The sequence below is a fragment of the Durio zibethinus genome, chromosome 10 (assembly GCF_047325235.1).
Source record: "Durio zibethinus cultivar Kanyao isolate XHJ-2024 chromosome 10, ASM4732523v1, whole genome shotgun sequence".
In the NCBI taxonomy this organism is placed as follows: domain Eukaryota; kingdom Viridiplantae; phylum Streptophyta; class Magnoliopsida; order Malvales; family Malvaceae; genus Durio; species Durio zibethinus.
The window spans coordinates 6,863,382-6,924,329 of record NC_143171.1 but is presented as its reverse complement, the minus strand read 5'-3'; the positions used below and the strand labels follow the sequence as shown (position 1 = coordinate 6,924,329).

General features: G+C 31.7%; 4 protein-coding genes and 3 pseudogenes across 10 annotated transcripts; 4 read left to right on the top strand and 3 right to left on the bottom strand.

Moving 5' to 3' along the window:
- Positions 1-4,856: 4,856 nt before the first annotated feature.
- On the top strand, positions 4,857-5,830 carry LOC111292012 (putative calcium-binding protein CML41 pseudogene; annotated as a pseudogene). The gene has a single exon (XR_016345692.1). The product of XR_016345692.1 is annotated as a putative calcium-binding protein CML41 pseudogene (transcript).
- A 3,545-nt stretch (positions 5,831-9,375) lies between these two features.
- LOC111291833 (cold-regulated 413 plasma membrane protein 1-like) lies at positions 9,376-11,570 on the top strand. Of its 2 annotated transcripts, none has more exons than XM_022883902.2 (4): positions 9,376-9,837; positions 10,880-10,987; positions 11,078-11,148; positions 11,298-11,570. In XM_022883902.2, the coding sequence occupies exons 1-4, from the start codon at positions 9,719-9,721 to the stop codon at positions 11,477-11,479; spliced, it is 480 nt and encodes a 159-aa protein (XP_022739637.2). In that variant the 5' UTR covers positions 9,376-9,718; the 3' UTR covers positions 11,480-11,570. The 2 variants fall into 2 exon arrangements, with proteins under 2 accessions (XP_022739637.2, XP_022739636.2); XM_022883901.2 differs by having other exon boundaries at positions 9,397-9,837; positions 11,253-11,570.
- Positions 11,571-12,398: 828 nt separating this feature from the next.
- Positions 12,399-14,800, top strand: LOC111291832 (lysM domain receptor-like kinase 4). The gene has a single exon (XM_022883900.2). The coding sequence runs from the start codon at positions 12,678-12,680 to the stop codon at positions 14,619-14,621; it is 1,944 nt and encodes a 647-aa protein (XP_022739635.2). The 5' UTR covers positions 12,399-12,677; the 3' UTR covers positions 14,622-14,800.
- A 20,399-nt stretch (positions 14,801-35,199) lies between these two features.
- On the top strand, positions 35,200-37,215 carry LOC111292889 (lysM domain receptor-like kinase 4 pseudogene; annotated as a pseudogene).
- A 126-nt stretch (positions 37,216-37,341) lies between these two features.
- Positions 37,342-39,292, bottom strand: LOC111293265 (serine/threonine receptor-like kinase NFP; annotated as a pseudogene).
- Positions 39,293-40,568: 1,276 nt separating this feature from the next.
- On the bottom strand, positions 40,569-43,231 carry LOC111291837 (Tetratricopeptide repeat (TPR)-like superfamily protein). Its single transcript, XM_022883909.2, has one exon. The coding sequence runs from the start codon at positions 42,752-42,754 to the stop codon at positions 40,811-40,813; it is 1,944 nt and encodes a 647-aa protein (XP_022739644.2). The 5' UTR covers positions 42,755-43,231; the 3' UTR covers positions 40,569-40,810.
- A 12-nt stretch (positions 43,232-43,243) lies between these two features.
- On the bottom strand, positions 43,244-49,001 carry LOC111291838 (protein DA1-related 1-like). Of its 5 annotated transcripts, none has more exons than XM_022883914.2 (12): positions 48,875-49,001; positions 47,699-47,841; positions 47,408-47,498; positions 46,414-46,735; positions 45,784-45,904; positions 45,548-45,631; positions 44,842-44,961; positions 44,499-44,711; positions 44,343-44,405; positions 44,116-44,234; positions 43,964-44,022; positions 43,244-43,862 (listed from the first exon to the last, which is right to left on the bottom strand). In XM_022883914.2, exons 2-12 carry the CDS (start codon positions 47,798-47,800, stop codon positions 43,513-43,515), a joined length of 1,644 nt encoding a protein of 547 aa, XP_022739649.2. In that variant the 5' UTR covers positions 47,801-47,841; positions 48,875-49,001; the 3' UTR covers positions 43,244-43,512. The 5 variants fall into 5 exon arrangements, with proteins under 5 accessions (XP_022739649.2, XP_089622747.1, XP_022739646.2 ...); XM_089766621.1 differs by having other exon boundaries at positions 46,414-46,732; XM_022883911.2 differs by lacking the exon at positions 48,875-49,001 and adding an exon at positions 48,662-48,865.
- Between the last annotated feature and the right edge of the window lie 11,947 nt (positions 49,002-60,948).

Sequence of the window (60,948 nt, the reverse complement as noted above, 5' to 3'; positions counted from 1 at the left end):
ACTAATCTTTCTCCCATAAATCAATTTGGCATGAAATTTCTCTGGTTTTTGCATCTTTGGATTAATTATAAAAAATCTATTTTCTAATTAAATTCAACTTTGACTAGCCTGCCAACCATGCCTAAGTTGAAAGTTTTTAATTTTATTTGACCAAGAACTAAATAGATAGGTCTGATTTGGCCATTGTTTTAGCACAATGGAAAAGCATATTTAAACTTGACAGTGCTTTTCAGACATGATTACATATATATATATATATATATATATTCATGTCCTGAATGAGATCAAAATATTAATCTTGGTAATTTTTATCGTTTAAGATTAAGGGATTGCTACAAAATCAGAAACATCGTGAAGATGGGTTACTACTCATAATTTTTTTTGCTAATTGATAATTGATGTAGCCACTCTACGGTGGTATATTAATTTTATTAGGCAAATGTGTAAAAGTCCTTTCAAAAAGCAAATGGAAAATTTCTCATCTGATTGTGCAATTAAGAATTAGCACATAGAAAGTTAAGGAGATAATAAAATCTTCAAAATCAGAGCAGTAAACGCGTTATCTTCTTTTCAACGTTGATTTATTTTGACTTTATAAGGAATAAAATAAGGAGTTTTGTTTTTAGCTTTTTCTTTATCTTTTAGTAGATACAGGGAAGCTCCTGTCTGATTCCCATAATTTTCCGTCTTTCTCTCTTTCTTTCAATAATGTTTTGCCGGAGGTGTTTTGTTATTTTCCATCAACTGGCAGAACACCACAAGTTCTTTTAATTCAGTATGCTAGTTATAGTCAACATCATTTCACGATTAAAGATAACCGATTACCAACACTTTATGACCTGACTCAATTTTTATTATATTGTTAAATTTAATAAATAATTATGAATAATATTTTAAAATTTATTAATTAAATAAACAGATAATAAACAAAACAAAGTTAATTTATGTTTAATTCGTTTACCATGCTATTCATAACAAAATACAAGCTATAAAATGTTGGAAAATCTTCCACAACAGCAATTAAAATTTTTGGAGCTTCAAGCTATGGAAGTTACAGACTTACAGACGAGTAACCTTGGAAACATAGTCAGCCGCGTTTTGTCACCAACCAAATATATATAATACTGATCTGTTTAATGTAATCTGGAAGAAATCAAAGGCTCCAGAAGGAGAATTGAGTTTCTGATAGTCTAATTACTTTGCCTGCGTGTCAATATCTCTCTGCATGAAAATATATGCAATGTTTTAACAATGGGGGGTAAAGATAAACTCCTAGGGATTTATAAACTCTCAGTTTAAAGATTCACAATCAACTTATCAAGCTGTGTATCTAACAAGATCTAACATGGGCTAACATGGATGGAACCGACTGACATAATGTGTGGGTTTGAATATTTATAAAACTGAAATCCTGTCTCATTGACAGGTGCTTCCATGTTAGAAGAAAAAGAGAGAATCAGGGAATGAAGGGGCAAAGCAGAAGCCATGACAACTCATCAAAATGAACTAAGTCGACAAAGAAATTCAATTTCGAAAGAGCATGGTTGCATTTTACTCTACAATTCTTTTTTTTTATATGTCGATCAAATTATATTGTTATTGGTCACTTCATATTGAAGATTATAACATGTGGTGGCTTCCTTTATTTTGTAACTTGATTTCTATTTCTATTCAATCTCACCTCACTCTAATAACCACTTGAGCTTTGCCCAATTTATTTTGATTTTTTGTTTCCTTATTTTTAATGTTATTGATATTTAGGGATTAGGAGAAAGAGAAATTAATAAATTAGTATTTTTTAAAATAAAAGAGGTTGTGGTCTAAATATGAAAAAGATATTGCAAATATTGATATTCCAACTCTATTAAATATTACATCTTAAAAATGATTATATAAACTAATTTAATTAAAAATCGACGTTCAAACGTGTAATATATTTTTAGTATAAGCTTTTTATAATCTTGTTGAAATAAAGGGCACCAAGCGATGAAGAATAGACTAATGCTAAGCAGCCCAGTTTTTTGTGGCCTAAGTCATTTCATATGGCCCAATTTAAAAAATATGGGGAGCTGACAAATTGACAAATTTTTTTGGCCCAAATCTTCTTTCCAAGGTCTTCCTAGTTCCTACGGAAACATAAGCTTATACTGGCAAGATAGGTAGGGGAAGTTCTACTTCAAAAATACGAAATTTATTTTGACATATATTCTTTCAGTAAAAAATAATTGCTCAATTAGTTACATTTTTTAAATTTTATAAATAAAAAATTTATCATTCATTAGGGCACACTATCAATTAATTATTGAAAAGTTATAAAATTTGAAACCTAATTTTCTAGCCATTAATTAGGAAATATCACTTTTTAAGCACATTCTTAAAAAGCTACAAAGCAATTAAGAAATAAAAAAAAAATCTGAAATTCATTTCAGTTTAAGTATTAGATATTTGTGCAAAGTTAATAGTTAATGGTGGAATATTATTTTACTTACCAACATATTAAAATATTATAAGTCATTGAACATTTTTATACTGGTTTATTTTATGTATTTATAAGTAATTTATCAAATAACTTTTAAGTACTGAACCTTGATCATCTATTAAACAACCAATAAATATATCAATTCTACTTATATATATATAGTAATTTATAAAAATATCTTACATTAGATTTTTTTTTAACCTTTTGTTATTTTGAATGAAATTAATGATTTAATTTCCTATGAGATTGGAGTAGAACCACAGAAGAAAACATGTAAGAAAAAACTAAAAGTTGTTATGTAATGGACTCTCTAGTGAATAATATAAAATATGTTATTATCAACATCTGTTGGTCTAAGTAGTAAGGAGTTTAATTTTTCTTAAGTAAAGTTTTGATTTCGAATATTGTAAATAGAAAAAACATGCTTGGGAGAGTTTGTTCCCTTATAAAATTTGATCCATCTCAACTCTGAATTAATTAAGGCTTAAAATGACTACCAGACACTGAAAAATCGTTGACAAAAAAAATATATGTTATTTATTTATTATTTACAAGAAAAAAGAAACGTTCAATGACGTTCTAAATTTCAATATGATTAAAATAAAAATAACCTTGTTAAGGAAAACAAAATTTTTTGTTTAATTCATTCCCAAACCTTTTAACCTCTAATATTCCACGTCATCATACTTTTATCATGTAACATATCCATTATCCACGTTAAAGTTGAACAAAATGTTATCTTTCATATATAATTGAGTAATAAAAATAAAAAGTTTCAAAAAGTTAGGTGACTAAAAAGATATAATATATTCTAAATTTTGTTGTTAAAAAAATAATTTTTTTGAAGATGTTAACATAATAAATTTCTTTAATTTTTTTGGATAAGTAATAATAAATTGCTTTTAATCAAACAAATAATTAATAATCCATGTCTAGGTCTTGGAGTCGCACGAGCTTCAAACTTGAATTTCAATTCGTAACAAGTGGTATTAGAATCAATTTTGAAAGTACTAGCTATGTGTCACCGAAGATGGTGAGTCTTCATTGGAGTGATGGAAGATATCATGATTTTAGAGATGAGTCATAAATTCACATCGACTATATATTAGAATTGATCATGAGATATAAAAGTTCATACTAATTTTTTTTTTGAGACGTTTTTTATAAAATAAAATCGTGAGATAAAAAAAAAACCGAAGTAAATAATATATTATAATGATATAAATTATGACAATTAAATTAATTTGAGACATCGAATCTATACTTAAATTTTAAAATGGTACGAACTTAAAAATTAAATATCCATCCGTGACAAGTACCTCATTAGAACTTTAAGGATGCCAACTGGCTGGCACATTAGTCACCTTTTGGGTGATACTAATGCCGCAGAATGGATGATCCAAGTTTCAATCTGTGTTCGATGCCCACTGGAATAAAAGTAGATGTTTATCCGTCAGTCCACTTCCCCTTATATACCAATCAACAAAAGGGAAGAATTGAAAGGTAGGAAAATAAAGTAGAAAAGGTTATCCAAAAGAGATGGTTAGCATTAACGTCTTATCCTTAATACTACGTACTATTATTCTATGTAAATTGGGTTTAATCTTTATCTAAATAGCTTGATTTAACAATAAATAATTTAGTTGTTCAAAATTACCCAAACATGTAAAGAGGAGTGTTCACGAGAGTAATCGACAAAAAGGAAAGTTAGAGAAATATTCAAATTTGATTTTTGAAAGAAAAAGTAAATTAGATATATACATGCATATGTACAATATTATTAAATCAAATATTAAAACGTAACTTCAATTTTAAATTTCGGTTCTAAAGTTTGTAAGAGTAAATTACGCGTTAGGCATGCAATGGCCTACTAATTTCCTCTTCCAGGAGCCAAATAACGACATGGTCGGGTCTATTCTAGACTAGAAAGCACTAACTTGCCTAAGTTTGTTAGGCAAAGGTGTCTTTGGTCAATTTTTTTTTATTTGATGGAAAGGGATTTGAGTCTTTTTCTTATATTAAGTCGAATGTTTAAGTGCTAATTGACAACTAGAATTTTGTTCGGTCGTGACACTTTTCATATTCAAGTATTGATCACGAAGAAAATAATTAAATGGATGGAAAAAGACTATGATCTAATATTGAAAGGAGTTAATAATAGCAAACGTAAATATATATATAAAAAAATAAAACCTTTATAAGTTTATATTTGTTTTGAGTGAATTAGATAATAGTATTTAAAAAAAATTAATTTTAAATTTAAAAAATATATTCAATATTAATTTTTTATAAAATATTACTGAGAACATTAAATATAAATCTTCATTCTAACAAACTGATAACTGACAGATAGGTTACTATTATTATTATTATTATTATTATTATTATATTTTTTCTTTTGTAAATGGGCCCCTTTAGGAAGCTGCCATGCACTTTCCTTCCACCAACATTATACGTTTATATCAAAATTTCATTTTCTATCCTTCTCTGCGAGAAAGCATTGTATGATCAGACAAAAAGGCTTTCATGGCCGGCTTTTGCCTTCTTTATTTAAGCTGTTCAATCTTGCTGACTTCCCTTTGAAACAAACTTATATTTATTATGGAAACTGCTAAAATTTTCAAGTCTTCTAAATGGTTCTCTAACAAGAGCGTCCTTCGTTTAAACCTTCACCGACGTCGATCCAAGTGTAGCTCAACGTCCTTGAGCTATCCTGCATCATCACCAGAGTCTCCTCAAACACCTAATAAAAGAACGAAAAGGGCCGAAGACGAGATGAGAGAAGTTTTTCGCTATTTTGATGGAGATGGTGATGGAAAAATCTCTGCCCTTGAACTTAGGGCTTACTTTGGATCCATTGGAGAGTACATGTCTCATGAAGATGCTCAAGGGGTGATCAATGATCTAGACTCGGACGGCGATAGCATGTTGGACTATCAAGATTTCTTGAAGCTAATGAAAAGAGAAGCATGCAATGATGATGATCTGAAGAAAGCGTTTGAGATGTTTGAATTAGAGAAAGGTTCAGGGTGCATAACTCCCAAAGGATTGCAAAAGATGTTGAATCGCCTTGGGGATGCAAAATCTTATGATGAGTGTGTTGCCATGATTCAGGCATATGATACCGATGGTAATGGGGTCCTTGATTTTCATGAGTTTCACCGAATGATGGCTTAATTCGATAGTGGTCATGTCTTTATTTAATTTGTATAATTAAACAATATTAATGAGACTGCTAGCTATACTAAGAGTTGTACCATTTGTTTTTTTTTTTTTTTTGCTACGAACTGATGTAGTAATCACACGATGTCATCTTAATAAATCATGTCTAATATCATTTTTTTTAGATAAGTACATTTTTATTTATTTAAATAAGCAGATCCATGAATTTTTTTTTTTTGAAAGTTTTCACTTATAATATATAAAAAATTATCATGAATTTACCAATTCGAAAAAGGTGTTCAAGAAAAAAATTTAGGATGTCCAAAATTTTTTTAAAATTTTCTATTTTCCAATATTTAGGGGTGCCTATAAACACACTATCTTTTCAGATCCGCTACTGCAAAGAAACAACATATATAAAATGCTACAAATAATAAGTATAATATTAATATTCACTCCTTTTTTGGAAACCTTGAGTTCGAAATCATTGAAAGAATACAAGAAAATAATTTTTCTTGAATTCGTTACATTTTATATAGATAACTTAAATCGATCCGAGAAAAGAATGTATTGGATGAAGTTTAAAAACCCCAAAAATTACTCATTGAAATTTGGTATGCTATTTAGTTGCAATATCATTTTATTAAAAAAAAAAAAAAAAGAAAAACTTGTATATCTCTCTGTATATGTACCACTGATCATTAGTTTCCGAGGGGCAATATTTGCATAAACGATCAATGCACAAGAACCTTTGCATCTTTTTCCTTCTAGAGCAAAAGCAAACGTTTAGGCCTAATCATACAGCAATTGTAATAATTAATATTGGCCCGCAACCTTTCATTATATTTTGGAGAGATTTGGAAATTAATAAAGAATAATCTGGCTTTTGTAGAATATTTTTGATAATTATTCTTCTCTTTGTTCTTAGACAATGTGAGGTTGCTAATTAAGTTGCACTTAGATGAGAAATTAAGAGCTTAAATTCTCGTTTTTGAATGGTCTAGAGAACCCCATCATGCCATTTGCAAAAACCCTTAATGCTGAAGCAAAGATTTGTCAAATACTCCTATAGCAGAAAGAAATAAAAGCAAGGCAAAGGCCTACTAGTAATATCTTTAACGTTAAGAAAGAAAACTAGACAAGCTTGTTGATCAAACCAAGCATTAATGCACATTGATCTTTGTCTCTTTTTCTAAGGAAAAATGATTGACTAGTTGAGCCAGACTCATGGACAACCCGTGAGATTAAAATGGCTTCAAATTAAACCCAGAAATTTAGGCAATTACCATAGCACATTTTGAACTAATTAGTTCAATCAAATATCATGATTAGTTCCAAACTGATGTGATCTGATCAGCAATGTTGAATCTGTAACTGCAAACATTATTTCCAATATTTTATCCAAATAAACCACGTTGAATCGTCTGATAATAGTCATTTTGGTATTTGTTTGTTGTTGCGTTTAACACAAGAGACACCATAGAGTTTCATTATATGAAAAAATAGGAAGGAAATGTGTACATTTTCTTCTTTATCATTGTGAAAGTCGTGTGTAAAGTGTAGCACGGAGAGGAAAGTGAAAGAATTGGGAAAAAAAAAATGAGAAAAGGAAAGTGATTGCATTTCTCCTATGAGTTTCCAACTGCAATTTTTAAATGCCCATGGGTTGGCATGTACATATCTTGGTGGCTTGATGGTGGAATCATGTTTTTTAAGGCTTTATGTTTAATGTACCATCAATATATAAATTTTATATATTGTTAGTGAATTGAATGATAACATCTTATTAATAAAATGAATCAAATGATGTTATTTTATTTGTTAGTTTCATTTACATCAGTAAAAGCAAAATCAATTATCAAATTATCCATATAAAATACAACAATTTAACATAGTTATTTAGCTCAATTGACTTATATTCACGAATGAAAAAAAAATTCACTAATTATAAAAAATTTCAAATACATCAACAAATTAAACACTCATAATCAATTAATATCCATAGACTTTTTCAATATTCTCTACTCTTGTAAAGTATTCTCAATTAAAACAAATACATACTCATATGCACATATACACCATACTTACGTGAATCATCTTATTTTTCTCTACTCTACTCAAACATAAACACTTATAAAGACGTTAATATCTTATAGTCCTGTGAGATGCCTATCCAATAAAATTTTATAATTTTCTTACATTTTTCTTATATTTAACCTTTTTGAGACTCCACATATTTGTAAGTATACAAACTTGTCTATAAAGAAATTTTCTCTTAAATTTTTTTGTGCAAGTCTTTTTATCTATTAAATAATATTTGATTAATTTTAAATAAATTTTTTATAAGATTTGAATCACTATTTATAACATCTGAGTAAGTTTTTTTTTCAAAATTATTTTTTATATATTTATTTTAAGGAATGATATTTATTCATTAATAAATAATTATTATTTAATTTATTAAAGGCATATAAAATTTATACGCTGACAATACAATAAATATAAAATTTTTTAATAAAAAAAATTATTCATTTTTTTTCTTGAAAGGTTAGGAAACCTTGACTTTTAATACTCTTTGTCAACTAGCTTTTAAAAGACCATGTAATTGACGAAAACACAAATTCATATAAGAGATTCTAAATGATGTAAATTAGTACGATGAAAGCTAAGATCATAGAAATTAATTTTATCAATAATTATATGATCTATTAGTTAAATATATAATTTTAATTTTAATAATCAAAATTTAATTTTAACAATCAAAATCACTTTTGAATTTTATCGAATTGTTGGCATTTTAAATGAACTTTTCGTGTCAATGGTAGAAGACAATGATTTGTCACTTGTAATTTTAATTAATGCATAAATACGAAATTATGTACCTATCATCAAAATGAAAAAGTTGGAGTTAAAGATTTTATTATTGCGATGAGATTGGTGACCCGTTCAGACCTTTTTTTTTCTTTGCCTTAAGAATATGACCCATTCCGACCTGTCCTATTCTCCAACTTTAAAACAAAAAATTATAGTTGACGTTAATATGATCCCATAGAGCATAAGGTAATAATAGTTAGAATGAAATCAGATTTAATCTAATTTTTTTAGATAATATATAAAATTTTAAAATTTAATTTAAATTTAAATCAAATTTTTTATAATTTAATTTGAATTTTGATTCAGTTTATTAATTTTAAATTTTATTTTTATATAGTATTGTAATATAATTTTTAATATATTTAAATAAGTTTAAGTATAAAATAATTATTTTTATTTTATAAAAATATAAAAATTAATAAAAATATATAATTTGATTTAGTTTAATTTTTTCTAATTTTTTATTTTTGTAATTAAAAATTCAATCCAAATATAATAAAAATCAAACTAAAAATAATTGATTTAAATCAAATCAAATATTATAATTTTAAGTCAATATTTTAAATTTTTTCTCACCCGCAACTGAGCTTGGATTTTTGTGTCAGCCTTGTTTTTGAATCTATAGATTTTAACTTAAAAAAAAAAAAAACAAAAACCGATTGTAGTTTTGGTTGATAAAAATTGGACTCGGAGACCGATAAGTTAAAAAAAAAAAAAAAAAAAAAAAAAAACACCACCGAAAGGCAAGATAGTGGGCCGTTAGAGCTAAATCTGTCTGTAAGTAATTTCCTTTGTCCCTTTCCCTATGTTTGATGCTGTGGGCTACCCATTGTTTGCAGCTTCCTTCTTTACAAAGCTTTAAAATGAATTTTCCTTCTTTCTTTCGTTTTTTAATTTTTTTTCTACAAAAATGGAATTTACAATCCAGATAGTATGGGAATTCCACTGTACAAGGAACAACATCTGCCAGCGATCAAATATCCAAGGGCTGCATATCTGCCACGTAGCAAATGCTGTAAGAACCCCGTGAGTAGACAAGTTGGGTTTTGGATATTCGGACCCTTGAACCATGATGCCAAAAGCAAAAGCCGACAAGCGACAAAGCCAACAACGTATTTGATATTTCCAAACTCAGTGGAAAAACAAGACAGGAGCTTTAGTGGAAGGATTCTTTGAAAGTTTTGATTAACATTAAAGGAAAAAATGGAAACTTTAGGATTGGCAGAGATGCAGATGGAAGTGGACTCTAGTTTTGCAAATTCGGATGTTGGATCCACTCAGGCTCGATCTGCTTTTCAATGGGGTGGCACCATTTTTGCCTTGTGAGTCAACCCAGTTCTTTGCTTTCTTAATTATGTTTTCTTTACATGTTATTGCATTGATTGTCTTCTTTTTTTAGATTTTAGATGAAAACTCCTTTTGGGTTGCTTTTTCATGTTAGAGATGAATGGTTATGTAGGTGAATTAATGAGTTTTCTTTGTTTTTGGCTGTAGCCAATAGCCAATGGTAACTTTAAATGGATCAAAGTAATGTAAATTTGGGTGATATTCTCCTTACCCAGAAATGCTGGCGATCCCTTTTTTCTGTGTTTAAATTTAAAACTTCTCGATAAAAGGTTAGGTTTTGAAGGCTTTAGGGGTGCTGACTTAGTGGGAAAGGGTGGTTTAGACGTTTGGTATCAGAATCTGATGCGGTGTAGAACAAATGAGCAGAAAAGAGATAGTAGGAGATAAAAGAGACATAATTCACCAGAAAGAGAAAACTGACACTGGCATTCAACCTTATTTTGTTAACAAATTTTGTTGGAAAACTTTTATATTCTCTGTTCTAAATTGGTCCAAGTGTCTCCTGCTGCCTATAAGACTGACTCCAAATATGTAAAACAACCTAGGAGGACTCATAATCTAATTCTATCTATAGGAGGACTCGTAACTGGGAATAATTGACCAACACAAGAATCAAACTCTTCCGGATATGAATCCATTTAAGTCAGTTTGACTCCAGAAACTTGAAAAATGCTCTAACAAACTAAACCTGGAGAGTTACTGAAAAAGGACTAAACAATCTCCTAAATAATACGAGAAATAGTGGTTAGATTTTGTCTTTCTTGTGCCTATTGTTGCCTTATCATTCGATTATGCTTATTCATGTGTTTGCATGCTTGGATAAGAAAGTAGTATGCCTAAATACCTGAATAACATTCTTCATTCAAAACATTCTTTTTTCATGGTTTCCGTTTTCCATAAGAAGGCTTAAGTTCCATCAGTGAGCCATTTCTAGGCTTGTGTGTGAACAAACACTCGTACTGCTGTTTAAGATGTTTCCTTATTCAAACATTTGTATATCATTTGTTTTCCATACAGATTTTTATTACTCATGAACCGAACAGGACGGAGATCACATATGCAGACAAACCTCCTAGTATTATATCTTTTTGCTAGTTTCCCAACCGTAATCTTCAAAATCTTAAGGTGCTTGTGCATGTTCAATGTTTATCTCAGTTGATTAGCTTCTGCTTTGTAGTGTTATAATTTTTTAAAATTTCTAAACGAATGATGCAGAGGGCAATTTGGTTACTGGGTTGCATTTCTTGCTGTTGCTTCAAACCTTTTTTTTCCCCAAACCTTTCCAGGTTAGAAGAGTTTAACCAATTAGTTGTTATTACCTGTGGCGTAATAATATGCCTGTTTCACATCTCCGTACTGATAATGATTTTCTGTTGGTTGTATGTAACAGTTTCTCGTTTTATCCTATTTGTAATTATCCCTGATTGGCTGGCAGATAGATTGCGAGACGACATTGTACCTGGCATCTTGTGTCTCATAATTGCAATTTTAGTTATCCTAACAGAAATTCGTGGAATTGGAGGATTGGAGAATTGTCAATGTAAATGTCATTGCTTTGGTTACTGGTTTGGTGTAGCTTGCTTATTTTTCTTTACAATCTGGTATCTTGCTACTTAAAAGAATTGAAAAGTATCATTGGGAGAACATTTTTTTACTTAATCTTGAACTTGGTTATAGCTCCAAAATGAGAAAGAATTATTTCAACCAATTGGCCTGGGAGTATCAGCTACTTAATTCTGGACAATATTTTTTTTTGATACTTAACCTGTGATTTGAACTTTGATCACTGAAATTAAGAGTTCAATATTCTACCAACAGGTCACGATACTGTTGGCAATTATGGACAATATTGCTTCTACTCTGTTATATATATGCTTTTTCCATACGTAGCCTTGCTAGAAAAAGAAAAACGTTTCTTAACAGAAGAAAAGATGGGATTCTTGAAGCATAGCAGCTAGTTTTACTCTTTACCAACCTAAGATGTTATACACTAGTATTTGCAAAATTTTCATTTGGGCATCGTCAACAAATTCAAAAGTTTTCTTGCTAGAGTTTTCCTTCATTAGATGTATTTATGGCACACCAGAGATCCAAAGCCAGGAGAAACTTGGGTGGTTGGCTCAGTCAAGCTCAATTATTTACAATAATTGAAGGGTCAGTGAAAGCACCTTCTGATTATTATTGAACATGTCTGTTTTGGAGCCCTGATAATGGTGAAGTCCTTGCTCCATATGCCTTTTAATAAATCCGAAAAAAGAGAAAGGGCAAATTGGGATCCGCTGCCTCATGGTTTGGAAAGTTGAACTTTCTGGCGCCTTTGACAGTCTCTCATTTGACCAAGGAGCAGCCACCACGATAAAGTTCTCTTCTTTAGTTTGTTTGCAACAGAAGGAAGGGGGGAAGAAAGTGAGGGATTGGGTATGCCCTTGGATGAAGTGTTGAAAGAGGCTGTCATTTTTGTATTCAAATGGCATTACTGGGTCTGGTAGTACCGTTCAGCATTTAACGTCTAAATTTCAACTTTATGTATCAATACAAAAGTCAACTTTGTGGTTCCGTATTTTACTTTTATTGTCAGATGTTACGCATCTGAAGACTGCTTTGCTTTCAAGCTTTGAATTGGTAAACAACCCAAAGACTAAAGAAAATACTTGCTATTTCCTGGATCTTTCAGTGAACCAACCAATTCTCCCTCTTCCACCCTCTTTACATATTCAACACGCAGGCTTCTTAGACTATTCTTCAGTTCCATATATTTTGCCAGAACCAATATAATCACCTATCAAGAAACATTTTGGCACAACCTACATTAGCAATGGGTTCTTTCTTCCATATTTCTGTGTTTACCCTCTCCTTATTTTGTTGTAGTTTCTTGATACAAGCTCAGCAACCATATGTTGGACCAAAAACAACAGATTGTACAAATCCAGATACTTCAGATTCTGTTCTTGGATACACCTGTAATGGCTTAAACAGGAGTTGCCAAGCTTATCTGGTTTTCAGATCCCAACCCTCATACAATACCGTTACATCAATTTCCAATCTCTTGTCTTCTGATCCATCTCAAATTGCTGAGATAAATGAGGTTTCTGTGACTACATCATTTGAAACAAACCATTTGGTTATAGTTCCTGTCAACTGCTCATGTTCTGGTGACTATTATCAGGTAAACACAACGTATACTGTTCAGAGTGGAGACGGCTATTTTCTTATTGCCAATAACACCTTCCAAGCCCTCTCAACTTGTCAAGCTATACAGAATCAGCAGCCTGATATTCGCTCTGAAAATTTGACCATTGGATCAAGAATTACGGTTCCTCTTAGATGTGCTTGTCCCACAAAGAATCAAATTGATGTGGGAATTAACTATCTGGTGAGCTACCCAATTGCTGAAGGTGATTCAGTTTCAGGCATTAGTGAGATGTTTGGGGCAGATACTGAGAGGACTTTTGAAGCCAATCAGCTTAGTGATTCCAACATTGTTTTCTTCACTACACTTTTGGTTCCCCTCAAGGACCCACCGTCTAACATCACAGTGCCTTCACCGCCACCTCCACCTCCACCTCCACCTCCACCTCCATCTCCAAATTCTCCCCCCAGTGGAAGCTCCAACAAAACATGGATTTATATACTTGTTGGTGTTCTCGGGGGAGGTGCTCTAATATTGGTTGTTTGCACAGTGATTTTCTGTGTGTTCTTCCGTAAAAGCAAGAAGAAACCTGATTTGATCATGACCTCAGTAAGTTCTAAGGCTGCTGAAAAACCATTGAAGAAAAAGTTAGAGGACGAATCTCAGGACTTCTTGGATAGTATGTCACATATAGCTCAATCTCTCAATCTCAAAGTGTACAAATTTGAAGAATTGCAGCTTGCGACAGATAACTTCAGCCCCAGCTGTCAGATTAAAGGATCGGTTTACCGTGGTGTAATCAAGGGTGATTTTGCAGCCATCAAGAAAGTAAATGGAGATGTGTCAAAGGAGATAGAACTGTTGAACAAGGTCAACCATTCAAATCTTATTCGACTTTCTGGACTTTGTTTCCATGATGGGCATTGGTATCTGGTTTATGAGTATGCTGCCAATGGAGCATTGAGTGACTGGATCTTTCACAACAACAACAGTGGAAAATACTTAAGCTGGAAACAGAGAATTCAGATTGCATTAGATGTAGCAACAGGACTTAACTACCTCCATTGCTTCACCAATCCTCCTCATGTCCACAAGGACTTAAAAAGCAGTAATGTTCTTCTTGATGTTGATTTCAGGGCTAAGATTTCAAACTTTGCTCTATCAAGGTCAACGGAAGGGCGAGAGGGCCAATTTGCCTTGACAAGGCACATTGTTGGGACAAAGGGTTACATGGCTCCTGAGTATTTGGAAAATGGTTTAGTATCCACAAAGCTTGATGTTTATGCATTTGGGGTTCTCCTGCTGGAAGTAATAACCGGGAAAGAAGCTGCTGCATTCTGTGGTGAGGAATATATGAACTTATCAGACATTTTAAGCAATGTGCTTCACGAGAAAGATGGACAGGAGCGTTTGAAACAATTGATTGACCCCTCTATGCTAGAGAATTATCCTTCAGAACTTGCCATAGTTGTGCTCACATTGATAAATAGTTGCTTAAAGAAAAATCCAACAGCTCGCCCCGATATGGACGAAATTGTGAAGTCTCTGTCAAGAATGCTGACTGCTTCATCGACTTGGGATTCATCAAGCAACATGTCGGGGTCTCAAACATCTACAGGAAGCTATTGATTGCACCGGGCCTGAAATGGAAACTTGAGTTAGTTTTTGTGATTTTTTAGCTTTTATTCTCTCCCCAGCATACAGCCCCTCTATTTCGAGCGGGCTGTAAGATAATAAGTTGAGTTAATTCACAATGGCTGTACTTGTGGTTCTTTTTCTATTAATTTTCCATATATTAGTTTTTGGTACGTATGTAGAATTTTTATTTTAAAAAAATTATTTTAATAAATAATTTTTTATATTAAGATAATAATGATAAATATTAATAATTTAATTTTGATTTTATTATAATATAAATAAATTTTAATTTTTGATATAAATTGAATTTTGAAAAAATTTTTGGCAACCTTCTATACAATTTTGTTAACTTATCATATAATTTTGATAATTATTGTTATAATTTTAGTAATTTTTGATAAAATTTCAGTAACCTGGTAATGTAATTTTAGTAATTTTTTATAACTTATAATATACTTTATAATAATTATTGATAAAATTTATGTCATTATATATTTAATAATGGATACGTGTAAGAAACCGTGAGTTCAGTTTTAGTATAATATAATTTTTTATATAATAATATTATTATTTCATTCAAATTTAAATTTTTTCACTAAATTATTTTATTGAATAGGTTTATATAGGTTTATCCTACCCTCTTAAGATAAAATTTTTAATTTTGTGTCTATTAGTAATTAAGGTTCAATTGCTGACAACTTCAAGTAAAAAAATTTATTAATGATTAATATTTAAGTTATCATTAATTTACTATTATATTATCAACGATTTACTATTAAGTTATAAATGATGTACTGTTAAATTATCAATGATTTACTATTAAATTAACATTAATTTATTACTAGTTTATGAATGATTTACTATTAAGTTATGACTGATTTACTATTAAATTATTGATGATTTACTATTAAATTATTGATTATTTGTTATAAAATTATAACTAATTTACTATTAATTTATCAATAATTTACTACAAAGTTATTAATAATTAATCAATTTACTATTAAATTATTACTGATTTATAACTGAGTTATTAATGATTTACTATTAAGTTATTAATAATTTTCATCTAAATTATCAATAATATACTATTATGTTATTATGCATTTATAACTATGTTATCATTTATTTACTACTTAGTTTTTATTATTTGCCACAAAATTATCACAAATTTTTACTAAATTAATCATGATTCATTATTAATTTATCACTAGTTTATACTAAATTATTAATGATTTACTATTAAGTTATCATTGATTAGCCACTACTAAATTATGTTGATTGACTTTTAAGTTTTCAATGATTAACTACTAAATTATCATTGATTTATTATTAATTTATTTATAAATTACTACTAAGTCTATCGATTAATTACTATTAAATTAAAATTAATTTACTATTAAGTTATCATTAATTTACTATTAAGTTATTATTGATTTATTATTAAATTATCAATTACTAACTACTAACTTATCACTTGTTTTTATTAACTTATCATGTATTTACTAATATGTTGTGTATTTACAACTATGAAATATGAAATTTAAAAGTTTACTAATTATATGAGGTAATTTTTTTATATAATAATAATATTATTTTATTCAAATTTAGAATTTTTCATTAATTTTTTTATTTAATAAGTTCATGCTAGATTTATCCTAATTCCAAAATAAAAATTTGACTTCATTTTTGCTAATAATTAATTTAATCTTTGGTAACTTTAAGTATAAAAAAAGTTATCAATGATTGACAATTAAATTATAAGTAATTTACTACAAATTATAAATTATTTACTATTAAATTATTAATAATTTACTAAAAAAATTAATGTGTAGATTCGAACAATCCTTTTTTTTTTCTACTGGTACCTTTTTAACTTTTAATTTCTAATGAAGGAGATTTTTTTTACATTTTTTAATAAAATAAAATTTAAAATTAAATTAAAGATGAAATATTTGAATATCAATCAAATAAGTATCATACCAAATTTTTTAAGAAATACAAGACATCTTAGTCATACAAGTAAAAAGATTTATTCATTTATAAAAAAAAGAAAAAACGTAAGCAATGATTGGGTTAATGATAAAATAGAATCTTGGATCGCAAACAATAGTTCAATTGATGATAAAGAAAGAGAATTTTTGGTTCAATTCTCCACTTTAACAAAAAAAAAAAGATTGATCAAATTCTATTAAGTATCGCTTATTGAGATCATTTATCAAAGAATGACTTTGGTTATCAAATGATTGAACAACAAGGACCAATTTACTTATGATTCTTAGTTGACATTCATAAAAAAGTATTTAGTGAATTATAAGTTCAATACATCCTGTTTAGTAGAAAGATAGATATTCCTTGCTCATTATCAAACAATCACTTATTCACAAACTTTATGTGAGGCTAATAGTTTTCATTTCCCGTCTCATGGAAAACCATTTTTGCTTTGCTTAGCCCTATTTCCCTTTAGGGCTATTTTAGTGACAGGTTCTATAGGAACCGGACAATCCTGTTTGGTCAAATACTAACGACAAACTCTTATGTTCAAATCACCACTAAGTTATTGATAATTTATTATAAAATTATAATTGATTTATTACTAATTTATTGATGATTTACTAAAAAGTTATTAATGATTAACTAATTTACTACTAAACTATCATTAATTTATAACTAAATTATTAGTAATTTATTATTATATTATTAGTTATTTATTGCTAAGTTATCAATTTACTACTAAATTATTAATTATTTGCTATTATATTTTTATATATTTACCATTATTTAGTCATTGATTATTACTTGATTTTCAATTACTTATTACAAAATTATTATCAATTTACCACTAAATTGTTACTGATTTATATTAAATTATGTGTGAATTATTATTAAGTTAATTATATGTTATCGATGATTTACTACTGAGTTATACTAATTTACATTTATGTTTTTAATGATTAATTACTAAGTTTTCAATTATTTATTACTAATTTCTAATTGATTATTATTAAACTGAAACTGATTTACTATTAAATTATCATTAATTTACTATTAAGTTATTATTGATTTATTACTACATTACCAATAATTAACTACTAAATTATCACTTATTTTTTGTTAAGTTATCATTGATTAAGTATTATATTGTTATGTATTTATAACTATAAGATGATTGATTTATCATTAAGGTATTATGCACTTATTATTGTACTATTATTGATTTACTAAAAAGTAATCTATTATTGATTACTAAATTATCATTCATTTACTATTAAGTTATTACTAATTTTATACCAAGTTATCAATGATTACTACTAAGTTATACTGACTATATTTAAGTTTTCAATTATTACTTAGTAAGTTATTAATTATCTACTATTATATTATCATTGATTTTTATATATCCAAAAAGAAAACAATTACAATATATGTTAGATGATGTAAAGAAAGCAAAAGGAAAAAGTTCAAATGTAAATGACTTGAAAAGTATTAGTAATTGCTTTTAATTTACTATCAATAGTTCAACATGTAAATAATAAATTAAAACCATAATTTTTTATACTAACACAAGTGTTAAAACTAAATTAAATAAATATCGACAATATATATTAAGTCAACATTTCTAAAATATTCTTCAAATTTTTTAATTCATGGTAAAATAGTATATATTAAGAAAAACATTATTGATGATTTAATTTAATTATTAGAGCATATGTTTTCATACCTGTTAGCGAAATACAATTGTATATAAAGATTAAAAACATAAAAGTGTTCTGTTACAAATAAAAATAATAAATTTTGCCTTACGTTTCTATCTTTATGTATATAATTTTGAGTAAAAGTTATATTATATATATCATAAAAGTAATGAGAACAAATTTACTAAATAAAATTTATAAAAATTAAACAGACAATAATTTTAAAAAATATTAATTCACAATAATTACTTTCTACTAAACAAAAAGATTGCATATTTTTAACTGTTACTTCATTTTTATTACTATTATTCAAAATGACTTTTTTTATATATTTTTATGTCAATTAATTCTCTATTTGGAAAGAGTAAAGAATATTCTAAGTGGTTATAATAACTTAAATAATGTTTAACTCTATACTGTCTTTCTAAATAAATATGAACTATGATATCTCTTTCAAATGAAATGTCTGAATTGTTTCTCTTAACCCATATAATAATAACTTGATTAACAAATGAATAATTATAAAATCATTGCTCTAGATTAACATTTCTACAATACAAATTTTAAAATTTTTTTTAAAAAATATTTTTTAATCTCTGTAAGACTTAAATATAAATATTTTTTAAAGAATTATTATTAGTATTTCCATTACTTTTGCACTTAAATTTTCATTATATTGTATTCTCATTCTATTTTTAAATTTATTATTGGTGTTATAAAAGTATAGCTAAAATAACATAGATTAATTAACTCAAACTTGAAATAATAAAAAAATCAAATTGAGTATTGTAGCACCATTTAATTTATTTTTTATTATTATTATTTTTTTCTCTTTTCTTTTTTTTCTTTTTTTTTCTGATAACGGCTCTAACAATCGCCTACAGCTGCGCTGCCAGTAGCCCTGACAGCTATCGACAATCATTCTGACAGTCAGTGGCCGCCCTAATACTAGACCACTAAAATCTCATATTTTTTGAAATTTTGGTCTTATTTTTGCTTTATAAATAGAGCAATAAAACCAGTGATAAAGGGGGGGGAAAGAAAAGCCCAGAAACCTTACAAAAAAAAAGAGATGAGACTTTGCAAAAAAAAAATTTTCCAGAATAAAAAAATTTTCTTTCTGCCATAAAAAAAACCTTTGCAAAAAAAACTTGCTGAAAAAAAAAAAAAAACTAGTTAAAAAAAAACTTTGTTAAAAAACAAACCTAAAAAATACAACCCCTGGTAGCGGGGATCTCAGCGTTAAAAATACAAAATTTTTTTTCATTTTGACCAAAATTTTGGGCCTCTATCTATGCCGTTCGAGGTCGTTTCTCGTGAAATGGAGGTTAGATTTGAGTTCAGAGAGTCAAAAATAATTTTTTAGGTATTTTTTAAAAATTTTTCTAGCATATTCGACAGTGGTCGGCAACGGCACCGACGACCGACGGCTGCAACTGGTGGCAATAGAACCCACTAGAAACTAGGGAAGGTGAGAGAAGAAAAATTCTGAGAGAGAGAAGAAGAAGGAAGAAAAAATGAAAGAGATGTGTTTTGGTGGCTATTTATAATGAAATCAAAACAACGTTGTTTTGATTAAAATGTGGCCAAGCCACCAAGTCGAGCCAGGAACTGAGTTGAGCCGAATATCTAAGCCAAGCTGATCAAGCCGTTGACTGTATGTCCAAGCCGATTGACCCAGCCGTTTAAGCCGTTTTTGAATTTTGATCGTGTTGATCAGGGGCATTTTTGGTATTTTTGTCAATTTTTTTTATTTCTTTTATCTTTTTTGCTCAATTTTTTTATATATTTTTATTATTTAATTTATGATTTTTTTGTTATTTTTATTTTATTTTTGTATAAACTTTTCATATAAAATAAAAATAAATGGTAGAAAATATAAAATAGTTTTAATTTAATTAATTTAAAATAAGTACTAAACATAAACTTATCAAAATTTTAATGAACAAGAATAAAGAAAAATATACAATAATTGATAAAAATTAATTAATAAAAAATAATAATTTAAAATGTAAAAAAAAAATTTATCGGACAATGAGATTCAAAGGTACTCCAAATAGCAATACCTACGAAATATTTAGGTGAGAAAATTTTTTTAAAGAGTATTTATAAAAAAAATTTTATACAATAAAATTTTTTTTATTAATAATGGATAAAATTAACTAATTTATAAAAAAAAGACAAAAATAAAGTGATAAAAATGAGAAAAAAAAAGAAATTTTACCTAATGATGAGATTCTAAAAGTATTCCGAGTAACGATGCTTTATGAAATCCTCATATAAGAAGATTTTTGTAAAATATTACCAGTGTATTTAAATATTTATAAAAAAAACTTCAATACAATAAAATTTCTTTTTTTTTCTTCAAAAATTTAACTAAAAAGGAAATCAATTAACAAAATTTCTAAACAAAAAATAAAATGTTTGTATTAATGTATTATCATTTGTATTGTATGCATTGCATAGTTCTTTTGCAAAAATAAATTTAAGCCTCTGAGATGAGATTCTAAGGTATTTCGAGAAATGATGCTTAAGAAATCTCTAGGGAAGAAAAAGTTATTATAATGTTACCAACGTATTGAGATATTTTAAGAATTATTTCAATAAAAAGATTCTAATTTATTTTTTTCGAATAATATTTGAATATAAAAACCAATTCCCAATAAATGAAAAAATCAAGAAATTTTTTTTTCAAACATCGAAAATAAGACTATTTTTTTTTTTATCAAAATCAAAGGATAACAGGTAATTAAGTGGTACCATTTTTAAATAGGCATTGTGAGGGTATTAATCTTTCCCCACGCGTAACTGATTCTTAAACCCAGACTGTTTCGCAGACCATAAAATTAGCTTTTTTTATAAATTTTAATTAATTTTAAAATTTTATTAAAATTATAAATTTTAATAGGTGACCAATCACACCTAACGAAAATAAAGATTGGTGGTGACTTTTTTTTATTTTTTATTTTTTAAATTCGTCAGACGGACACAAAATCGTTACGATAAATATAAATAATTTTTTTACTTATTTTAAATTTTAATTTAATTAAAAATAATATAATACACATAATTATTAAAATAAACTAACGTAACTTAATTTTAATTGATTTTAAAAAGTCAACAACTTACGGTTAATTTGAATGTCACTGAACTTTCAGTGAGGTGCAAATTGTTTAACTTTTTAGCACAATCACGCTGTAAACATTGTTTGGATAATATCACATTTGTTGCATTTAAATCTTTTGATTGCATTGAAAAGTCAATTTTGAATTGGGGGTTAAAGGTAAAGTGGACCATCGGTGCCGCAATCAGACCTTTTTACCCCCCAAAATTTTGTTCATTCTTATATTGTCCTAAAATGTGTTCCTATTCTCTAAAAAAATTAATATTTTTTTTTCTATTATGATCTTTATTTAAAAAACGTGAAGTAGTTTTATTAATATTTAATTTAATATGATAACTTAATAAATAAATAAATTTTATTATTATTCTAACTAAAAATAAATAACTACATAAATAATAAAAATAAAAAATATTATTTGGTATTGTAGACACCCAATCAGGTCCGGGCCCGGATCAATTGGGCCTGACCCGGATCAATTGGGCCTGACCCAGATCATTTGGGCCTGCCCCAAATGGGCAAGGCCCAATTGAATTTTTACCCGTATTTTTTATTTTTTATTTTTATTTTATTTTTTTTTCTCTCTTGTGTATTTTATTATTTATTATTATGTATTAATATATGTATATATATATATTTTTTTTCATTAGAATAGATTTATATGTATATAGTTATATATTTATTATTATTATATTATTATTCTTATCTTCTTTTTTAATTATCTGTTCTGATTTTTTCTGATTTTCAGATATTATTTGAAAATTTTTTATCTTTTGATTTATCTTTCCAATTATCTAGATTTTTTTTTAATTTTATTTTAATTTTTATTTTGGAGGGCTAGGATTCAAAGTTGAAGACTCCCACTCTGAAGGAGAATTCAATCAGAAGAGTCCAATTGGATTCAAAGACTGAATTCCCGTCCAAAGAGGAATTGGGATTGATCAGAAACTCCTGATCAATCCCTATAAAAGGGACCCCCCTGGAACAGTCAAGAACACACAGAGAAAACAGAAGCAAAAGCTACTGATTGAGAGAATAGGGGTGTTTAGAGAGCTAAGGAAAAGTTTAGGAGTGTTCTGGCAGTGAGAAAAATTTTTTAGAAAAATTTGGCGAAAAAATTTTCTGGAAATTTCTGGGAAATTTCCAGATTTCGGCGAAAATTCCGGCGACTTTTGAATTTTCCGGCGACAATTCCGGCGAACTTTGAAGTTTCCGGCGACAGACCCAGTTTCCGGCGGAGAATCCCAGAAACCGGCGACCATCCGGCCAACTTCCGGCCAATTTCCGGCGAAATTCCCAGATTCCGGCGAAATTTCCAGAATCCGGTACCGGCGTTCTTCAAATTCTAGAGAGAAGGCAGAGAAGAAGGGAAGAAGAGAGAGAGAGGGGAGGAACGGTCTGCTGAAAAACGAAGGAAGGTGCCTTTTATACCCTCCCAAAACGACGTCGTTTTGGCTTTAAGTTAATAAGAGGATCCGCGCGTTTTGCCGAACCCGACCCGACCCGAAGCGTCGACCCGCTTTCTGACCCGCGCGTTTCAGCCCCTCCGAGCCGAGCCGAGCCGAGCCGAGCCGCACCAAGCCGAGCCGCGATCCGAGCCGCTCCAGGTTTTTTTTTTTTTTTTTTTTTTGATTTTTTTTTTTTTGACTTTGATTTTGATCTTGATTTTTTTTTCTTTAATTAATCCGACGACGGAGCCTCTGCAAGTGAAACAGTAGTTTTTCTTGCATACTCCTGAGGTGAGGGAATTTTCTCAATTTTCTGCTAAAAGTATTAGAGTCAATTGAGAATAATTTTCGATAATTAATTAATTGGTTGATCTTGATTTTTCTTTAAATAATCCGACGACGGAGCCTCTGCAAGTGAAACAGTAGTTTTTCTTGCATACTCTTGAGGTGAGGGAATTTTCTCAATTTTCTGCTAAAAGTATTAGAGTCAATTGAGAAAAGTTTCCAATAATTAATTACTTGGTAAAATTTTAAGGCTTTTGGATAACACAAATTCAAGCTGGTACCATCTTTTGATGGGCGTTGTGAGGGTGCTATAACCTTCCTCACACGTAACCGAACTCCCGAACTCTGTTCTGGTTAAGCAGACCCGAACCTATTCTTTTAGGGACCCTTAAGCTTAGGTGTTCCCTAAAAGGGCAGATTTCTTAGGTGGCCAATCACACCTGGATAAAAAAAGATTGGTGGCGACTCCCTAAAGTCAATGTCTGGCGATAGATCCCCGGATCTAGACGTTATGACAGCTTGGCGACTCCGCTGGGGACTTTGAGAGTCAGGCCAGCAAATGAATTTGTGTTATCCAAAAGCCTAATAAAATTGAACCTTTTTGTATATATGTGTATTATTCATTCATGTTTTATTTACCTTGTTAATTATGTCATTCATGTGCATGTGCATAACATGAGCTCTACACCCGAGCTCTGTCCCTCTAGGAGGGAGTAAAGTACCTATTGCTTTCGTGAGGTCTAATGCCTCCGCAGTGGCTAGCGAAATACTCCCACTCAAATTGAACATTTTTCGCTTGTAGCCTGTAATGGGTGAGGATTATGGTGCCTTACTAGTCTGTGATGGACAAGGATGTAAGGAACAATTTGAGGACCTTTAGACTCTGACTTTAAAACCACATGTAGTGAACCTTAAGAGTGCCTAACCCTAGGATAGAGTCCTTTCTACCCAATAATAGATATACCCTGAAATTAGGACACAAAAAAGGTGTTTATCTAATCATTTTGATTGCTTAACTTTGTGTATTATTTTTTGTAATGTTATGCATCAGCATTACTTTCATTTCATTCATGAAACTAACTATGTTGTTTGTCTGATTGTATGCATCTGTATTCTTTTCATGATCATGTTTCAACACAATCATTTGCATTCATTTCATGCTAGATTTCATTCAAAAAAATGTACATTTCATTTGTGTATCAAAGCATCATACATAAGGCACAGCATAACATTTCTAATCATGAGTATGGTACTCAAGGTCCGAGGATAGCTCCATCTAGCGAAAACCTTGCTCATCCATACAACACAAGATCCAGAGCAAGGCAAATGGAGGAAGAAAGTTCTCATAGATTTGAAAAGCTAGAAAAAGCTCAGGAGAAGATTGAAAATGAACTTAGCAAAATTCTGGAGGCCCTCAATAACATGAATAAGGGGAAAGGGGTTGAAGGAAATACAAGCCAACAAGTTCCCCATTTACAAGAAGTAGCTGACCCTTTGTACCCTCCAGGTTTTGGCCCATCTCAAGCCCAGTCTGCCCAAGAGGTCCCGCCACAACATTTCGCCTATCCTGGAATGCCATCAGCTTTCAACCCAGGGCAGTATAATAGCTATATAAATCCTGTCTTCACTGAAAAGGCAGCGAAACCAATTCCTGATCTAGATGATTTAAAAGAGAAGGAGAAGGAAAAGATGAGAGTAGAGGCTGAGAAAAGTTCCAAGATTAGCATGTTAGAGCAAAGGCTACGGGCTGTAGAAGGATTTAGCTTTTATGGGTCAGTTGATGCTGCTGGGCTCTGCCTAGTTCCTGATGTGGTTATCCCTTATAAATTCAAAGTACCGAAATTTGAAAAATATGACGGTACAAAGTGCCCTAAAATCCACATCACCATGTATTGTAGGAAGATGGCAGCTCATGCACATGATGAAAAACTCTTGATGCATGTCTTTCAGGATAGTCTTACTGGTTCTGCTGCCAGGTGGTATGTTCAGTTGGATAGAACCCACATTCGCTTCTGGAGCGATATGGCTCATGACTTCATCAGCCAATATCGACACATCATCGATTTGGCCCCTGATCGTTTATCTTTGCAAAACTTGGAGAAAAAGTCAAATGAGTCTTTTAAAGAATACGCCCAGAGATGGAGGGATATTGCTTCACAGGTACAACCTCCACTGACAGAGAAAGAGACCACAGTGCTGTTTGTTAGCACTTTAAAACCTCCCTATTATGAAAAGATGATAGGGAATGCAACAAAGAATTTTGCTGACATGGTAATCTCTGGAGAAATTATTGAAAGTGCCATAAAAAATGGCAAGTTGAGAGGAGGAGAAACCAAGAAGACATCAGAAAAGAAAGAAGCTGAAGCTCAAGCTGTGAGCTCTGATAGACAACAATTCGGCGGTTATCAACCCTATCCATCTCAAGGTTACTCTCCATACTATCCCGCTGTGAATAATGCCTCATCCTACCCATACCAGCTAGCTCCCCAACCATCTTATTCATCCACTTATCGCCTTAACATTCAAGCTCCTGTAAGAACCCAAATCCGCCCTACTAACCCAGCCAGTGGCTCGCGAGAACAACGGACTACTCGAGAAAAACCTGTATTTGATCCAATCCCTATGACTTATACAGAGTTATATCGAGAGCTTTATAATAGCCATTTGATTGCCCCCAGCCATGTGGAACCACTTAAACCACCCTATCCAAAATGGTATGATCCTACAGCCCGTTGTGACTATCATTATGGAATTACTGGCCATTCTACTGAAAATTGCACTGCTTTAAAGTATAAGGTGCAACGGTTGATCAATGATGGAATGGTAAGTTTTGATCAAGGAAAAGCAACAGCACCTAATGTTAGTGTACTGAGTGAAAGTCAAGAACAGAAAGGATCTGGAGAGTCACAATGAATTGAGGGGCAAGATGTCAATGGGGATTTCTTCACCTGATCATATAGGGAGCTAATTTTTAATGGAGATAAGGCGGGTTGAAGGTTTTTTGTCATTTTAAGATTTCTTTTCGAGTGATTGTTGGATTTTTTTTTTTTGCAATATGACTTCACTTGTTATCATTTTTAATAAAGGCAAGTCAATGCATTTCATTACATTTTTCTCTTTCACTTGACCATTATTCCATGCCTTGTTACCTTCCATAACTTCACACTCCCATTCTTAAATTTCAGATGATGAATATTTAGACAATGATAACAATAATTCTGGAATTTAATTTTGAGAACTCATTCACAGAGGAGATGATTTGAGCGAAAATAAAGAGGGTAAGCCATCACCAGAGATGAAAGAGATATATCTTGAAGGTGTGCAATATTTTATGAGCTCTGTTCAATAGATGATGTTCAAGAAAGGTATTCACAATTGAGATGAAAAATGGCCATCTTTTCTTTTACCATTTGAAAAACCATTTATTGTTACCCCCTTGAGCTTATCATTTTTTTTTGAAGAACCCCAACCAAGGATCACCCTCTACACTGGAGGGTAATTCTTGAAAAAAAAAAAAAAAAACCACAAAAGGTCTCAAAGATGAAAAGAGAAAGAAAAGCAAAAGAAAAAATAAATGCCACACATGACTTGGGGCAAAGTAATGAGAATCCTTTGTGTGAGGAAAGAAAAAACAGTGAAACGATGTGGGGCAAAATGCCAAGCTGCATCAAATGATCCTTCGGTCTTGAACCTTTTTAATACATATTTTGAGCCTATTATATCCATTTTTTTTATGACCCTTCACCTTGGCCTACATTACAACCTTGAAAAGTCCATTTGGATCAAGTGTGAATACTCAACTTGAATGATCATATGTTGAGCGAAGGTATGCTCATGAGGAAGCAATGAAATCATGGTCTAAAGTTGGACGTATGAAAGATATCAACAATGGATGAAAAAAAAATGATGAAAAAAAAAAAAAAAGGAAAAAAAAAAGAAGGAAAAAAAGAAGGAAAAAAAGAGAAAATAAAAAAAAGAGATTCAAATTGAAAACCTGAAAGGGTGATTTTAGTAAAAAAAAAATCAAGTCAAATGGCTCACATGAATGAAAGATCAAAGACATCTGAAGATCCCTCAAAGACTGGGGCAGAGTTCGCCAAGCTCAAGATGACTTCAACAGTAAATGGAATGAGTTTTTGAAAAAGAATCCTAGATTAATGTTGAAAATTGTCTGAATATTCATCATTTGGACATACCATTCACCTCAATGACATCCAATTTATTTCCTTTCCCATTTATTTTCTACCAAAATAGATCTCCATTGATTATCTTTACCATAATTCACCTTCTGTTCTCTTATTGTTTCACCCCTAGAATGAATTGAGAAAATGCTTGATTGCATTGTATTTGTCAGGATTTGAAATGATAATGAATGAATGAATATGTGCTTAAAAGAGTCTTGCATTTATTTGAAAAGAAATCTAAGATGATGAAGAAATGGTAGAAACCTAATAGAGAATATGATGGGGCAAATCTTGAAAAGTGATGAATTGATTGATATGACTTGCAAGATGTGATTGAATGATGAAGACAATCAGTAGACAAAGTCTGTTTTGGAATTGTTGAGGCTGAGACAAGGACCCAGTGATGGTGGATGAAATTTGTTTTGAAATTTGCTAGTGCTGAGAAATTCATTGAATGATAGTCAAGGGATGATCGATTGATGAAGCTTATTCCAAAGTATTGAAAAACAGAACAAGAAAGAATGTGAGTGGAAGAGACAATTGAGAGCTACACTGGTTCGATCTTAGAAGAGCAGTGCAATTGGATCCTTGAGGAATCAAAGGGCTTGACACCCAAAAAAAAAAAGAGCTTGAGAAACTTGAGTACCATACATTGAACAGGAATTAATTGGCCAACATTTGCATGGCATGCATTGAAATTCATATGCATTGCACAGCATACACTACTTTCAGGAGAATATAGTGTACAAATTCAAGAAGCAAGGGTGTTCCAACATCCCACATGAAAAAGACAGATATGAAAAGACTTTGCAAGTTTGAGAAGAAACTTGTCAGGTAAGTTCCTAATCCTTGAAATAGGATGTCTTTTGGTATCAGGGTTGATTTATAAGACCTTTGGGCATAATCTCCTGAAATCCCTTCAAACAAAACTTTCAACTCCTTCAGACATGATCGTCTAGGAGTATTTACTTTTTCAAAGTTCGTTGCCTCTGTTTAGAGGAGCAATTTATTTTTCCAAAGTCGTGTTGCCTCTGTTTAGAGGAGCAATTTACTTTCCAAAGTTCGTTGCCTCTGTTTAGAGGAGCAATTTATTTTTCCAAAGTCGTGGTACCTCTGTTTAGAGGAGCAATTTATTTTTCCAAAGTCGTGGTGCCTCTGTTTAGAGGAGCAATTTATTTTTCAAAGTCGTGGTACCTCTGTTAAGAGGAGCAATTTACTTTTCAAAAGTCGTGGTGCCTCTGTTTAGAGGAGCAATTTACTTTTCAAAAGTCGTGGTGCCTCTGTTTAGAGGAGCAATTTACTTTTTCAAAGTTCGTTGCCTCTGTTTAGAGGAGCAATTTATTTTTCAAAGTTCCGTTGCCTCTGTTTAGAGGAGCAATTTACTTTTCAAAGTTCGTTGCCTCTGTTTAGAGGAGCAATTTACTTTCCAAAGTCGTGGTACCTCTGTTTAGAGGAGCAATTTACTTTCCAAAGTCGTGGTACCTCTGTTGAGAGGAGCAATTTACTTTCCAAAAGTCGTGGTACCTCTATTTAGAGGAGCAATTTACTTTTCAAAGTTCGTTGCCTCTGTTTAGAGGAGCAATTTATTTTTCCAAAGTCGTGGTACCTCTGTTTAGAGGAGCAATTTATCTTTCCAAAGTCGTGGTGCCTCTGTTTAGAGGAGCAATTTATTTTTCAAAGTCGTAGAGCCTCTGTCAAGAGGAGCTAAAAAAAAAATGAAAATGTCGAGTCGGGTCTTGATTGGGTGTCTACGTCTTTGCGCAATTTCTGTCTCACAGAAAATACGCAAAGAGGGGCAGCTGTAGACACCCAATCAGGTCCGGGCCCGGATCAATTGGGCCTGACCCGGATCAATTGGGCCTGACCCAGATCATTTGGGCCTGCCCCAAATGGGCAAGGCCCAATTGAATTTTTACCCGTATTTTTTATTTTTTATTTTTATTTTATTTTTTTTTTCTCTCTTGTGTATTTTATTATTTATTATTATGTATTAATATATGTATATATATATATTTTTTTTTTCATTAGAATAGATTTATATGTATATAGTTATATATTTATTATTATTATATTATTATTCTTATCTTCTTTTTTAATTATCTGTTCTGATTTTTTCTGATTTTCAGATATTATTTGAAAATTTTTTATCTTTTGATTTATCTTTCCAATTATCTAGATTTTTTTTTAATTTTATTTTAATTTTTATTTTGGAGGGCTAGGATTCAAAGTTGAAGACTCCCACTCTGAAGGGGAATTCAATCAGAAGAGTCCAATTGGATTCAAAGACTGAATTCCCGTCCAAAGAGGAATTGGGATTGATCAAAAACTCCTGATCAATCCCTATAAAAGGGACCCCCCTGGAACAGTCAAGAACACACAGAGAAAACAGAAGCAAAAGCTACTGATTGAGAGAATAGGGGTGTTTAGAGAGCTAAGGAAAAGTTTAGGAGTGTTCTGGCAGTGAGAAAAATTTTTTAGAAAAATTTGGCGAAAAAATTTTCTGGAAATTTCTGGGAAATTTCCAGATTCCGGCGAAAATTCCGGCGACTTTTGAATTTTCCGGCGACAATTCCGGCGAACTTTGAAGTTTCCGGCGACAGACCCAGTTTCCGATGGAGAATCCCAGAAACCGGCGACCATCCGGCCAACTTCCGGCCAATTTCCGGCGAAATTCCCAGATTCCGGCGAAATTTCCAGAATCCGGTACCGGCGTTCTTCAAATTCTAGAGAGAAGGCAGAGAAGAAGGGAAGAAGAGAGAGAGAGGGGAGGAACGGTCTGCTGAAAAACGGAGGAAGGTGCCTTTTATACCCTCCCAAAACGACGTCGTTTTGGCTTTAAGTTAATAAGAGGATCCGCGCGTTTTGCCGAACCCGACCCGACCCGAAGCGTCGACCCGCTTTCTGACCCGCGCGTTTCAGCCCCTCCGAGCCGAGCCGAGCCGAGCCGAGCCGCACCAAGCCGAGCCGCGATCCGAGCCGCTCCAGGTTTTTTTTTTTTTTTTTTTTTGATTTTTTTTTTTTTTGACTTTGATTTTGATCTTGATTTTTTTTTTCTTTAATTAATCCGACGACGGAGCCTCTGCAAGTGAAACAGTAGTTTTTCTTGCATACTCCTGAGGTGAGGGAATTTTCTCAATTTTCTGCTAAAAGTATTAGAGTCAATTGAGAATAATTTTCGATAATTAATTAATTGGTTGATCTTGATTTTTCTTTAAATAATCCGACGACGGAGCCTCTGCAAGTGAAACAGTAGTTTTTCTTGCATACTCTTGAGGTGAGGGAATTTTCTCAATTTTCTGCTAAAAGTATTAGAGTCAATTGAGAAAAGTTTCCAATAATTAATTACTTGGTAAAATTTTAAGGCTTTTGGATAACACAAATTCAAGCTGGTACCATCTTTTGATGGGCGTTGTGAGGGTGCTATAACCTTCCTCACACGTAACCGAACTTCCGAACTCTGTTCTGGTTAAGCAGACCCGAACCTATTCTTTTAGGGACCCTTAAGCTTAGGTGTTCCCTAAAAGGGCAGATTTCTTAGGTGGCCAATCACACCTGGATAAAAAAAGATTGGTGGCGACTCCCTAAAGTCAATGTCTGACGATAGATCCCCGGATCTAGACGTTATGACAGGTATATTACTATTATTTTTATTAATTTTTAATTATTTATTAATAAAATTATTATTTGATATAAAAATAATTTAATAAATTTTTAATTATTTAATAATTTTATAAATGTTAAATAATTTAAAATTTTTATTAAATATAGATTTTAATCTAATATCTGTAATAGTCATTTTTTCTTCTCATTATAATTCATATCACTATACCGCTACTTTTGCATCTAAACACATATTTTACCACTAATTTTAATCTCACTGCTACAATGACTAATCTCACATGGACTATCATTTTTAATTTCACAAGAACTAATCTCATTTCAAATGGATCCTTAATAGTTATTTAAAATCCAAAATAACTGAACATAACCAAAATCCAAATTGAAATAGTAACTTAACCAAAATCTAGTATATTTTATTCATCTTCCGTAACAATTTAAAAATTTCTTATTTAAATTTTTTCCTTTCATCTTCAGCGTTTTGTTTTTATTGTTTTTATGGTTGAATTAGTTAATTAATTTTAAGAGTATTTATAAAGTTAAATTATAATTACAAGTAATTGAGTCTACTTCTTTTATTATTTGAATTTAGGACAATTTGATTCAAGTTTTTTAAACAAAGAGAAGTATACATCAATTATTGAGTCAAATTTCCTCAATGGTATGAATGAATAATTGAGTACATTATGAATAAAAGTAGACGATAAAATTTGACTTAAACTAATTAGTCATTGATCCTAAGTAAAAAAATCAAACTTGAAATTACGAAAAGTAAAAATTCAAAATGATTGAACTATTAAATATATAATTAAATAAAAAATTATCAAATGAATTTTGTTAATGAATGCCTTTAAATCATTTTTAAGTTTAGTTAAATTATAATTTATAATAATATTTTTATATTAAATATAATACTGATAATTAATTTGATGAATTTCAATTCTTTTGAGCAAATATAACATAATATGACAAACTTAAAAATTTTGATAAAATAGTGAATATTTTTAAATGACATAAAAAAGAAAATGAAAGAGTATACAATGTTTCTCCAAATAAAAAAGCTTCATATTAATCATAAAAAGCAAAGTTTTATTCTAATTATTAAGACTTATAATGTATGATTTATATAATGATAATATATATATGCATAAAAAGATTTTCACTCTAATTATCTAATTATTAGATTCGATTTAGAATTCTAAACTAAATATAAATAAATTAAATCTATATTAAATCTATCTATCTCTATTAAATCTATATTTATATAAAAATTATATATACGTTAACATATTTTATTATCTAGGAAGAATCAAGTTTATTTGTTTTTTGGTACAAGCTGCTATAGGTTTGCTATGAATTTTTACTATCGTCCAACTGTTACTAAGGTTTTTGCTTCTGTTCAACATATAATGACTGAAGCTAACTTTAGTTGGTTAATCTGATCAGTTTATCGATGGTCGGCAAGTATGATGGTCTTAATGATGATCTTGCATATATTTCGTGTCTATTAAAATATCATATAGCACTAACCTTCTTTGTTATACGAAAAAGATAGAGTTATACCTAATTGATTAATCTTTTATCTTATTTTTTTTGCTTAAGATAATCTTCCATTGATACTTCCATCAATTAAATGTAATTATATGTTCTATCAATTAAAAACTTAAATTTTTTTATTTAAAAATTTTGTTATACATAAATTTTTATTATATAAAAATATTAAAATACATAATTTTGAAAAATAAAATAAAATTCTAACATTGGTACTTATCATATTTTCTTAAGAAAATTTCAATTCTAAGAATAACAAACTTGTTATGTAATACCTACACAATTTATAATGATTTTATTTTCAGTAATAACATAAATTTTCATGAATGAATGTAACTTTAGCATAAATATATTTAAAAGATAATTTCAATGAATTTTGTCACACCTTGAAAGAATTCACAAAAAAAAAAAAAAAATTTACTTCACTTGATAATTTTTTACTTAGCATAATTCACTTTAGATCATTCAATCACTTTGATGAAAAAAAAAAGGAGCAATTTAAGACAGTTGAGAAAAATTAAATAATCTTGAAATATAAATTAATCATTTATATGCATATTAACATAAAAGTTAAGAAAAAATTAAATCAATTATTATTTTAATCAAGGTAAACAATTTTTATGGCAATTTGATGGGACCCAATTCTAAGTTACTAGTAGCTTTATCACCAACTAAATCATCTAATTCTACAAGTCTACAAGTGAAAAGTTCAATTAAATTGTTCAATTAATCACATAGTACTAATTGTTGGTGGAAGAGATGCAATTGATACTAATTGTTGGTGGAAGAGATGCAATTGATTTGCATTTTATCTTATAGTGATTTTTGTTAATGGAATAACAATAATAAAATTCTAGAGAAAAAATACAAAAAAGAAATTAATTATAAAAGTAAGATTAAACTGTAAAAATGATATATTAAATAATTATTTCAATGGGCTAAAAAAATTTCATTATGTCATTAATGATCACATGATCAACTCATAAAACATATAAATAATAACATTATTAATATACATATATAATTAATATATTAAAGCAAAAAATTGAAAGGTAAAAAGAAAAAAAAACCAAATATGCATAAATGATTTAATTATGATTATCTTAAATGAATTTCTTTATCAACATAAACTACATATAGAAATAAACTTCATATAATTGTTTTATTCATATACACATTAAGTTTTGATCTCATTCTATTTGTATTTTTATTTGATGTGAAAAATCATTTTATTTATAAAAAAGGAGTCTAATAATTAAAAAAAGTCATTTAATTTTAAAATTTATAAAAAATAGTATTTTAATCAATCACTTTTAACATTTTTAGAATTAAAATTTTATTAAGAGTATTTTAGTCAATCACCTTTAGTACTTTCTTAGTCTAATTATATAAAAAAATCTATTCATAAAAAAAATTTCATTTAAATTAAAATTTATAAAAACATTTATTAAGAATATTTTAATCAATTACTTTTAATACTTTTGGAATTAAAATTTTAAGTAATTTAATTTCACATAAATACTATTTTTAATTCTAATTGATTTAAATAAAATAATAAAAATTATATATTTAAAAATACATTTATTAATTTAAAATTTTATAAAAATATTTAAGTCTATCACTATTAATGTTTTTGAAATTCACATTTTTATACATGATGATATTTGAATATTTTGCCATCTTAATCTAAAACCTCAAATATGCTACATTTTGTTGTTTTTGTTGACTCTAACGAGTTGTTCCATACATTACTTTTAACAGATTCAGTCATGTTTTAGCACCTTCAAGTTTAAGCAGTTATGCCATAATGAAGCCATTAATAACCAATTCAAAAGTAGAAAAAGAAACATTGGATTGAATATATGTAAGCCATGGCGGTTGCTATCTGAAATATCTAAAAGGACAAATTAAGTGAGAATTTCTCAAGATCACAATGTTTGGATTTTGCCTTCAACTCCAATGAACAACATGACAAATGCATCAGCAGACAACTTGTCATTTTTAAATTTTTAAAAAGATAAGAAGGCTGGAATATACTTACCTAATGCAAAGGTATAGTTTAAAATGAGCGCCAGATTAATGATGTATCGCTAACCGCCCCTTAGCTTGATGATAACCAGTCCTTTGTGGAAGAAGGCAGGAGATTTTTGTTCAAACCAAGCAATACAGATTTTTTCTCATAAAATCTCACTTTTTAAATCCATGCAGAAGAACATATGCTGTAAGGACTTCATATCATTTAGCTAATTATGCTGACCAAATAGGGTGAACAATGAATTCGGTTTTTCATCTTGTGTGAAACTGTCATTAAATTCATCCTATAGTAGTATTACTATAGAACCTAGATTTAGTTATCCTCCATTTTTATCATATTTTATTATATAATTTTCATGATTTCTGTGTTGAACGCGTAAGCTTACTTCAGTTTGTTATCCTTGCTGTCACAAAAGGAAAACTTCAACGTAGTTTGATGATTCCTCCTTTTCTTAAATTTTATGTCATTTTCAATCATTCAGAGTTGGTCTAGTCCAATGCTTGTTCTTGATTTTTCCCATATACCATCCAACAAACCTTAAATAATTAAGTGCCTGCGCAGTTGATATTCCAGAAAAACTCCAATAATTAGCACATTTAAGTCAACAAAACATTTTTTTTCCATCTTTGCAAACATATGAATGTTTCTCAAAACTATCTGTAGACCTTCAATTGTCTCATATTCCTGTTATGGATCAGTTTCTGCTCAGTTTCTTCATATTATTCTGTATTGTCATGCCAAAGCTCAATGCTCAACAAAGTTATTCAGGAAACTCAGTGATGAAATGTGATGGAACCGATGAAACAGGCCCATCTTCAGCTTTTCTTTGCACTCGCAATGGTGAAAAGCTATCCTGCCTGGCCTATCTGATCTTCAAATCTCAACCGCCTTATGACTCAGTCTCGACCATCTCAAACCTTACATCTGCAGATCCATTGGAGCTTGCCAACGTCAACAATATTTCACTTTCTACAATCTTGCCTCCGAACAAAGAGGTGATTGTTCCAGTGAATTGTTCTTGTTCAGGTCAGTACTATCGGGCCAATACCTCTTACATCATTCCAAGTATGCAAGACTCTTTACTTTTCGATTGCCAATGATACTTATCAGGGGTTGTCCACCTGCAATTCTCTTAAGCAGGAGAATAATGCTTCAAGCTTGCATGCTGGTTTAGTTTTACAAATACCACTTAGATGTGCTTGTCCCACAACCAATCAAACTTTAAATGGTACTAAATTTCTATTATCTTATGTGGTTCACTGGGGGGACACCATATATGATATTAGTAAGAGATTCAATGCTAGTTCAGAAGTGTAGCTGATGCAAATGGAATTGATTTAGATGATCCAATTATTTTTCCCTTTACAACAATTATTGTTCCACTGTCAACCAAACCCTCAAGCTTTCAAACTATAATTCACTTTCCACCACCACCCTATTCTTCTCCCATCACTCCAATAATTTTGAGCAAAACGTCAAGGAAAAGATTTGGTGTTTGGATAGGAATTGGATAGGAATTGGAATTTCCTTGCTAGTCTTCTGCCTTTTTCTGTTGATAGCCTTTCTACGTCATAAGAAGAAAACAAGGGAGGCTGCCAGAAAAGATGAAATGGGGAGAAAAAAATGGGAGTTACCCAAGGATTTCGTAGTTAGCATAGATCAAAGTTTGAAAGTTTACGACTTCGAAGAATTAGAGGTGGCCACTGAAAGTTTCAGCCACAAAAACAAGATGGGTGGTTCTGCTTATCGTGGTGTTCTCAGTGAAGATTTGCTGGCTATAAAACAAATGAGCAAAGAAATAGATAAGGAGGTAAGTTTGCTGAAAAGGATTAATCATTTCAATCTAATAAACCTTCGTGGGGCTTGTGAGCACGCTGGTGTTTTCTACCTTGTTTATGAGTTCATGGAAAATGGTTCTTTAAAGGAATGGCTTTAAAAGAAGAGTTGTCAAAAGTTCAAGATTTGGAATTATAGGATTCAGATTGCTTTAGATGTTGCTAATGGTTTTCATTATCTTCACAACTTCACCACTCCAGCGTACGTGCATAAAGATATTTACAGTGACAACGTGCTACTCGATAGAGATTTGAGGGCAAAGATTGCAAACTTCAGTCTTGCAAGATCAGCAGAAAGAGAAGAAAGCAGAAAATCAATGTGGAGTTCTCTGGGAACAAAGGGTTACATGGCACCAGAATATATTGAGTTTGACTTGGTGACACCTGAGATGGATATATATGCCTTTGGGGTTGTTCTGCTGGAACTGATTACAGGAAAGGCAGCTGTTTTTATGCAGGATAGAAAGGAAGTTCTACTATCAGAAGCAATTTTAACAATCATGAAAGGAGAAAATGCAGAGGCTGAACTTAATCGTTTCTTAGATCCTAGCCTGAAAGGACACCTCTGGATGGAACTTGCACGTCGAATGATGAAATTGAGCGTCGACTGCTTGGCAGAAGAACCAGAAAACAGACTGAGCATGGCTGAAGTAGTTTCACATCTATTGAGGATTCAACTGGATGCACAGCGATCAGAAGAATCCTTTTCTTCATAATGGCTTTAAAACTTAAAAGCAGAAATTAAGTATAAGCAGTACTCTCCTTTATTCCAGTATCAGTAATGCACATATGAAATGTAACAATCTTCTGTAAATTGCGTACATAGATGATTTGGACCTGTTTTGAGGTTTAACTATTGGATTATTGCCTTGTTCATTCAGATGGATAAAACTTAGGCCAAACATCTTCAAAACTGAAAATGAAGCAAAAACTGTACATTAGCTCAACCCGGTTCGGCAAAATAAAATTATATACTGGTTATTAGATGAAATGAAAATATGGATTTTCTGCAACAGTTAACAAGCTATGACTGGACTGATGAATTCAGCAAGTTCTGTTTCTATCCCTGAAGACCAAGAGCCTTCCAATGTCTCAAAAGATGACTGAACAAGAACAGAAAGGCTAAAGACTATTTCTGCCACGCTTGGCCTAGCCAGAGGATTCTCTTGTGTGCAGCCATGGCTAATACTGCCAAGCTTAGAGCACCATCAATGGGATAAAAGCTCTTCAAGTTTGGATCCATCCATTTTCTTAACCTCTTCTCCTTCTCTTCAATTTCTAAGATTTTCCTTAGATTCTTCCACAACATGAGAATCTCACCATTTTCTTTTGTTGCCATGGCTTTCCTTCCTGACAGCAAATCTAACAGTAACACATCCACTTTTGGGATTATGGTATTTGTTGTGGTTCGAGCCACTGAGAAATTAGAAATCTTGGCCTAAACATGGAGTCAAGAAGTATATTACTTGTTCTGATATCCCTGTGGACGATGTTTGGTTGAGTGTGTTCATGAATGTATATCAGGCCCTTGGCCACCTCCAGTGCTACTTGTAACCTCTGGCTCCAGGTGAGAAAGGCCACATGGCTTGAAGAAGATGAACATTTTGGATGCAACCAATTATCCAGTGACCCATTTTCTGCATATTCATAAACCAAGAAGCAATTTCCATCCGAATCAGCTGAGACACCCATTAACTTCACCAGATTTGCATGATTTACTTTCTTTAAAATCTTTAGTTCCTCTGTAACATCATCCTTCGTTTTCTTTACTGCTAACAGTTTCCCATCAATAATGGCACTGTACACTGATCCTCCAATCCTGCAGTGTTCATTGAGGTTCATGGTTGCCCGTATAATCACGTCAGCCTCATACATGATTGGCTAGACTAAGTAGCCAGAAACTCCAGCAAGTAGCTTATCTTGTCTGATCTTTGGCAACTTTTGTAAGTTCCTTCACTGGAAGCAAACCAACTTTCTCCAAAGAGGAACTATTGCGCTTAAAAGTCTTCTTTATCTCGTGTATTAAAAAAGCTGCTAAAAGGAAAATACACAGAGCCTACTGTGCTTATAACAACAACCAGGATTTCCTGATGTTTGTGTTTGCTTCCTCTCAAAGGAGATAGGTGAGTTTGAGAGAGAACCGCCAATTCTGAGACGGGGATCATCAATGGAGGAATTACTGCCGAGGTAATATTCTGGTAATTATTCAACTTATTTTCATTAATGATATCTACAGCCGATGCATTGAACTTGGCACTTACAATCCAAACATTGTCATTGGGTTGGCATACATAGCTAATAAAATATTCTGTTCCATTCTTCAATTGGGCTTCTGAAGGGCACTTGCAGAATAAAGGAAATACCACTTTGTCACCAATCTGCAAATTTTTTGGATCTAGACAAGGATTCATGCCTTCCACAGCAGTATAATCGGTGAGACTCTCAAAAGTAGTGGTCGAAACTATGTACTAGGTGTCACCAAGCTTGATGTCATAAGTAATATTAGCAAAATAATGCTTCCTGGTGCAACCACAGGTTATAGGTATCAACAATAGTTGGCCTGGCAACATCTGGGTATCCTCAGAAGCCAAGTTACTAGCTCTTGCTGTCTCTTGAGGGCTGGTTCCGAACAGATTAGAAATGTTTTGCAGGTCCAAAAAGTCTGGTTTCTGGGCAAGATATGCAGCATATGTTGAGCATGAGGAGAATGACTTCGAGCAGGAAAAGTCTGTGCATTGGTAGGTGCTGATTGAACATTGATAGAGGTAAAAAAGTAGTTAAGTAGAAAAAATAAAACTTCCAAGGATTGGTGAGAAAGGAGAGATATTGCCATTGATAACAAGCAATGTGCCTAGCTTATTAGTTTATCAGGCCCTGAAGCAGTATATTTCACAACTGTTAGATGAAAAAAGTCTCACTTAAAGTTGATGGAAAAGCTAAAAAATCATTGTTATTTTGTCTACATGTAGCTTTCCATCTGAATCCAATAAGTTTTTTTTTTTTTTTTTGAATAAAAATCTAGGTGGCCCTCGTCTCTAGCTTTGATCTTAAATGATTACTTAGTTTTCTTCTCCTTCCCGATGCAGAAGAAAATTAAAGATGACAAAACATCTATTAATGCCACCATTTTCTGGATTATACTTCAATTTCTGGTAGGAATCTTTTGGTTAGAATCAAATTAGTTTAATGCAATAACACCAAGTCAGGACGGCAAGCAGTTGAAATCCCATATCAAAAGTAACCCGACCTACACGAGCTAACTAAAATGACTACTCCTGTATACATTTATTATTAAACAATAGAATATTCTAATTAGTCCTGCACTGTGCACCATAATTGCATCTCGATTGTAAAAACTGATATAAAGTTCCATATAACAGCAATCTGCGATCTGCTAGCATAAAATCCTACATGTGGGACTTAAGTGGCCCAGGAACTTACAGTTTGGCTTGTTGGAAACGTCCAGTGAATGGGATTTAACCTTCTGTCTTTCTGGATCAATAGATACAGTCTAAAACAGACAAAAGAGTCAAACAGTGCAAATGAACTAGTTTCATTTTATCATGAAAGTGAAAAGGAACAGTTTTGCAGGTTTTATATCTTTGGACTCCCACATCTCACCTCAGTACACGATATAAGTTTTAATTTTTCTTTTCCATTTTTTTCAACATAATTTTGTTCTTTTGCTTTCCCCTCACTATTTCTCTTTGTGGTGATCTCCTTCTTCATTGTTTCTTACATCAAGACAGTTGGCCAGGAAAAGATGTCAAAAAGTTGCTTTCCAGGCTAAGAAATACTGATTCTTAAACTATTTTAACTTCTGTTGTCCAATAATTTTAAAAAAATAACAAGAAAGAAAAATACTACTAATAATATACAGATTTAAACATGTGTAACTGAAAAACGCCAAATATGATAGATTAAAGGGCTACAAAAAATTGCCTTCCCTGAATATTAGCTTCTTCAAAGCCAGATGAATAAAATTAGTTACAGACGAATCATGAATCATACCAGCATTTTCATCAGTGGAATAAAAATATGAATATAGTTTTAAAATTGTAATGCAGCATTCAGAATTCTCCTGTGCTCCTGAAAATATGCAATTCCAGAAAAATTAATCTGGTTCCACTGATTTCACGATGATTACTCCATGAGCTCGAGAAAAATTGTGTTGCCTCTATTTGCCGAGACAGTCTTGTCTATCAAATTTCATTTCAGAATTTGTTTCAACAGATTAAAATTTGCAAATTGCAATCCACATATAACACAAGATAAAAATGCAGTTTCCTGCCAGACTGCCGGAAGGAAAAGAAAAAAAAAAAAAAACAGGGGTTAACACAATAAATTCTAAATGAAAGCAGTTGTGACCATATTGCTAAATACTTCGCTTTGAAGAAGATAAACAAATCTATGCAGAGGCTGTAACACTGTTAGAATAAATACTATAAACTCTGGTGAGATCTTCAGAGCTAACTGTCCATATATGACCACGTAATGCCAGTGGAAGTACTCCATCAGTCTCCTCATAACTCTCTTCTACAGTAACAGCCTCTTTTCGCCTTCCTTCTTGCCAAAGACTCTTCACAAGAAAGTCTTTTGTGGCAGCATCAGGAATTAAATTTGAATTTCTCATGTCTTCAAAAACTCTCCATGCAAGTGCAGCTCTCTCACACCTGCAATAAGCTTGGATTAGTAACTTATACATGTAGGCATCAGGTTCCATACCTCTCTGCCTAACCATCGAAAATAGTTGCTGAACATTTTTGATATCTCCCAGTAGTGCAAAGTGATATATCAACCCAGAAAATGTCTGGATATCTGGGCAAGTACCATTTAACATCATCTCATCAAGTACATCCAGGGCATCGGAGTTCCTCCGACACTTTGTTAATGCCCTCAAGAGAGCAGAATACAAAAGCATTAGATTGAACTTCGATATGTGACCACAGAGTGTTCTATCATCACGGAAGACCTTCAAGGCGGCATCAGCATTCTTTGAAATGCCATAGAATTCAATAAGCAACCTGATGGTGCTGAAAGGTAATCTCATTCCCTCCCTCCTTATTTTATTTATAAGTTTATCAACCAATTCAACATTTCCATGCCGTGCCAATAGAGTCATCATTCTTTGCACTGTGTAAACGTCATGAGTGAATGCTGGCTGAGAAGCAACCCAACAGAAGAAATTCCAAGCTGTCTCAGCTGAATTGAAATTCCGAAGAACTTTGCAAACCAACCGACTAGTCCACACAAATTTAGCGTCCTCTAATACAGCTACCACTTCAGGACTCCATTGTTTTAAAGCATTTGCCAAAGCCTTTGGATCCAACCATGGTTTCAACCTGACCATATGAACATCAACTCCTTCATTCATATCATCATCCTCATCCTCATCCTCATCACAACTATCCTCACAAGAACCTACACTCTTGATCCTTCCATCAGGCAACATTTCTACAAGAAACTCATCAGTCTCATCAACAAATCCCGCCTCCTTCATTTGTTCCAAATCCACACGCATTGCTCGTCCCGGAAGCTTCCCATCATCCCTCATTTCTTTAAGCAAACTTTTTACCACATCAAACCGTTCCCCACCAACAAAGCCTTCAACCAGAATTGAAAACTGTTTCAAAGTCCTCTTGATTCTCATTGAAGGCAACAGAGTAAACATTTCCATAGCTGCATCCAACTTCCCTAACCTCACAAGATGCTCTATCAAAATCGTATAAGTCCTCGAATTTGGAATCACCCCTTGGTCAATCATACCCCGAAAAGCCTCCACAGCCTCCAAATTCATACCTTTTTGAGCATAAAGCCCCATGACAATGTTATAAGCCTCTGTCGATAGGCGATTTTCCTCACTCCTATACTCTTCCCATGTATTCAAAACTTCTTCAAGGTTCCCAGCAGTCGAATACCAAAACAAAAGGTTCATAAAACTGACTTTAACATTGTTAAATTTTCCAACTTTAATGTCACCAATCAGGGCTTTGAGTTCATCCTTCCTCTTGAACTTTGCAAGAACAGTCGCAAAAGCGAAAATGCTATTCTGGGAATGCTCAAAGTTTGAAACTTGCTTAAGGTTTTCAAACAAAGAAACAGCAGAGTCCGCTGAAGGAGCAGATCGAAGAGCGTTTGCAACAACGAAGGAGTCGAGAAGGCGAGTTTGGAGAAGAGGGTTGAGTGAGATAGGAGAGTTGGAACGGAGAGCGAGTCGTATTGAGTCAATGAGTTTTGCTCTGTGAAGGTAATGAGTGAGTTTGTTGGGAAATGGATCACGTGCAAAGGAGCGAACTTGTTGGTTTAGGAGGCCAAAATGGTTTCTACAAGGCGAGAATCGTTTAAAATACATTGTCACTTTATCGAATAAGAGATTGGGAAATGATTAAAAAGCTAGCTTTGGGTCATGACTTTCGGGTTTTTCGCTATGACAAAAATGCAAACGTTTGGTGTGCATGAGATTCTTGACAAATAATAATGGAAAAGGTTCAAGGGATCGTTGCAGCTCCAGCCAAGGGGTAAAAATGCAGGGTTCCGTTAAAAATGTGGGTTCAATGGCTGGGTCGAGTTTGAATCAATACGGGTTCCTTTAAACTATAGGTCCGAGGCAGCCTCTGTCCTGTGCCACCGCAAGCGGTAATTAGGGGCTCAAAAGAGAGGTTATATCCACACTATTTGTCCAAGTATATTACACACACTGTTAAATTTGCCCACCGTATTAATCAAAGTATATAGCGTTGATTTTTGAAAGGCTGGAGAGTGACAGTTGACTCAAATAAAAGAAAGTATTTTTTTTAACTTAAATTCGAATAAAATGTACTAAAGAAAAAGGAATAAAAGATGAGTACAACATAATATAGATATATATATGCACCTGTGGTATATTCTATTTCTTATGGTTTACAAGTACTTAAGTACAGTATAGTAACTAGTAACATGCTGTGCAAGAAGAAGTTTACAATACTTGCAAATGAACGTTTTCATTTTGCTTATTCACTTCTATCATGTATTAATCTTTATGGCTTTTGATTGTACGAGATTTTAATATGATAGGAATCCGCTTCTCAGATGATATAAAGGTAAAGACCAGTTATTGTTCGGTTTTTTAAATCAGAGAGGAAAGCTTCCGGTCATCCGAATATGATCAAGGGTTCTTTTAAGACCGTACTTGTTCACTGCTCGATTACCTTGCCTAAATCCCTCTCCATAAGCTGTGGATGCATCCGACTCGATCTGGTGCTTGAAGAAACCACCAAGTTTCTTCTCAAAATCAGAGCGCCTGCCTTTCTTTGATGATGTGGAAGAGGATGAAGATGGTGACGATGATGAAGATGAAGATGATGAGGATGAGGATGAAGCAGCATCACTTCCCGCTGCAGCGTAGATCTCAGAGTCAAGCCACATATGTGCTAAAACCTGACATATACCTTCCTCAACTTCTAGACTCAGATTAGGATAGCCTGTCAAAGTTCCCACTCTGTTAATACTCCTTAGTCCCTACCTTACCATCAAAAACAAAAATGAAAACATTGATCAAGGACTGGTGGAACAGATAAAACACCTTTAAGCCTAAGCCAAGCATGCATCATCTCATGGGCTAGGATAGATCCTGTCAGCAACCTGTAGATTTTTTTTTCTTTCGATCATATATATCAAAGGTACAAATAAGACTGGATAGAAATGCTGCAGCGAAAGGAAAACAAAAGATAATACCTAGGAAGACCATACAAAATGAGAATAGCTGTAACTTCACATTGCCGAATTAGCCTGTAAGGCTCAGTTATCATGTCTATGAACCGATAGCCTGCCCCAATCCTTGGCCTTCTTAAGACCTGGTAATTCGGATCAAATAAATGTTGAAATCCAATTAAATATGAGGGCATCTTAATAAAACTGAACTACAGGAATTAAGAAGTAAGAATCTGAAAGGAAATTCATACAGTGGTAACAGTCTGTTCTTCTGACAAACAGAGTCCTCTAGTTTCTGGTAAGTGATGATGCCCCTGCCCACAGATAAGACGTAAACAGGATTACAAAGAAACCAAAGCAGAGGAAATTTCCTCTGATACATAAAAATTTCGACATTTAAGCCTTACATTCTTTTCTCCCTCCATGGCCTCGTTCAGAGCTTGCCTCTCAACCAGAAGTAGAGGAACCTGCTGTTCCACTTTCATATGTAATCCTTCATAAAATTCTTGGATTTCAAGGTAAAGAGGCTGGCATTCATGAGTGTCCATAATTGCAGAATCTAGACACTCTAGACACAGCTTCCGACCATCATCAAGTGATAAATATTTTGCATCGGTTGGCTGCAAGCATTGCAAGGCTTTAAGAAATTAATGATGTGCATGTATTTTTTGTATATAACTACAAAAGGATGTGGCTCCCTTCTCTTTGTTCTGTTTCTAAAAGAAAAAGGGGAGCAGTCTTTCAACTCACCTCCATTCTTTCACAACTACAACAGCGAGGAGTGCCATCACGCTCATGCGAAGGGCAGTACTTTTGCATCCAGTAAGGATGTGCCCTATACTCAATAAGACCAGCTAGATTTGTTGGTATCTGTTAAAATGGAAAAAGAAACAAGGAAATGAGATCAGCCCTACACTGATGGGCAGCGAAAAAAAAAAAAAAAAAACTGGATGTTCAACACATTAATGCTTAAACTAGAAAACACATGGTCTTAAACTTGAAAACACAGAGGTCTCAGAAATATCATGTCTTAAAAATCCAATTATAACACATGAACAGTCACTTAGACATGGAGCAGCTGCCTCCTACAGTAGTCAACAAGTTGTATTAGGAAAACTTGATCAGGAGTTTTCTCAGATTCTGTAGCCTTTGATGGGCTAACAGGTATATTTAAAAATGTCAGTTCAGAATAGTTAGCACATGCAGGTATCAGCCTCCAATTAGGTTAGAGAAACCTGGTTCTTCTGTTTGTCCACCTTTTTGATTTATTAATCACAATATTTGATGAGAAAAACCTAATGAAGACTTCCCTCTACAACTACACATGAACCATGTAGCTATCAATTCAAATTAGATGCACAATTACATATATGGGATAAGGAGATACAGATAAGAAAAACTGCTTATGCAAATTAAATAAGGTTGTAAGACCCTGAGATTGGATTTAGCAACTTACAAATTTCTTGCAAACATCACATTTTGGATGATGCTGCTTCTTATAGCAGGATTTATGAAAAGGGCGATTCCCAGACACTGAAAACTATCACCAGAAAAGAAACTTTAAAATTAGGCCATATACAATATTCACTCGATGCTTGCAAACTCAGTATGATTAAAAAGTAGGAGAATGACTGGAGAACTTTGTTTAATACTTTCAAATTAAAATATCAATAAACTACATGAGATTTAGACCTCATAATCATTAATTGGCTTGTTGCAAGCATGACAGCGAAAACATTCTGGATGCCAAACAGCACCCATGCAACTCAGGTATCGTCCATGACCAATCTCAGCATTACAACCAGCACAGATTCTGCAGCAGCATGATTTTGTGAACCAGGTCAGCTTTCATATGGTACACATGAATAAACTCAAATAATTTCAAGAGGCAATATGTTATGATTATATATGGAAGCATACCTGCAATTTCGTAATATTGCATAAGACATACTAAACTAACAATTTTTTTAATCTTCATTTTGATAACAATAAATAACACCCCACCCCACTCCCCAAGAGAGAGATACAATTTCATTCATACTTTACCCATTTTTTTCCAACTAAATAGTCAGACCATAATTTACCCATTTTATTTCAAAAGAAAACCAGTTAATGAAAGTTCTCCAACAACTGAAACGAGGGTATCAACTGCTAAATACTAATATGTGCTAATAGGTCTGATATCTATGTCTGCATGCAAGCCTAAGCAGGTTTTATGACATTGTCAACAGTGTATGTAATATAGATCAGCTTCCTTCTACACTAGTCATTTTGAAAAGCAATGAGAATTTAATGAAAAAGGGTTCAGCACGAACAAATTACCTGTAACTAGCTGAAAAGAAGAATGGATAAGGTGAAAATAAACCCCCATGACCATAACGAGGTGGAGACTCCACATTCAAACTTTCTTGAATGGCCTTAGCAAGTTGTTCATCTTCTTCCAATTGAACTTTAGCATGTTCTTCATCTTCCTCCCGTTGAACTTTGGCATATTGGTCATCCTCTTCCTCTACATGAGCTTTAGCATATCTGTCCTCTTCCTCCTCCAAATGAGCTTCGGAGAATTTGTCATCCTCATCCTCTACATGACCTTTAGCATCTAGTTGATCCTCATCTGATTCCTCCTCCGGTTCAGACTCATCTTCTACCAAGTGAATGGGAAACATAAGAGTTGATACAAAAATAAATTTGTAACACATTAAAACCCAGGAACCAAGTTGAAACTACCCCCAAATCCTGACAAAGAAACTTCTCAGAGAACAATTACACTTTTGCTTTTCATTTTTTCATTCTGGCCAGCCCTAGCGAGGATGAAGAGTTCTATTAATTCATTATGGATATGGATATGGGGTGTATCTCACACATTTAGAACCAGTTCAGTAAGATAAACAGGAGCCAATTCTAAAATTTGTCGGCTTGGGCAATTTTCTAACAGCAAAAGAATAAGTTTACTGGTAAAAGATTTCGTTTCAATCAGTTTACATTTGCACTATAAATTATGTTAGGACTAGTTTAGGACCAAATTAAACCTATTGTAAAGTTCCCAAATGGCCACTATGACATTGAAGAAGTAAATGACATTAATCTTCCCAGTTCACCAGCTCAAAATCTTTAAATGGTTTCAACCAGAAATGACTAAGTGCCAGATTAGTTACCAGCATTAAAGGAAATTTGGATACTGCAAAAGACTATTTTTCTGAAAACAATGATTAAAGAGTTGAGGTTGAAGGGGACTGCCATAGTAACTGAGTCACCTATTAACTAGAAAAGCACATTGTTAATTTGCATGATCTGTGCTTCAGGCATGCAACCATACCTATCACTTCCTTCCCCTTCTGGTCTACTTCTGAAAGGGACAGTGCAATAGCACGATCAATATCATCTTTGTCAAAACCATCCGAGCCTTCCTGCATACAAGTTTTCCAACAAAGACTCACAGAGTTAACGTTGGAAAAACCTCATAGGAATGAATGAACCAGGATCACGCAGACAGAGGTTTTCGAAGATGACATTACATGCATGGACAAAGGTGTAACAATTTTACCATCAGAATCAATGACATCTGAACACAAGCAACCAGCAAAACTTATAAAGAGTAGAGCATTACCGCTGAACGGCGAGGCTCATCCCAAGTTCTATCATCTCCATATCTCCCATGATATCGCCCTTTATTACCTGAACCTTTAAGAATCTTGGTCAGCCAACCCATTATGTGAAATGCAATTTGCTAACCAACCAGCAGTCTTTTGCCTGCAACCAAGTCATCCATTTAGGAAGGCAGAAACAAATTCAAAACGAGAAAGGGAAGTGCAGTTATAACTAAAGATGGAAAAACCATAATTAGATAACAAATACTGTTTATACTGTCATAGGTATGATCCTGTGGAATATGGAAAACATTCCCACTTTGGGACTCATTATGTCAACTTACAGTCAAGGCTATTGACTTGATTCCTTTTTCAAAAACTATCTTTAACAAAAATAATTCAAATAAAGAAAGAAAAAATAATAAAAGGGAAACCATTCAGACGGCAATACCAGCTCTGGCCAAAAGCATGAACCTAAACAGAAACCATAATTAAAGTTTCCAAGTAATTCATAGCATACCAAAAGCATTGAAGAAATTTTCTGAATTACTGCCTGGGTTTCCCAAATCCAATCCAATCAAACAAATTCTCCCTTATTTATCAGAAATCAATTCCCCAGAATTCATTCACGTGTGGCACTCAGTGGCCTTAAATTACCACATCTCATATTCACACATCAACATGAAAACACTCAAAACTACCGGAACCAATATTATTCAGGGAAAACAAATCCAGGTATATAATAACTGAAAATCAAAATGATATGAAACAGTTGCCGCTGAAGAGAACATAGAAAAGTTAAAAGTATCAAAGAATAACTAGAAAAAAGAGAGAAGAATATGCAGAAACAACAGAATCTGATGAATCCCAGATCAGAAACAGCAACAAATTCACATGAATGCGTAGTCACCAAATTACAGTACACAGAAGGATATTCCAAGTTAGACCTTTAATTGCCATCAACATAACAAGAAAATACTGACCCTTTTTTTCTTATTGTGACAAGGAAAAAAAGTTAGATAACCAATTCTCAGTGAAAGATAAGGTGAGGAAAAGAGGTTGAAATAAAAAAGAGAGCTTGAATCCTAAGCAAAAACCAGGTCCTTAATAAGAAAAAAAGGTTGATAAAAAATTTGGAAACAGTGAAAGCTGGTTTGGAAAATTGACAATAATGTCATGTGGTTTATGATGTTTACCTTGCTTAAAAACCACCAAAAAGATTAGTTTTTTTTTTTTTTCGTTCTTTTTGAAGATTAGAGGAATCAAAATCCAAATGGATTTTTTGAATTGTTATAATTTATTGCTTTAACATGTGGGTCCTTTATGGTGTGCCCATTGCCTGGCACACTCCACTACACGTCAAAGACACTTCAGCTCTTCTCGTTGAAAATATGACAAGGAAGAGACAGTAGAGAAGAGGGGTAGGCTTTCATTTCATTTCTTGATCTTCCACTGCAGTTGTGTGTTCTTGGACTTGCAGTAAAGTCTGTACTTTGGTTTATTTGTTGTCCTTAGTTTGGCACACCTAAGGTTGGCATCGGGTCGGGTTCGGAGCGGGTTTTGTTCGTTCCGAATCCGATTTGATTTTATCATCAATAAACTCGAATTCGATTCGAAATTTTTTTTATTTTTTCATATCCAACTTCGATCCGAATCCGATATTATATAATCCGTATCCGATTCGATTCGACCTGAAATTAATAAAAATATTATTTTTTAAATATAAATATTTAAAAATATTATTATATAAATATATATATAAATAAATAATTAAAAAATTAATTAAAAAATAATTTTTTAAATAATATCAAGTCGGGTAAAGTTGGGTATGCTTAAAATCTGATCTTGATTATTTTCTAACATTACTCGATCCGACTCGATCCGAAACTCAAAATTAAAAAAAAAAACTCGATCTCATAAGATCGGATCGATCAAAACCTGCTGGAATCGGGTTGAATTTCCAGGCACACCTCCGTAGTTACCCCACTTTTTGGCCATTGCCCAATAAATGGCATAACGCCAAGTGGCGAAACAAAATCAACTGTCACCCCTTAAAAAAAACCAAAAATCATTTTTTTGGTAATTTTAAATCTAACTCTTCACCTAGAAAATGAAAATTTACAAGGAATAGGTGAAAAACGAAAAGACACCCTTTTCGCTTCTTCATCCACTGCTTTTTCTTTCCAAAGAAAGCTTAGAAAAGGCTAAATGGTAGTGTATTAAAAAAAGTAATAAAGTTTGAAATGATTCATTATCCATAATAGTTTTATGATAATCAATCATCTGTACACATTAATCTTTCCAAAAAAATTGTTTCCAATGAGTATGCATGCGCATATGCTCCTATTGTTTACTCTACTAATTCATGTATCCAAAGACCACAGCTCTCTTTTGCATGTGCCATGAATCTAAAGACAGCTAAATTTCATCATTCCAAGTGCTTATTCAGATTGTGCTCAATAAATAGAAAAAAAAAAAAAAAGGCTAATTCAAATTAGTCATTTCATGCAAAACTTGTAGTATTAGGTGCATGATATAGTTTTCCTGCTTGGTTAGTTGCACACGGATGTGTAGCTTTCAAGTTGCTTTATTTTATTGAGTGCAGGTAATTAGGTGCTAATCGAAGATGTGTGTATGTTAACAACTTCAATAATAAAACCTTGTTCAATTCCCAAATGGTATCTTCGAGTCAAATTATTATTCATTTGGGTGGAAGGAATGAAAAGAAAAAGAAAGACAGACGGAAAACAGAGCCAATCCTTGTTCATGAAAACAATGACTTAAAATGCTTATTTAAATTGTTGCTAATTATAATAAAGAAAATTAGTCAATTATACTCATGAAGTGATACTCAAAATTTCAAAGTGTTGTCCAAAAGGAAATAATTTCGACTTCTACAAATCGACATTTGTTGTTGTATTCATTTTTCAATTGACTTATAGTACAGAGATTTTGTTGAAATATATCATTTAACATCCTTGAGAAGGAGTCATTTTAGGTGCCCTTTGACTGATCAATAGTATCTTATATATTGACTTGATGATTGGGTATTTACACTTCTTAAACATCTTTTTATTTTCAATGGGTGAAAATTAAACCATGAAAAATATCTCATTTTCTTCTCATAACCCTCTCATTGTTAACGATGGCAAGATTATCTTTTTAAAAATTTTAATACAACAATTAGACATCTCAATTGACTATACATAAAAAGAATATGCTTATACCGATATAAAATTAAAAAGTTTTATTTTTTTTAACCGTTACATCAAAATTAGATCTACAACTAAGATAGAAAAAAAAAGTTTCTTCATCTTTTTAATGGTTTGTCAAGATTGTGCAACTGAAATGATATAGATTCTAATAGTCAGTGTCGTTGGAGCTATATTGGCACGTGATTGGTTTCTTGATTGATATTATGTGCCCATCGACGACTTCAGTGAAAGCAAATTGGAAATTATGGCAGGCCCACAATTATGCCGGGAGGGGGGGGGGGGGGGGTTGGGAATCTTGCTTTTATAAGTTGTTCTCATGTAGAAAAGAAATCGAATTTGGCGACTGCTTCCATCACAAAAATAATGGAAACACCTTTTTGGCCTTTGGTGCAGCCAAGGATCGATGTACATCTATTTTAAATATACTATGACAAATATTTACCTTGACATAATACACATAAGAATCAAATTAACTAAATAAATATGAGAATTAATGAATGAAAATTTTGGTGGATAAAAAAATTAATTATTATATATTCAATAATTGGTATCGAGCTCCAAACTTAAGGTAAAAACCTTGAAATCATGAGAAAGAGAAGAGAGCAGTTAAGGCAAAGGTAGGGAGTATTATCTGTGTTTGCACTCTAACACTAAGTCAAAAGTTGAGACTAGAAAGGTTAGAGAGAGGAAAATAAAAATATAAGGAAAAGTGAGATTGGATTGATAGTATCTGAATAGCTTTATTTATAAGCAAATGTGAAGGGTTTGTGGGATATAATAGTGACATAGCCGAGGTAACGTGGCACTGTACATGTCAAGTAGGCTTACAATTTTAGGTTGGTCCAAAAGTAAAAAATGCCTCTGGCTGTCTGTTAATAGTCTTGATGAGAAAATTGATCAATTTACCTTTTGGACCCAAAAATACTCCTAACATTTTATCTTCCCACCAAGCAGTATGAGAATCAAAATAATGGGTGCCTAATCAAACCCTTATGGTGCACATATTCACTAGTTTGACCTCAAGCTTGTGAGCGTGGTTTTTTGAAAAGTTATGCCTAGGACCCTACCTCACATTATCAAGGTTAAATGTCATCGAGGCTGATATTAGAGTTGGGTAAGAGAGGTTTGTGACTGATTGTATGCTATTGAGTGTAATCTTGGTTATTTTAAAATGTGCCAACCTAACGTGTGAACGTAGGTGCGGAGTTTGATCTTAAGCATGGGTTTTGGGTTATATGCATAGTAGGTTCATTCTGGGGTTGCTGGGGTGAGTGAGTTTATGTCAAAGAGGCCCAAGGTTAAGCTAAGCAAGCTTATAAGTAACTATTGACATGATTCACATGTTCGATGTAAGACTTATGTTTTTTTTTTTAAGTTTGATCCTCAAGCCTAATTCATGGTTGAACTGGTAATTAGTCTATTCGAAAAGTTTGCCCTAGGTTTTGCAACTGGTCTACCTGGTTTGAATAGGTGAGATGACCAATTTGGCCTTCAGTTATTTGAAAATCTCATTTAATTAGGAAAGAGGTATTTGGGCGGTAAAAATCCAAAGCTAGAAATGTGAAAGGTCATTATCGGTAACAATCTGACAAGTGGTGTAATTTAGGCTATTCATCTTATATGAACATTAGCTATATAAAAGACCTCTTAGGGCTTTCATTTTTCACCTTGTTGCATTTTTGCTCTTAAACCGACTTGTTTTAACCGACCTAAAAATTTTCACCTTCTTTCATTCATCTTTTTTTCTTTCATTTTACTTCGATATGTTTTCTTTTCTTTCTTTTATAATATCTTTTAATGCAAGCTTTGGGGGTTTAGAGAGTTACAAGGTAGTTTCCAAATGAGGTTGGCTCAACAGTGGGGTCGAGAATGACAAGGTCCTTTCAATCATTGCAGGAAAAAACTATTTAAAGGGGCTGCATTCTAGCTCAATCCCATGATTGAAAAAGGGTAGAAAAGAATAGAAGACAATGTCTGCTCTAGAGGAGAACAAGTCTATTAGAGCATAGGTGAGTTGTAGATGCCATTGACTTTTAGCTTGAAAACCTTATCTTTCTTATATCTCAAGTCAATCCAACTTCTTCATCTAATTTTTCTTTTTTTGTTGTTCTTCTTTTTGAGGTTCAACTTTCTCAACTTTTTATTTTTTTGTTGCTTTATCTGCTTCTTACTTATTTACTCCTTCTAAGTTAACTCTAGTCGATGTCATTCACTACTCTTCTTTACTTGAAGAGTCTCATTGTCTCTATTCTTCCTCTAACATCGTGGTGCTCTCTGACACTATTTTAACTTAAAATTTTACTCTTGCTTGAGCCTTGAGATAATAAAGGCTCTGATGATGAAAAGGGTTTCAATGGAAAGTAGGAGTGAGAAACCAACCAGGTTAAAAAGGAAGGTAAGGATGGGAAGAAGTTCTCAAATTCAAAGGACATGGCTTGTGTCCTTATCTTCATTCCTTACTCCTTACGTCTAAACTTTAAGGATGTGATAAAGAGCTTAAAAGGTAAGGCTAATCTTTAAACTGCCCTAATATGTGCTTTACTTACTACGTTCGATCTTTAGAGGTCAACTTTAGCCTTTTAAATAAGGGTTACAATGTATTGATGCCAACTATTGAGCATCGGATCACTTTTTCCTTGAAAAGTTACCTATTTTGGGTGTATTAGGATTCCATAGTGCCCGGTCTGAGGCTCTATTTACATATTTTTATTTTTAAACTTTTTTTCTTATAATTTAACGATCATTTAGTTCACCCTAAATTCTTTCCTATATTTTTTCTACTCTTCCTTTATTCGGGGAGTTCTTTTTAGTAAAAAAACATTGACACGATAAGAGGTGGTTCTATATAACAGTTCATCTCTCCAATAAGATATTCACAAATTGCCCGCATCATAACGTATAAGTCTAAAAACTTAACCGCTAAACTTAATTTTAGGAGTCGCTATTAATTTTTTTTGTTTAGATGTGATTGGTCACCTAATAAATCTATCCCTTTAAGGAAATCCTAAGCTTGACTAAATATCCTCAAAAAATAGGTTCTAGTTTACTAATCAGAACATGATTCAAAAGTTTGGTTATGTATAGAGAAGGTTATAACACCCTCACATGCCCACCAAATGATAGTACAATTTAATTTTAAATTATCTTAAAGGTCTATGGTTTTAATGGTTTTTTTATTAAATTTTACTATTTAAATGTTGAAAATAACTTTTAAAATTTCTTTATTGATCTGATAGAATTTATAAAAATATTTTTTCACCTCAAAAATATTCAAAAATACCATTTATTTTCTTAAAAAGGCTTCATTATCCCAAAAAAAGCTTAATCATTTATTTTTATTATTAGTTTTTTATTTTCTTAAAAACATATCTAATTCTTCCACCATTTTGGCCTAAATTAGAAATATTTTTTCATTTAGAGATTTTTAAATGTTTTACAATTTGGGCCAATTTTAGAAATATCTTTCCTAAAATTCAGTCATTTATTTCTTAATCATAGAAAGAAAATAATATAAATTATTTTTTGAAGTCTCATCTAAATTCTTTCACGATTTGGGTTGAATTTAAAAAAAAATTTTCAATCTCCTAAAAATTCAACAATTTGTGATTTTTCCTAAGATTTTATCTTTAGATAATTATTATATATTTTCACACAAATTTAAGTTATATTTTTACTTTTTAGTTTGGAAAAGAATGTAATTATTTTTATTAAAATTTCATCTAAATTATTCTACTATTTGAGTTAAATTTAAAGAAATTTTTCACCTAAAAATTTCTTAAAAAATTTAACATTTGAAATATATAAGAATCTCATTATTGAATAATTGTTAATTCATTCCCAAAATTTTATTAAATTTATTTATGCTTTTTATTTTAATTTTTTCAACTAAAAATAAATATTAATTATTGTTATTGAAATTTTATCTAAATTTTTCCTTTATTTGGGTCAAAATTAAAAAGAATTTCTCACTTATAAATTTTCTATAAATTAACCGTTTGTAATTTCTAAAAATTTTGTTATTGGATAATTATTATTTATTCTCAAAATTTTATTGAATTTTTTTATTTTATATATTTTTTAAAATAATTTCCTCTAATTTTTTCAAAATTTAATCATGTAAATATTTTTAAAATAAATAAATAAACAAACAAACAAACAAAATTCAAAATAAAAATGAAAATGAAAAGAAAATACAAAAAAAAGGTTGGCTCGGCTCGGCTACAAGGATGGAAACTGGCTAGAATCGCTTAAAAGACAATTCAACTCGGTTTAACAATGGCTTGGCATTGAAACGGGTTGCGACCAAGTCAGGTTGGCAGATGAATCTTCCTCAGGTCGATGCACGGATCTTACAAATTTTTTAAGGCAAAACAATGTCATTTTACAAATGTATAAAAGCCCTCTAAGATCTTTTTTTCCTTAGATTTCTTCTCTTTCTTCTCTCTCCTCATCTTGTTTTCTCTCTTTCTCTCTCTAGAAAGATGAACACTAGTTGAATTCTTCACTAGTTTCTAAAAAAAATCATCGAAAAAGTCATCGAAATTTGAAAAAATCCATCAAAAAACTTGAGTGTCGCCGGAAAACCTTACCTTAATTTGGAAATTTTTTAGATTTTTCCAAAAAAGAAAATGCAAAAAAATTCCAACAATTTCCTTTAACAAACTTGACTTCTCAAATCCTATTTAACCTTGAATTCTGCCAAAAAAATCACTTTAAAAATCCCTTAAACACATGAATAAAAAATTACCTAATATCAAATCCTATTGCCAAAAAAATTTTTATTCTCTACTTCTTGCATTTTTCTTTCTCATTTTCTATATGATCACTGTATATTACTTTTTTATAATCTCTCTGTGTTGTTGATCACTCTCTAATTCTCTCTTTGCTCGTGTTTGTAATTTTTGTTGTTGTGTGTTTACGATTGTTATTCATTGTTCTGTTGTTGATTGCAAGTCTTTTTATAGGGGAAAATTCTAACTTAATCAGTGTTTGAATCGAAGTTGGATTCTTAAAAAAGCCTATCTTACCACTAGATTGGGATTGAACTCTATCTTCGAAAACTTTTTATTCAATTTCAATATGAATTATCACCTTAGGATAATAATCCAATTTCAACTTCATCACCAACCAATCCTCTCCCAATCAATTTCTCTTTTCCTTTTTTTTTCAATTATCTTTCTTTTTTTAAAATTAACCAAATAAACAAAATAATAAAAAATATATTTAAAGATAACTAAAATTAAGATTAAAGATAATCCATAATAAATATTTAACTAGAGAAAGAAAAGATTAAAAAAATAAAATAACTAAATAAATAAGATAAATAAGACACATATATACAAATAAATAAAATTAAAATAAAATGAAGAATATAATAAAATTATCCAAAAAATAATAAAAATAAAAAGTCTTACATAAGAAATATGAAAATATGGACAATTGGGGTTCAATTGGTTTAGATCCAATTGATTTGAGCCGGGACCAAATAAGGTGTCTACAGCCTAAGCTCAATAAAGTATTGGAAATTGCTCTTCCTTTGCATTCTGAAGGAGAATAAAAATAAAAATAATGAGTTTGAAATGCGAGAGATTTTGAATGAGCTTGAAATTTTTTATGATGAGCCCATTTTTCTCTCTACAAGTGACTTCCACGATCGAGACAAGATTTTATAGTTCACAAAAAGGAGAGAGTTGGTCATAGAGGCATATGAACTGACCTTTTTTGAAGTAGTGAATGAGTCCAAAAACTGGAGTAGATGTAAGGTAACATCGTCAAGTATTTAGTTTTGTTAAATTTTTCAACACTTAGCTCATCTTGCAAAGATGCCTGACAATGCTTAACCATTTAAGGCCTTTGACTTTCACAAATACCTTCATAAACCAAAGCTAAGAAAGGGCCAAATACAGCCCGCCTAGCTTAAGGCTTCTTATCGGGGAGGGAATTAAAATAATTGATCCCCTATCTCCCAAAAGTTAAGCTCTTTAACTTAGGTTTTTGTCGATGCTAAAGGTAAGTAGAATGTGACAACAGATTGGAAAGTCTAGGCCTTTCCTCTTAAGAAGTAAAAGATTAAGGCCTCTTCTTCTTTGGTAGATCCTAAGGTTCAAATCTTGAGGCCTACCTTAGAGCATTTCTTTTCTAACGTAGAGTATGACGCTAGTAAGAATCCCCTCAAGAGCATTAAAGTGGCCAAGATATTCACAAAGATCACAATCCCTCCAAGAAATAAGTCATCTTTTAGTTCAGTTTTTATATTGTTTTATTAATTCCACTATTTTCCAAAGTCTAAGCTCGATTTTCTTTCTGTAGCTTATGACAAGCTTCAAGCTCATCCCTCCCGATGTGCTAGAAAAAACCTACACCACTCTTATTTGGCACTGGCCTGTTTACTGAATACCAAGCATGATCTAAAGAAATATGGTTAGAAGAACTATAAAAATAATGATATGATCACCACTCTCTGAGTTAGCCTTTCTGCTTCACATAAAAAGAAAATGAAGCAGAGAAAAAAGGCTAAGGACTTGGCAATCAAGCTAGAATAAGTGTAGGTTTAAAAGGCCATAACTGATTTAATTAAGGAATAGGCCAAACTTAAACTTAAAAAGGCTTAGGCTAAAATTGAAAAGGTAGGGCAAAAAACTAAGGAATAGGCCAAGAAAAAATGCAAAGAAGAGATCATCTAGGAGTTTAAGGTTTTCCAAAGTTATTATAACCTTCAAGTCAAATTTTCTAAGAATAATGTCCTCAGTGCCTTTAAGTTGTGCAAGGATGAGGTCATATTTAAGTATGCAAACATGAACCTTGACTTTTCCAACATCAAGCTGGATAATCTCAAGATTAAATCTCTAGTTCAATCTGAAAGAGAAAAGGTAGAGGATGATGAAAATAAGAACGCTACCATGAATGCCAATCTCGATGTCACCCTTACGCCTAAAGCTGAGGGACCTGCTGTTGCTGTTAGGGATAGGGGGACTTGAAGAGAATGAAAGTCTTTTTCTTTATATTTTTTTTTTTGTATATTTTATGTTTAAGTAAGAGGTTGATTTTTTGTTAGGAGCTCAAATTAATTCACTCGTTAAAACTTCTGTCAAATTGTAATCACTGGTGAAATTAATATAACTATTTTTTACCCAAGTTTAAGCTATGTTTTTAACTTTTGATTTATTGTTTATGCTTTACCTTCGCAATGTATTTGGATCAAATTCTAGCTTAGGCATTAAGTTCAAACAAGATGAAGTAACTTGATAAATCAATCTTAACCAATCAACTTAAATAGTTTTAGCTCAGGTGAGAAAATAAGTTTGGACATTAAATTAATTTGGTAAATCAAATTATCACCAACTTCTAGCTCAAATTGGGTGAGCTTAATCTAATTTAACCAATCAACCTAAGGACCCATTAAATTAACTTGAGGATCTAGATTAACATAAGTCTCAACTCAATTTACTTTAACTGTTGACCTATTTCTCCAGATCAGCTCAGTTAACTCAAGATTAGATTGGATAGTTCATTAGCTCTGCTATTGATATAGCCTGTTGATTTTGTTTTTCAAGTATGAGTTTGATCATTGCATGTTCTTAGGACTTTCATAATAAATGTAATCAAAATACAAACTTTAATCAATAATTTTCAAAACTATAAAGACTGAGCTCAACTTTATCTGAGCTACTGGTGGTAAACTTTTAGATTATCTGCATTCTATATCTTTAAGATGGGATTGCCATTCTTATTTTACAACCTGTAGGTTACATCATGGATGACTTCTTTGGTAACGTAGGGGCCCTCTCAGTTCAGGACTAATTTATAACCTCGGTCATCTACTTTTGAGGCTTCGATCTTCCTAAGTAACAAGTCACCTTTCTTTATATTTTTATGTCAAACTTTCCTATTGAAGAAATTGGTTACCTTCTATTGGTAAGTTGCTATTTTGGTCAATGCTACATCTTTTTGCTCTTTTGTTAAATCAAGATTGACTCTATTTTTCACATCAAACTTTTCTATTGAAAAAATTGGTTACCTTCCATTGGTAAGTTGCTATTCTGGTTAATGCTACATCTCTTTGCTTTTTTGTTAAATCAAGATTGACTCTAAGGGCTTATTCGTTTCTTTCCTCAGACCTAAACTCAACTCAGAGGCTCAAAAAATCAATTTTCACAAGTACCATAACTTTTTTTCCTATGTAGACCTTCATGTAGTCCTCAAGGCTTATAGAGCTTTAAAGAGCTCATCAACCTATTTTTTTTTTTAGCTTCATTTAGTCTCTTTTTCAGAGCTTTTAATATTATCTTGTTAGATGCCTTGGCCTAGCCATTTGACTGAGGGTGGGCATCCGATGTGAGCTTGGTGGATGTGAATATTAAAGTATCACTCTTTGAACCTTAAATTTTTAAACTGCTTGCCATTGTTTCTTATTATGAACTAAGGTATGCCAAATCTGTAGACTATTATTCTACACAAATTTTTTAACTTGAGCTTCTATTGTTGTAGTGAGGGCTTCGACCTCAAACTATTTTATAAAATAATCAACTTTCACCAACATAAATCTTTTTTGTATTGTGGTCAAAGTGAATAGGTTGAGAACACCATCCCTCATTGCATGAAGGGCCAAAGATTGATGATGAAAGTTAACTCAATTGATAGAAGATGTTGTACATGGGTGAATTTCTAGCATTTATCAAAATTTTTCACCAGGTCGATCGTCTCTTTTTTTATTATTAGCCAATAATAGCCCTATCTGATCACCTTATAGGTAAGTGGTCGAGGTTCGAGGTGTTTATCATAAATTTCTTCTTGTACTTCTTTGAGTACATAGTTTACCTATTCATCATCTGCACATCTTATGTAAGGCAAACTAAGAGATCTCATATACAGTTTCTAATTAATCATGGTGTAACAAAGAGCTTTCTTCATTAGAGCTTTAACTCAGACCTTATCTTTGTCATAACGTATCAATTTAGAGACTCAACGCTAAACGTAAAAATTTAAAAATTATGAAAAATATGAAAAGTTACCATCAATCTTTTTTAGGGTGTGATTGGTCACCCAAAAATTTTATCTTTTTAATAAAATAATAAAACGGGTTTAAAGCTTTATTAAAAAAATAATTTTGGTCAGTAAAAACAAGATTGAGTTTAGAAGTCGGTTATGTGTAGAAAATAATTAGCACTCACACAATGCTTGTAAATTGGTATTAATTAATCTTGCATTTTTTTGTGTTGGATAAAATGGTTTCGATTTGAAATTTAATAACAGTTCCCTTTATTATTTTTTTGAAAAAAAGAAAGCAATTTTAGTAAAATTCTTTATTTAGAAATATCAAAGAAATCTTTAAATTAAAGAATTACTTCCAAATTCTTTAACATCTAAGCAAATTTTAAAATAACTCTTTTCGCTTAAGATTTATAACAACATTTCTTCTAAAATAATAAAATAACATTTTTTGTAAATGTTAATCATTGATGACTCTCCAACATTTAGGTAAAGTACCAACAATCATATTTCTTGAAATGTTATTTTAATTTTATTTGTTCAAAACTAAAAAAAAATTTAAGAAAACTTTTCATGCAACAAAAAAATAAAAAATAATATAATTAACATTAAACATCAACAAACATATATATATATGCTTTATAAATAAGTACAATAATTTAAAAAAACAAAACATATGTAAATGATAATCAAATGTGAATTTAGAAGTTAGATTTTTAAATATAAAGAGGTCACTTGAACTCTCAAACGTCTAAGTAGAGTTTTGATAAGATTTTTTATATTTAAAAATCTCGTTCGATTATTTTTATTATATTATTTTTATATTTGTTGTTTTAATAAAACGAATTTATTTTTTGAGTTTGTAAAAATGCATGAAAATTCTTAATGAAATAAAATTTTTTAAATACCCCAACATCTGGGCTGCATTTGAGAACAAATTACTTTATAAAAGGTTTTCATGCAAATCTTTAGAAATTTAGAATAAGCTTGAGGTTTTGGATAAGTTTAAAAACTTATGAACTTTTTCAAAAATCTCTAATATCTAGGCAGACTTTTAGAGCAAGTCT

What these genes read in the sequence shown, in the direction of transcription:
- LOC111291833 (XM_022883901.2), top strand. Translation starts at nt 9,719, where the DNA reads ATGGAAACTTTAGGATTGGCAGAGATGCAGATGGAAGTGGACTCTAGT. An exon ending in GTAATCTTCAAAATCTTAAG is followed by an intron (nt 10,988 to 11,077) that starts GTGCTTGTGCAT and finishes CGAATGATGCAG; the next exon opens with AGGGCAATTTGGTTACTGGG. An exon ending in TTTTCCCCAAACCTTTCCAG is followed by an intron (nt 11,149 to 11,252) that starts GTTAGAAGAGTT and finishes TGTATGTAACAG; the next exon opens with TTTCTCGTTTTATCCTATTT.
- LOC111291832 (XM_022883900.2), top strand. Translation starts at nt 12,678, where the DNA reads ATGGGTTCTTTCTTCCATATTTCTGTGTTTACCCTCTCCTTATTTTGT.
- LOC111291837 (XM_022883909.2), bottom strand. Translation starts at nt 42,754, where the DNA reads ATGTATTTTAAACGATTCTCGCCTTGTAGAAACCATTTTGGCCTCCTA.
- LOC111291838 (XM_022883914.2), bottom strand. Translation starts at nt 47,800, where the DNA reads ATGGGTTGGCTGACCAAGATTCTTAAAGGTTCAGGTAATAAAGGGCGA. An exon ending in ATTTTGTATGGTCTTCCTAG is followed by an intron (nt 44,023 to 44,115) that starts GTATTATCTTTT and finishes AAAAATCTACAG; the next exon opens with GTTGCTGACAGGATCTATCC. An exon ending in TGCTTGGCTTAGGCTTAAAG is followed by an intron (nt 43,863 to 43,963) that starts GTGTTTTATCTG and finishes GAACTTTGACAG; the next exon opens with GCTATCCTAATCTGAGTCTA.